Consider the following 72,089-nt stretch of genomic DNA (forward strand, 5'->3'; position numbering starts at 1 on the left):
GCGCCTCATCATGTTTATCTTTGGCATTCTAAAAAGTTTAGTTAAATAGTTCAGATAGTTCAGTGATTTTACGTATTTAGATATGTGTTTCCTTGTCCACAGACTGCTTTCAACGTAGGGAAACAAATATCTAAATGTGTAAAATTACCGAAGTATCCCTTTAAGATGGTGGTCATATGAGTATTTTTTATTTTATTTATTTAACCTGTATTTAACTAGGCAAGTCAGTTAAGAACACATTCTTATTTACACCACATACATTAGTATGTGTTATTACAGTTAAAGAGCCTAGCCATCAACTTCCACACATCAACTTCCACACTTTTGGCAAATCTAAGATAGGTTGCAGGCCTACATACAGTAGCTAGCCAGCAAACACACAACTACCACACAACATTGTTTCAATGTTGATTCAAAGATTCCGTTACTACTTTATAATGACCATTGGACAACTTTTGAGTTGTGCTGCATGAATATTGGTCATTGGTTGCTACTGCTCCCTACTGTATGGGGGAATCATCTGACTACTTGTCTCCACATCATTGACATTAAACACACATGACGAAAACACAAAGAACACAATAGTCACGTGTTATTTATTTGTGCAAATGAATGTATACATAGTATACAAATGCAGCTGATGAAAGAACAAGTCTTTTGCAGTACATAATGCAAAAGAAAATGAAATAGCTACAATTCCAAAGAATACAGGAACCATCTAAAAGATGGAGACAAGACTGAACCAAGACTGTCAAAATAGACAACAGAATTGTATCATGGGAGTGGATTCTCTATGTTAGGTAGGTACACTTTATTTACAGTGGGTCTCAATGTAATGTAGAGCAAAACAAAATGCCTTTTGTCACTTTCCTATGCATTGTAATAAAACAATTATTATTACATATTAACGTCATAACACAGGCTTTCTTAGAAAAGTCAGTAGAGAGGACAAAGTATCAGAAATTGCATCACTAATGATGTGACATGGTCATGTAGAGTTCCTATGATAATTTACCAGCATTGCATTGAAATAGCTGAACTGAACACACTGTCACTAATAGTATTTAATGGAAACACAAATTCTCAAATGACCATCATGCAAAAGGGGACATGGAAGAATAGCAGTATCCACTCTACTGCTGGAGGTAAGAAAGCTATGCTATGTCAAGTTCATGTAGTGAATCTGAGATGTGTCTCTTGCAGTACTAAGGCTTTCCTCAAATTCAGCATCCTCATCTCTTTGGCGAGAACATGAATAAAATCTGAGCTTTGTGAAATTTGCACTGTTCAAGACACAACATTAAGAGGAAAATTATGCATTGCACAATACAATACATTAATTCTTGAAACTAATCATTAGTTATACCGTCCATACAGTACGTTTGATTCTCTCTGTCTGTATACAGTGAGGGAAAAAAGTATTTGATCCCCTGCTGATTTTGTACGTTTGCCAACTGACAAAGACATGATCAGGCTATAATTTTAATGGTAGCTTTATTTGAACAGTGAGAGACAGAATAACAACAAAAAAATTCAGAAAAACGCATGTCAAAAATGTTATAAATTGATTTGCATTTTAATGAGGGAAATAAGTATTTGACCCCTCTGCATAACATGACTTAGTACTTGGTGGCAAAACCCTTGTTGGCAATCACAGAGGTCAGAAGTTTCTTGTAGTTGGCCACCAGGTTTGCACACATCTCAGGAGGGATTTTGTTCCACTCCTCTTTGCAGATCTTCTCCAAGTCATTAAGGTTTCGAGGCTGACGTTTGGCAACTCGAACCTTCAGCTCCCCCTCCACAGATTTTCTATGGGATTAAGGTCTGGAGACTGGCTAGGCCACTCCAGGACCTTAATGTGCTTCTTCTTGAGCCACTCCTTTGTTGCCTTGGCCGTGTGTTTTGGGTCATTGTCATGCTGGAATATCCATCCACGACCCATTTTCAATGCCCTGGCTGAGGGAAGGAGGTTCTCACCCAAGATTTGACGGTACATGGCCCCGTCCATCGTCCCTTTGATGCGGTGAAGTTGTCCTGTCCCCTTAGCAGAAAAACACCCCCAAAGCATAATGTTTCCAACTCCATGTTTGACGGTGGGGATGGTGTTCTTGGGGTCTTAGGCAGCATTCCTCCTCCTCCAAACACGGCGAGTTGAATTGATGCCAAAGAGCTCGATTTTGGTCTCATCTGACCACAACACTTTCACCCAGTTCTCCTCTGAATCATTCAGATGTTCATTGGCAAACTTCAGACGGCCCTGTATATGTGCTTTCTTGAGCAGGGGGACCTTGCGGGCGCTGCAGGATTTCAGTCCTTCACGGCGTAGTGTGTTACCAATTGTTTTCTTGGTGACTATGGTCCCAGCTGCCTTGAGATCATTGACAAGATCCTCCCGTGTAGTTCTGGGCTGATTCCTCACCGTTCTCATGATCATTGCAACTCCACGAGGTGAGATCTTGCATGTTTCCCAGGCCGAGGGAGATTGACAGTTCTTTTGTGTTTCTTCCATTTGCGAATAATCGCATCAACTGTTGTCACCTTCTCACCAAGCTGCTTGGCGATGGTCTTGTAGCCCATTCCAGCCTTGTGTAGGTCTACAATCTTGTCCCTTACATCCTTGGAGAGCTCTTTGGTCTTGGCCACGGTGGAGAGTTTGGAATCTGATTGATTGATTGCTTCTGTGGACAGGTGTCTTTTATACAGGTAACAAACTGAGATTAGCAGCACTCCCTTTAAGAGTGTGCTCCTAATCTCAGCTCGTTACCTGTATAAAAGACACCTGGGAGCCAGAAATCTTTCTGATTGAGAGGGGGTCAAATACTTATTTCCCTCATTAAAATGCAAATCAATTTATAAAATGTTTGACATGCGTTTTTCTGGATTTTGTTGTTGTTATTCTGTCTCTCACTGTTCAAATTAACCTACCATTAAAATTATAGACTGATCATGTCTTTGTCAGTGGGCAAACGTACAAAATCAGCAGGGGATCAAATACTTTTTTCCCTCACTGTATATGGTTTCTTACTCTCAAAATATTTAATTGTTTGGCCAAATGTAAACTGCTTTATTGTATCACTGGATTGATTAAAATCCAATTAATAATTGCCAATTGCTGATAATCTTCTCAAGTGTATACGATATTTAATTAACCATTTTTCATTATCATCATATGAGAAATATGACTATCAACTGCTTAATTATGGAAACCGATAAAGGTATATTGTAGGATTTTTAACAAGACCTTTTCAAATTGTTTAGATTACAATTGTAATTTTTGACCAAAATGTTTAAAAAATGTATATTGAATTAATGTCAATTTATCTAATACATAAAAAATGAAAAATATTAATAAAATTCCATTGTAAATACAAAAATATAATTTGAAACTATTGCATGGATGAAACAGGTCTTATATTTTGCAGATACAGTACTGCACTTCACACTTCATTAAGATTATTACTGAAAAGATGGGGATAGTGAATCACAGATGAAAGATGTTCACTGTTTCAGATGTCAGTAAATCAAGATAACAAACATCCTGCTCCAATGATAATCCAGTGACTGATTTGAAGTTGATTGAGTCTCTTGTGTCATATACAGTAAATAGTCTATAGACCTATGTAGACTGTACCTAGACCAGCACTGTGTGTGCATGTGTGTTTTACTCTTTGTCTCACTAGAGGTAGACTGGCTGTGGCCGTGTCCAAAATCGTTGTTGCCTACTAAAATAATAAACTATGTACTACATACGATTTAGAACATACTCTTTAGTAAAAATGTCTGCAGTAACAAACAAATATCAACATACTAGGCTCATCCATACCGAGAGGGTGTCATCTAATGCGTAAGAGGGTTGTCCCCTGCCTTTCATTCATTTTGGTACAGCCCTTCCCCTTTTCTGATTTTCAGCTGTTGTCAAACACACATGTATCTAATAAACACGATAATCTTCATCAATAGTGTGCAGCGAATTGAATTCATATTAGATTAAAAGCTGAAAGAAGTATGGCATCCTCGCATTAAAAACACTCATTATTTGACATTTCACATACAATAAAATGTTATATTTTCGCATACTCAAAAATATACTACTTAGGACACAAGTACGAGTATTCGGACACTGCCAGTAACTCCAACTCAACTGAAATGGTCCCACAGTTTGTACCTCTACCACTTTCTTTCCCTTAGCTGTTTCAAATACAATTTCGTCATCACAGTCCTCCACAACAATGCCGTGCACTACGGGAGTCCGTAAGAACCTTACAGGACAGGGAATGGGTTTTAATTTCAAAAGCATCACTGGAACAACACAAAGAGTCAGCAGACATAGAACTTCTCTAACATGGCTGCACTGTGCAGAAATCTAGTTCCTGTGGTTTCTTCATGCCAGCGCAGTGCTCTCTGGGTAGTTGCATGCCAGTCTGAGTGGTGCAACGCAGCGGCCGCCGTTTGAAGCCCCTCCCGCATGTCTTGGAGCACGACGACCACTGGCCTATGTCCCACATGGGACAGGGGTCCCCACATACCCTGGTGGCAGCCGGCCTCTGTAAGCTGTCACAGTCCGTGGCTGTTTTGCCCTCTGGGTCCGTACACTGAACCAGTCTACTCTGGAGCCCGTTCCCACAGGTCACGGTGCACTCTTCCCAGGCCCCCGCCGACCACATGTTCGGGGGCATGGACTTGTGCGACGGCCCCTTCAGCTCCACCTTGTTGCTGTCCATCAGGACGCTGTTCTGCGAGTGGCTCCTCTCCACTTTCTTCAGGATCTTCTCCGCCTTGTGGTGCTCCCGGGCCAGGTAGAAGGAGTAGCGGACCCGGGGCGGGGTCATCTTCCCCACCGAGAGGACCTCCACGGTCAGCACTTCCTGGAGAGGCCTGGTGGCCTGGAGGATCTCCACAGCACTAGTGGTGCCGCTGTAGCGCAGCAAGCTGCCCTTCACAATGATATCCCGCTCCACCGCTGACACCACGTAGTTCCCGTTCAGAAGGTATTTTCCGTGTCTGTTCTTCACCGCTAGGTAGTTGTCGTCGTTAACCAAGGCCCTGTAGCCACGCTGTCGGATGTCGATGTTGGACGCTCCCACAGGCAACATCACCACAAAGTTGTAGCCATGTCTGAAAAAATTATGATAACATAAAGTATGGTGACAAAGTATGATGACATAAAGTATGGTGAAATAAAGTATGGTGACATAAAGTGTTGTGACAAAGTATGGTGACATAAAGTAAAGTAGTAGATTATTGTATGCACTGAGAACAGCATTCTGTGTGCTGGTCACTTACATGGGTTTGGTGAACAATCCAGACACTTTCTTGCAGCTTTGGTTGTCCCCTCCACACACACCACACTTGTCATACTTCTTATTGGAGCTGAGCTTGCCGTCGCAGCCCGCCTTAATACATTTCCCTTGGACACACACTGCAGAGGTGTCGGGAGAACAGGGTGTTCCATCAACAACCTGTAGGTGTGAGTAGATTTACAGAAATATATTAGTGAGAGTGAGAGGAATCAAGAGAAAGAGTGCTTGTGTGTGTGTATGAGGGTGTGCGTGTGTGTGCAGGGCTTGACATGAACTTGTCCTTCGGAAAAGTAGGACTGATTTTTTACTTGTCTGAAAGCTCAAGTCAAAAAATGGTCTGTAACACAATGGACCAAAACGGTAACTGGAAATAGTGTTGTATGATGCAAGGAACCACTTCACAAAATAAAATGTATTATTATCATTATTATGCCTATTCCCATACAGAAAATCAGACAAAAATGTAGGCTACCTTCTGCCTATATTTGTCAATTCTAAGAATATATTTTAAAGTTGTTAGAATGACATGGCCAATGTTGAATAGAGGGGAATCCCAGCTTTTCAACAGTGTCAGATTTTTTTTCTCCAGCTCCCAATACTCAGCACTGGAGAGACAGTTTTACAACCAGAGTATGTAGCATTGGTTTATTAAGGCACCCATTCATCAACTGCACGTAGGCCATTTGCAGTGTGCCAGTGGAACGTTTTTAGGGACATCGGACTTGACAATGACATTAATACATGCTAATAGCTAAATAGTTAACTATTGACATAACTAGCCAGGTTACACGATATGTGTTGAATTGGCTATCTAGTTAGCCATAGTCTATCATTATTTTATAGGCTAGGGCCTCTCACTGGCACACATGTACAGTGGGGAAAAAAAGTATTTAGTCAGCCACCAATTGTGCAAGTTCTCCCACTTAAAAAGATGAGAGAGGCCTGTCATTTTCATCATAGGTACACGTCAACTATGACCGACAAAATGAGGAAAGAAAATCCAGAAAATCACATTGTAGGATTTTTAATGAATTTATTTGCAAATTATGGTGGAAAATAAGTATTTGGTCAATAACAAAAGTTTCTCAATACTTTGTTATATACCCTTTGTTGGCAATGACACAGGTCAAACGTTTTCTGTAAGTCTTCACAACGTTTTCACACACTGTTGCTGGTATTTTGGCCCATTCCTCCATGCAGATCTCCTCTAGAGCAGTGATGTTTTGGGGCTGTCGCTGGGCAACACAGACTTTCAACTCCCTCCAAAGATTTTCTATGGGGTTGAGATCTGGAGACTGGCTAGGCCACTCCAGGACCTTGAAATGCTTCTTACGAAGCCACTCCTTCGTTGCCCGGGCGGTGGGTTTGGGATCATTGTCATGCTGAAAGACCCAGCCACGTTTCATCTTCAATGCCCTTGCTGATGGAAGGAGGTTTTCACTCAAAATCTCACGATACATGGCCCCATTCATTCTTTCCTTAACACGGATCAGTCGTCCTGGTCCCTTTGCAGAAAAACAGCCCCAAAGCATGATGTTTCCACCCCCATGCTTCACAGTAGGTATGGTGTTCTTTGGATGCAACAAAGCATTCTTTGTCCTCCAAACACGACGAGTTGAATTTTTACCAAAAAGTTCTATTTTGATTTCATCTGACATTCTCCCAATCCTCTTCTGGATCATCCAAATGCACTCTAGCAAATTTCAGACGGGCCTGGACATGTACTGCCTTAAGCAGGGGGACACATCTTGCACTGCAGGATTTGAGTCCCTGGCGGCGTAGTGTGTTACTGATGGTAGGCTTTGTTACTTTGGTCCCAGCTCTCTGCAGGTCATTCACTAGGTCCCCCGTGTGGTTCTGGGATTTTTGCTCACCGTTCTTGTGATCATTTTGACCCCACGGGGTGAGATCTTGCGTGGAGCCCCAGATCGAGGGAGATTATCAGTGGTCTTGTATGTCTTCCATTTCCTAATAATTGCTCCCACAGTTGATTTCTTCAAACCAAGCTGCTTACCTATTGCAGATTCAGTCTTCCCAGCCTGGTGCAGGTCTACAATTTTGTTTCTGGTGTCCTTTGACAGCTCTTTGTTCTTGGCCATAGTGGAGTTTGGAGTGTGACTGTTTGAGGTTGTGAACAGGTGTCTTTTATACTGATAACAAGTTCAAACAGGTGCCATTAATACAGGTAACGAGTGGAGGACAGAGGAGCCTCTTAATGAAGAAGTTACAGGTCTGTGAGAGACAGAAATCTTGCTTGTTTGTAGTTGACCAAATACTTATTTTCCACCATAATTTGCAAATAAATTCATAAAAAATCCCACAATGTGATTTTCTGGATTTTTTTTCTCAATTTGTCTGTCATAGTTGACGTGTACCTATGATGAAAATTACAGGCCTCTCTCATCTTTTTAAGTGGGAGAACTTGCACAATTGGTGGCTGACTAAATACTTTTTTTCCCCACTGTAGGTGATGCGCACACTATGACTTTTCCAGGACTTCCATGACCGTACGAACTCTGTTTGCTGACCAAAAATTTGTTATAACTGTGCAAATAACTCACTAATTAGTAAGGAATATCAATATGTGCAGACGTGGCTACACTCGGCTCTGCACTTTGATCTCAAAAGCTTGCAACCGGGAATGATTGAAAGACCGCTCCTGTCAATGCAATACAATCCTACTCGATGCGCTCTGCAGAAATTGGGAGAACAGCAATACTTTGCATCCAGAAGATAATTCTGATCCAATTCTGATTGGAGTAATTGTTAGATATTGTGATTTTAGTGTGATATTTTTGAACTTACTCAAATCTACATTACTGTTGACCAACTATTTTTTTTACTTGTCCCGGAAAAGCGTTAATGTCGAGCCTTGGTGTGTGTGCGTGCATGTGTGAGAGAGAGAGATAGAGTGTAGAGAGAGAGAGGAAACAGAGAGAGATTCCATTCTAAAAGACCACAAATGGATCCAAACTTTTCAATCCAGCAACTATCTGGACCATCTAAGGACAGCACAGCAAACAAGCAAGACTAAATATCAGAGTGCTCAAAGGGAAAGAGAGGTCTGGTATGTATTGATATAAAAGCTTGTTTCAGTGCTTGGTTGGTTGGTTGGTTGGTTGTGTAAATACTTGCCGACATACAACAGCTGTAAACGACACAGTCTCTGCCTGCCTGCCTGCCTGCCTGCCTGCTCTCTCTCTCTCTCTCTCTCTCTCTCTCTCTCTCTCTCTCTCTCTCTCTCTCTCTCTCTCTCTCTCTCTCTCTCTCTCTCTCTCTCTCTCTCTGCCGTGACTGGTACCTCTGTTCTCTCTCACTCTATACCTCCCTATATCAGAGATAGATACTGTAATCAAGCTTCTGACTGGCATTCCTCTTCACACTCTTCAGAGAAAACATGACTTATGCCTTAGTTTGGTTACGATGGTTGTAGCCTACAACATTGCGCTTAACTCTTCATTGACAGTGCCACCTGTCATTAGATCACCAAATGTGAGACAGAGTGTTTGTTGGGTAACACTTTACTTGACACCCACCCAGCGTCATAACACGTTATGACACAGTCATAACAATGTCATAATATGTCGTAACAGCTGATATAACTTGTCATAACCTGTTATAATATGGTCATAACACTGTCATGACACATACAGTATCTCACAAAAGTGAGAACACCCCTCACATTTTTGTAAATATTTTAGTATATCTTTTCATGTGACAACACTGAAGAAATGACACTTTGCTACAATGTAAAGTACTGAGTGTACAGCTTGTATAACATTGTACATTTGCTGTCCCCTCAAAATAACACAACACACAGCCATTAATGTCTAAACCGCTGGCAACAAAAGTGAGTACACCCCTAAGTGAAAAAGTCCAAATTGGGCCCAAAGTGTCAATATTTTGTGTGGCCACCATCCTTTTCCAGCACTGCCTTAACCCTCTTGGGCATGGAGTTCACCAGAGCTTCACAGGTTGCCACTGGAGTCCTCTTCCACTCCTCCATGATGACATCACGGAGCTGGTGGATGTTAGAGACCTTGCACTCCTCCACCTTCAGTTTGAGGATGCGCCACAGATGCTTGGCCAGTCCATCACCTTTACCCTCAGCTTCTTTAGCAAGGCAGTGGTCGTCTTGGAGGTGTGTTTGGGGTCGTTATCATGTTGGAATACTGCCCTGCGGCCCAGTCTCCGAAGGGAGGGGATCATGCTCTGCTTCAGTATGTCACAGTATATGTTGGCATTCATGGTTCCCTCAATGAACTGTAGCTCCCCAGTGCCGGCAGCACTCATGCAGCCCCAGACCATGACACTCCCACCATCATGCTTGACTGTAGGCAAGACACACTTGTCTTTGTACTCCTCACCTGGTTGCCGCCACACACGCTTGACACCATCTGAACCAAATAAGTTTATCTTGGTCTCATCAGACCACAGGACATGGTTCCAGTAATCCATGTCCTTAGTCTGCTTGTCTTCAGCAAACTGTTTGCGGGACTTCTTGTGCATGATCTTTAGAAGAGGCTTCCTTCTGGGACGACAGCCATGCAGACCAATTTGATACAGTGTGCGGCGTATGGTCTGAGCACTGACAGGCTGACCCCCAACCCCTTCAACCTCGGCAGCAATGCTGGCAGCACTCAAATCGTTTATTTCCCAAAGACAACCTCTGGATATGACGCTGAGCACGTGCGCTCAACTTCTTTGGTCGACCATGGTGAGGCCTGTTCTGAGTGGAACCTGTCCTGTTAAACCGCTGTATGGTCTTGGCCACTGTGCTGCAGCTCAGTTTCAGGGTCTTGGCAATCTTCTTATAGCCCAGGCCATCTTTATGTAGAGCAACAATTCTTTTTTTCAGATCCTCAGAGAGTTCTTTGCCATGAGGTGCCATGTTGAACTTCCAGTGACCAGTATGAGGGAGTGTGAGAGCGATGACACCAAATTTAACACACCTGCTCCCCATTCACACCTGAGACCTTGTAACACTAACGAGTCACATGACTCCGGGGAGGGAAAATGGCTAATTGGGCCCAATTTGGACATTTTCACTTAGGGGTGTACTCACTTTTGTTGCCAGAGGTTTAGACATGAATGGCTGTGTGTTGAGTTATTTTGAGGGGACAGCAAATTTACACTGTTATACAAGCTGTACACTCAGTACTTTACATTGTAGCAAAGTGTCATTTCTTCAGTGTTGTCACATGAAAATATATACTCAAATATTTACAAAAATGTGAGGGGTGTACTCACTTTTGTGAGATACTGTATATTTAGACCTGTTGTGACATATACAGTGTTATTTTATGGCTAGTTATGACACCTACATAAGAGTGTCAAAACCCACAAAACCTACCATTACATTACACCATAGCCTATGTGTCAACAGTATGTTTATGTTTATATAATATATTTAAAAAATTGACCATGTTACAATATCATTGTAATTGCGCACACATTGATGTCAGACATGCACCGACCCCAATGCTCTGTTGCTGATGACTGTGATGAATGCAGGAGCAGATTTCAGGAGCAGGACAAGACACCCTCTTTGTGACTGATGACTGATGTAAGGGCATGTACGTGATATGCCTATCTGGTATGATTATGATGGTCATAATACTTATTGACAGTGTCATAAAGTGTATTTTCTTAGTCCAAGTAAAGTGACACAGGATGGTCATAATGCTTCAGGACAGTGTCATAAAGTGTATTTTCTTAATCCAAGTAAAGTGACACAGGATGGTCATAATACTTCTTGACAGTGTCATAAAGTGTATTTTCTTAGTCCAAGTAAAGTGACACAGGATGGTCATAATGCTTCATGACAGTGTCATAAAGTGTATTTTCTACAAGTTCTATAAAATATGATGAAAAAACATGACTGTAAAGAATTCATTACAACAAAGGATTTAACAAACAAACGTTCAACGAAAGGAAACTTCTTGGCAGGGAAACAAACACATTTTTCATAACCAGCCATGAAATAACGAAATATATGTCACAACAGGTGTAAATGGCCACTGTCATGACAGTGTTATGGCCATATTATGACAGGTAATGACAAGTTATGTCAGCTGTTATGACATTTTATGACATGGTTATGACCGTGTCATAACATGTTATGACACTGGGTGTCAAGTAAAGTGTTACCGTTTGTTGTTTGTTGGTGCAATCTGTTATTGCAGGTCAAGAGAAGTGTATTTCTTAACAGCCTTTCTCAACATTATTCAACAGGTTGCCACTGCAGTCTGCAGGTACTCACCTTTGGAGAAAGGACATAGAAGTAGCCTGTTCCGTTGGCCCTGCAGATGAGCTTGCACTTGTCCTTGGGTGACACTCCAGAGTATTTGGGGACCCACACCACAGACGCTGAGAGCCTGTTGGTGTTGAGGCTGAATCCGTTGAACACCTCACACTGCTCCTCACGGAAGCTTTTGCCTATGGATTGTATGCTTATTAGTAACGTGGATCCATACGAGTACACATCTATAAAAAAAAACGTGGCTCATCCTTTAATGAAGCAACTTCTAAAGGCTTTATAGGACATTCATAAAGTCTTCATGAGCACTACATACCTGCTTGACATAAAAGTAAAAGAATAGGATGTTTTAATGTCGGATAGGTGCAGTGAAATGTGTTGATTACATCTGGTGCTTTGCCAAATGTGACATTACCTTTTGCCACTATTCATATAAGATGACATTTGCTTATTAATTATTTCTGAAGCTTCTATATAAGCTTTATCAAGGACTTGTGGCTTTCTTTAACACTTTAAAGTGGGACCTTTGTTTCACACTCAGGTTTCATTTAGCATATTTTTACATATTAGCATGTCAGCAAATCTTATTTATTGTGGTAAAGAAGCAAAATGCTTCCAGTTTTCAAAATAATGTAATTAAGGATTATTTAAAACTTCACAATGAGTTTTACCTGATTCTGGGCAGGCGTCCAAATTGCAGGAGCGATACTTCACACGGAGTCCTTGGCAGTATTTCCCCCCATATTCTGGAACAGGGTTGTTACAGTCTCTTTTGGCAAGCTGAATTCCTCCTCCACAGGTTCTGGAACACGACCCATACACACCCCACCCCCCCCATCCACCGTCCACCTTTAGGAGAACCACACACATTTAGAACCTGTACTCTAAATTACATGTAGAACCTATAGTTACATTCTAGTACACATTTAGAAATATAATTTCCAGTACATATTATTATTAAGATATAGATGTTTTATTGTTATTAGATTGTGAAATCATTGTATTCATTGTGAGATCAGTCTCTATCAACATCTATATCAACAGTTCTAACTAAGCAGATCAGAACACTGACAGTGGGTGTGCTCACCTTGGTCTTAGTGGTGTTGTTCTTGTCGGTGCACACCCCTCGGAAGCAGAGCTTACTGTTGCCACAGCTGGTGCCATCGGCCCAGGGGAAATGACGTGTCTGGCAGACCAGCTGGCCTCTGGCCTTGCCCGTGCACCACAGCTTGGAGCAGTGCTGCATGTAGGGACAGGGCTTGGAGCCCGTACCGAAGGCCAGCTCACACTGGCGGTGGAGGCTGTAGTTGGTGCCTGGGAGGCTCTCAGGCAGAGCCAGCAGCTTTTGAGGCTGATCCAGAAGACAGTCCCCTTTTGACGAAAAACAACCACAGAGTCAAGATATCAGCTGTGCAAAGCCAGCCAAGCTGAAGACATTTTTATGGTTTATATCTGCTCAAGAGTGACAGGTGTTGTCGTATGAAGCAATATCTCTGCACTATTATTCAACATTCCTTTGCAGTTGAACAAAGCAGTCTTCACTCCTCTTAATCCGTTTTTTCAAGATTAGTAAACCATTACATAATCATATTTTCCAGGCCAAATAAGTGCAAATACCTGTGCAAAAAACAAGTCTTTTTTTAAACTTTAAACAAGCGTTGGAGCTCTATATTCGTCTCACTCAGCTAATGCAGACGTTGAGCAGGGACAGTATTTGGCATGAGAGGCCCATGAACTCCAGTGCTATTACTGCTAATTGCATGGCCCCGTTCAAGAACTCCAATAGTTCGAACTGTTTAGATTTGCTGCAAGGGTGAGAACCAAGTCTGATCCTTTTCAGCTATAATTTACACAGGCAGAATTCACACGCACACGCAAATGCATGCACATTGTGACAGCTGCCAATGACAGCTGCCATTGACAGAGACCGAGCTGAGTGGCTGACTGACCGTGGCCTCTGTCCAGGAAGTCTGTAATGATGGCTGCGCTGCACACAGACCAGGGGTTGGCACGGTCGATCTGGATCAGCGTGGGGGACATCATATGGTTGTCCTTGAGCTTCCCAAACACCTCCTTGCAGGCGTTCACATTGTCATGGGGCATGTTGAAGACATGGCCTGAAGGACAGAAAAAATAGCACAGGAAGGAAATATGACCAGGACGACTAGAAAATCGGAAAAAATTAAATATTGGTTTTAATCGATGTCAATCATCATCAACAAATTCCAATAATGTTCTAATTCACGTGTCACGTTCACTCCACGGAGGGCCGAGTGTCTGCAGGTTTTTGCTCCTCCCTTGTACTTGATTGATGAAATAAGGTCACTAATTAGAAAGGAACTCCCCTCACCTGGTTGTCTATGTCTTAATTGAAAGGAAAAAAGAAAAACCTGCAGACACTAGGCCCTCCATGGAATGAGTTTGACAACAAGCCATTGAGACCTTGCTACTGTCGAGCGGTGGCTTGTTTGCAGATATTTCCCCCTTTTATTAAGTTTGCAATGTCCATTTGTTTTGCTCAGCCTGCAGTAGCTCACGGCGCTAGCCTGGCCTGGTTCCAGCTGCTTATGTTTGTAATGAAGACCACTGATACTGGAACATAATCACAGATTCATTGGGACGAGGATAAGGAGACTCAAGGTGGTTCACTAGTCTTCTAGTGTTAGCATTGAGGCAGTGTGCCCTAGTAGGAAGTCCACTGTGTGCAGCTCACCCTGCACTAACATAAATAACATGACAATATCTACTTCTGCTAAGCTTCCCAGTAAAGCAATGGAAACAAGCAAGCATCCCTAGAAAAGTGCTCAAAATAGCCCACGTTAACATACAGTGCATTTGGAAAGTATTCAGACCCGTTGACTTTTTCCACATTTTATTACGTTACAGCCATATTCTAAAATTGATGAAATTGTTTTTTATCCTCATCAATCTACAAATAATACCCCATAATGACAAAGCAAAAACAGATTTTCATATTTTTTTGTTAAGAAAAAAAGAAAACAAAATCACATTTACATAAGTATTCAGACCCTTTACTCAGTACTTTGTTGAAGCACCTTTGGCAGCGATTACAGACTCGATTCTTCTTGGGTATGACGCTGCAAGCTTGGCACACCTGTGTTTGCTTAGGGTCGTTGTCCTGTTGGAAGGTGAACCTTCGCCCCAGTCTGAGGTCTTGAGCGCTCTGGAGCAGGTTTTCATCAAGGATCTCTCTGTACTTTGCTCCATTCATCTTTCCTTCGATCCTGACTAGTCTCCCAGTTCCTGCCGCCGAAAAACATCCCCACAGCATGATTCTGCCACCACCATGCTTCACCGTAGGGATGGTGCCAGGTTTCCTCCAGACGTGATGCTTGGCATTCAGGCCAAAGAGTTCAATCTTGGTTTCATCAGACCAGAGAATCTTGTTTCTCATGTTCTGAGTTCTTTAGGCGCCTTTTGGCAAACTCCAAGCGGGCTATCATGTGCCTTTTACTGAGGAGTGGCTTCCTTCTGGCCACTCTACCATAAAGGCTTGATTGGTGGAGTGCAGCAGAGATGGTTGTCTTTCTGGAAGGTTCTCCCATCTCCACAGAGGAACTCTGGAGCTCTGTCAGAGTGACAATCGGGTTCTTGGTCACCTCCCTGACCAAGGCCTTTCTTCCACGATTGCTCAGTGTGGCTGGCCGGCAAGCTCTTGGAAGAGTCTTGGTGGTTCCAAACTTCTTCCATTTAAGAATGATTGAGGCCACTGTGTTCTTGGGGACCTTCAATGCTGCAGACATTTTTTGGTACCCTTCCCCAGATCTCTGCCTCGACACAATCCTGTCTCGGAGCTCTACGGTAAAATACTTCGACCTCATGGCTTGGTTTTTGCTCTGACATGCACTGTCAACTGTGGGACCTTATATAGACAGGTGTGTGCCTTTCCAAATCATGTCCAATCAATTGGATTTAACACAGGTGGACTCCAATCAAGTTGTAGAAACATCTCAAGGATGGTCAATGGAAACAGGATGCACCTGAGCTCAATTTCGAGTCTCATAGCAAAGTGTCTGAATACTTATGTAAATAAGGTATTTCTGTTTCTTATTTTTAATAAGTTTGCAAAAATTTCTAAAAACCTTTTTTCACTGTGTCATTATGGGATATTGTGTGTAGATTGATGAGGAAAAAATAGAATTTAATCAATTTTAGAATAATGCAGTTACGTCACAAAATGTGGAAAAAGGGAAGGGGTCTGAATACTTTCTGAATGCACTGTATGTAGCTTAAGAAACAAGGTTCATGAAATGAATATCTAATAACAGATGACATTCATATTCTGACTATCTCTGAAACTGACTTAGATAATACCTTTGATGATACAGTGGTAGCAATACAAGGTTATAACATTTACAGAAAATACAGAAATGCCAGTGGTGGAGGTGTTGCTGTTTATATTTATATTTTTTATTTAACCTTTATTTAACTAGGCAAGTCAGTTAAGAACAAATTCTTATTTACAATGACGGCCTACACCGGCCAAACCCGGACGACGCTGGGCCAATTGTGCGCCGCCCTATGGGACTCCCAATCACGGCCGGTTGTGATACAGCCTGGAATCGAACCAGGGAGTCTGTAGTATCTGTATAACGTGTGAAATGCTTGATAATGTATGTGATATCAACAGAAAGGTATATTTTCTGAGTGATTTAAATATTGACTGGCTATCATCAAGGAGCCCACTCAAGAAAAAGCTTCAAACTATAACCAGTGCCTGTAACCTGGTTCAGGTTTTCAGTAAACCTACCAGGGTAGTTAAAAACAGCACAGGAATGAGATTATCAGCATATATTGATCACATCTTTACTAATGCTGCAGAAATGTGCTTGAAAGCAGTATCCAGATCCATCGGATGTAGTGATCACAATATAGTAGCCATATCTAGGAAAACCAATGTTCCAAAGGCTGGGCCTAATATAGTGCATAAGAGGTCATACAATACGTTTTGTAGTGATTCCTATGTTGTTGAATATTTGTTGGTCCATGGTGTGTAATGAGGAGCAAACAGATGCTGCACTTGACACATTTATGAAATTGCTTATCCCAGTTACTAATAAGCATGCATCCATTAACAAAATGACTGTAAAAACTGTTAAATCCCAGTGGATTGATGAGGTATAAAAAAATAGTATGGTTGAGAGATGAGGCAAAAGGAATGGCAAATAAGTCTGGCTGCACAACCGATTGGCAAACGTACTGCAAATTGAGAAATCATGTGAATAAACTGAATAAAAAGAAGAAGAAACTACACTATGAAACAAAAATAAATGACAAAGAATGACAGTAAAAAGCTTTGGAGCACCTTCAATGAAATTTTGGGAAAAAAGCCAAACTCAGCTCCATCATTCATTGAATCAGATGGCTCATTCATCACAAAACCGACTGATATTGCCAACTACTTTAATGAATTTTTCATTGGCAAGATTAACAAAGTTAGGCATGACATGCCAGCAACAAACGCTGACACTACACATCCAAGTATAGCTGACCAAATTATGAAAGACAAGCATTGTCATTTTTAATTCCTTAAAGTGAGTGTGGAAGAGGTGAAAAAAATATTATTGTGTATCAACAATGACAAGCCAATGGGGTCTGACAACTTGGATGGAAAATTACTGAGGATAATAGCGGACGATATTGTCGCTCCTATTTGCCATATCTTCAATTTAAGCCTACTAGACAGTGTGTGCCATCAGGCCTGGAAGGAAGCAAAAGTCATTCCGCTACCTAAGAATAGTAAAGCCCCCTTTACTGGCTCAAATAGCCGACCAATCAGCCTGTTACCAACCCTTAGTAAAGTTTTGGGAAAAAAGTTGTTTGACCAGATACAATCCTATTTTACAGTAAATAAATTGACAACAGCCTTTCAGCACGCTTATAGGGAAGGACATTCAACAAGCACAGCACTTACACAAATGACTGATGATTGGCAGAGAGAAAATGATGATAAAAAGATTGTGGGGGTGTTTTGTTAGATTTCAGTGCGGCTTTTGACATTATCGATCATAGTCTGCTGCTGGAAAAACGTATGTGTTATGGCTTTACATCCCCTGCTATATTGTGGATAAAGAGTTACCTGTCTAACAGAACACAGAGGGTGTTCCTTAATTGAAGAATCTCCAACATAATCCAGGTAGAATCAGGAATTCCCCAGGGCAGTTGTCTAGGCCCCTTACATTTTTCAATCTTTACTAACGACATGCCACTGGCTTTGAGTAAAGCCAGTGTGTCTATGTATGTGGATGACTAAACACTATACACAGAGCTGCAGTTAGTTTCAGAGTGGGTGGCAAGGAATACGTTAGTCCTAAATATTTCAGAAACTAAAAGCATTGTATTTGGGACAAATAATTCACTTAACCCTAAACCTCAACTAAATTGTGTAATAAATAATGTGGATATTTAGCAGGTTGAGGTGACTAAACTGCTTGGAGTAACCCTGGATTGTAAACTGTCATGGTCAAATCATGTCGATACAACAGTAGCTAAGATGGGGAGAAGTCTGTCCATAAAAAAGTGCTGCTCTACCTTCTTAACAGCACTATCAACAAGGCAGGTCCTACAGGCTCTAGTTTTGTCGCACCTGGACTACTGTTCAGTCATGTGGTCAGGTGCCACAAAGAGGGACTTAGGAAAATTGCAATTGGCTCAGAACAGGGCAGTATGGCTGGCCCTTGGATGTACACAGAGAGCAAACATTAATAATATACATCTCTCCTGGCTCAAAGTGGAGGAGAGATTGACTTAATCGCTACTTGTATTTGTGAGAGGTATTGACATGTTGAAAGCATGTCTGTATAAATGACTAGCACACAGCTCAGACACCCAAGCATATCCCACAAGACATGCCACCAGAGGTCTCTTCACAAGTCCAGAACAGACTATGGGAGGCGCACAGTACTACATAGAGCCATGACTACATGGAACTCTATTCCACATCAGGTAACTGATGCAAGCAGTAGAATCAGATTTAAAAAACAGATAAAAATACACCTTATGGACTGTGAAGCAACACAACCATAGGCACAGACACATGTATACACACACGATAACATACGCACTTTACACACACGTACACATGGATCTTGTGTTGTAGATATGTGGTAGTGGAGTAGGGGCCTGAGGGCACACAGTTAGTGTGTTGTGAAATCTGTTATGAATGTATTGTCATGTTTTTAAGATTGTATAACTGCCTTCATTTTGCCAGACCCCAGGAAGAGTAGCTGCTGCCTTGGCTAATGGGGATCCATAATAAATATAAATTCTTCACTGCAACTGTTCATGGCAGGACACTTGTGACTAAAGTTTGATCACGATAACTTTTCTCTTCAAAATCATATAGCCTAGTATGTATGTTATACACTATGTTGTGAAATGTAATTTATTCACTTGAACTCCATCCATTCCACTCCAAATATCAAACCAACCACTTTTCACAATGCTGTCATAGATTATGATGTATAATATTCAAAGACAGTAGAAGTAAAATAGAAAAACGATTTGATGGAAAAAATAAAACAGTAAGATGGTACTGTGGACTTTGTTTCCAACAACAAGTGAAGTAATCTCATCCTACACGTAACAAATGGATGTAAAATATGAGAGAGTCCTTTTCGAAAGGAAATTGTATAATTAGTTCATAGAAGTGTGCACCGTAAACCAGTGCCTCTCAATGGGGCCTCACATCTGCTAGTACTTCCCCATCTGTTTTCAGGCTTTACTCCCTTTTCACAGCCCCACGTGGATGATTGAAAACACTTCATCGCAACTGTCGCTTGTTGTCTCATTAATAATACCAGCCTAGACAAAAATGGCTTTAGTGGTAACAAGACCGTCGGCCAGAATGACACCCATTTAATTGGATCAAAGGAAGAAGGCAAGAAAAGTTTAAGAGTTTTCAACAGGCCCTAGTCCTTTTCCCCCATCCATGTCTGACAGATTAGAATTGGTAATCAAATTATGCACGTTTACGTGGGGAGTCAAGGACCCCCAGGGCAGTTCACACATGGAGAGATTATGTATGCACTTTGGTCTGACTTACAACATCTAATTTCTACAGAGACTGATGAACTGTACAGTACATCCACAACAACAGACTACGACTGAATTAGTTAACCTTTTCACATGTGAGTTCCAAATATCTCTAATGGTCGCCCCAGCGTGAGTTGTTTTACGCACGTGACGTCAGAATGCACTCACTGTTCCAAAATGTGATTGTTACGCAACAGGACAGTTAACACGCGCTGCCTGCTAATTATCAATAGGCTATGTTCCAACTTGTCAATTTCAAATGATTGTCTAACAAATTGTATTTTCAAACAACAGTTTGAATTGAGGTGTGTTCTGCCCCTCCTCATTAATTCTCATAGAAGTAGCCCATTTCAGTGTTGTGGACAATTTATGTTGGAGGCTTTACTGAGCCAGACAAACTTCTCTCTTCGAGGAGAGCACAAGCACGTCTTCACCAATGTTTCAGCAGATCAAGTATGCAGACATTTGCGCAGTCCTGCATGAATTGGAACATTTTCTGTCTGGCGCTCGCATTGCCTTCCTTATTGTTTTCCTCACAAATAATAACTTTGGACATGTGTGTGTTCCTATCAAAGTAAGTGCCTTATTTTCTGTATATCGTATTGTCATTTCTACTGTAGCATACAGCTTGTATGTATGTTTTGTATGTATGGAGCATAATGTATTTACAGTACTGTTTTCAAGTACTGGTGACAAATAATGCATTCCGATTATTGCATAGATTGTAATGGACACCTATGATGTGTGTAAAATACTTTTTTGAAGGTTCTACTGATTATAATGATCTAATGCCAAGCTATTTGCCAGCTATGTGTGGCGCCATGTTTGTTGACATTATACAATGCATTCTGGGTGTCATGTAAACGTCTGTCAGACCAAATATGTTATAATGAGGTGAAGGGCAAACTTCCGGAAGTGAATGATCTTAGACGACACACCCCCTTCAACATGCATACTGCAAACAGACCAAACTAATCTGGTCTCCTCTTATTATCTTTGGTTGAGGCGAAAAAACTAACATGGCGGCGTGCACAAACTACCCATCGTCGTATTACTTTCGATTTCTAGAAAGTGTTTTACTCAATTATTTTGACCGCTTGTGTTACGTCAATCTTTCCTCAGTTAGCGCTAGGACTAATCTAGCCTACATTTTCCGATTTGGATGATTGTGTCGATACTTCTGTGAATGTCTGAACATTGCATCCAGAAAATAAACTGGTCACATTCAGGACATAACTTTGTAAGGACTGTGTTTGTGCAAAATGTTTCTGTGAAAAAACAGTGTGGCTAGCTCAAATGCTGACTGTTGTGTCAATCAAAATTGGACGTTCTAAATAAGCGTTCTAATCACACCAGTTTGAGCGTACACTGCAGGGACCACTGTAGAATGATCACACCCATTTGTTGGTACGTGTCAAAAGGTTAACACCACATGACATCATCAACACCTATCATCTTTTGTGCAAGACATGCATAATACCTACAAGTTCACTCTCGCATTAACATAATAACATACAAGTCTACTTGGGCACTGACATATTATTTATTAGCTGTGAACATCTAAGACGATGAGGTGCCCGATGAAGAGCTCCGTGGCCTGTTTGTCAGATGTCTCTACCTCCCTGCCTGGCTGTTCCATCTATACTCCATCCTCTCAAGATATTACTTTATGAACTACCTATCATCTAAAGCTGTGGAAGACTATCACCCAAGAACTGCCAGATCCCTAAATTGGTTTAGTAAATGTTTTTGTTTGTTTTGTTTTTAAAGCGACTTTGATTCTACTTGTATTGTAAAGCGCTATATAAAATAAATATTTTATTATTATTATTATTATTACTTAGTCTTCACACGCTATCTAGAACCTATAAGGGTTCTTCGGCTGTCCCCATAGATCAAATAACCACGATGTTACAATAGCAAGCAATTGTAATTCTGGTTTGCTATTGCCGAGTTCTGTGCATGGTTGGTTCTCTGCATGGCTCTGCTCTCTATTTATAAATCTGTATTGTATAATGTAGTTGACAGTATGGTAGGGGGCCAGTAGAATTGTCGCTATTTTCACAAATGTTCAAATGATTAGATCTTAATACTCTTTGGTATTAAATTGCCTAGACCAATATATATATATATATATAAAATAAGGGGGCAGGTAGCCTAGCGCTTAGAGTGTTGGGCCAATAACCAAAAAGTAAGAATCCCCAAGTCAACAAGGTGAAAAATCTGTCGATCTGCCCTTCAGCAAGGCACTTAAGCACGGTCAAAAATGGCTGATCCCTGACTATGACCCCACTCTCCGAAGGTGTCTCAGGGGGAATTGGAAAGTAGAAAAAACACACTTGTACAAGTTACCCTCTTGTACATGCAGTGAAACAGGACAAATATAAGCAACCTATTTCAGTATATGCAGTATTATAAGCAAAGACACTGTAGAGTGAGTCATTTTACAGTGTTTTCCCTCTTTCTCAAATTTTAAACATGTTCTAATCTTAATAATTGTTGGTATATAGATGGTCTGGACCTTATATAAAAACAATATAAAAGAAATCCACACACTGTCTCTCACACACACACTCCTAGAGTATATTATACAGTATAAGCAAATCCAATGTAAGTCAATGGAGAGTGAGGCCTGCAACAGCATTCTCCCTCTTTCTCTCCCTCTCTCACAAGCACACGTGTACACACATACCGCAGACACACACACACACACGGGTGTGCATGGATGTCTCATGGTAGGGTGGGGTATGCGAAATAGCATCTACCATGGGCAGACATGTATGGAAGGTGTCATTCAAATGACACAAATCAAAGAAACCAGTTAGGACATCAGACTTAATAAGATTAGCTTCAAAAACCTGTATTTGTAAATGAATTCAGAATGGTTGGGCTTTCCCACCCGGTGTTGTTTGTTGGTGTGTGTGTGTGTGTGTGTGTGTGTGTGTGTGTGTGCGCACGTGGGTGTGCAAGCGTGTTTGTATGTCACATGTGCTTGTGAGAGAGGGAGGGAAAGGAAAGAGGGAGAATGCTGTAGCAGGCCTCACTCTCCATTGACTTACATTGGATTTGGTTATACTGTATAATATACTCTAGGAGTGTGTGTGGATTTCTTATTTACTTAAGTATTCAGACCCTTTGTTATGAGACTCGAAATTGAACTCAGGTTTATCCTGTTTCCATTGATCATCCTTGAGATGTTTCTACAACTTGATTGGAGTCCACCTGTGGTAAATTAAAATAAATGGACATGATTTGGAAAGGCACACACCTGTCTATATAAGGTCCCACAGTTGACAGTGCATGTTAGAGCAAAAACCAAGCCATGAGGTCGAATGAATTCTCCGTAGAACTCCGAGACAGGATTGTGTCGAGGCACAGAAGGGCCTTGGTTAGGGAGGTGACCAAGAACCCGATGGTCACTCTGACAGAGCTCCAGAGTTCCTCTGTGGAGATGGGAGAAGCTTCCAGAAGGACAACCATCTCTGCAGCACTCCACCAATCAGGCCTTTGTGGTAGAGTGGCCAGAAGGAAGCCACTCCTCAGTAAAATACTTGGAGTTTGCCAAAAGGCACCTAAAGGACTCTGACCATGAGAAACAAGATTCTCTGGTCTGATGAAACCAAGATTGAACAGTTTGGCCTGAATGCCAAGCGTCACGTCTGGAGAAATCTGGCACCATCCCTACGGTGAAGCATGGTGGTGGCAGCATCTTGCTGTGGGGATGTTTTTCAGCAGCATGGACTGGGAGACTACTAAGGATCGAAGGAAAGATGAACGGAGCAAAGTACAGAGAGATCCTTGATGAAAAACTGCTCCAGAGCGCTCGGGACCTCAGACTGGGGCAAAGGTTCACCTTCCAACAACACAACGACCCTAAGCACACAGCCAAGACAACACAGGAGTGGCTTTGGGACAAGTCTCTGAATGTGCTTGAGTGGCCCAGCCAGAGCCCAGACTTGAACCCAATCGAACATCTCTGGAGAGACCTGAAAATAGCTGTACAGCAACGCTCCCCATCCAACCTGACAGAGCTTGAGAAGATCAGCAGAGAAAAATGGGAGAAACTCCGCAAATACAGGTGTGCCAAGCTAGTAGTATCATACCCAAGAAGACTCAAGGCTGTAATCGCTGCCAAAGGTGCTTCAACAAAGTACTGAGTAAAGGGTATGAATACTTATATAAATGTGATAATTCCATTTTTAAATGTTAATACATTTGAAAAAATTTCTAAAGACCTGTTTTTGCTTTGTCATTATGGGTTATTGTGTGTAGATTGATGAGGGAAAAAATCTATTTAATCAATTTTAGAATAAGGCTGTGACGTAACAGAATGTGGAAAACGTCAAGGGCTCTGAATACTTTCTGAATGCACTGTATACAGTGGGGAAAAAAAGTATTTAGTCAGCCACCAATTGTGCATGTTCTCCCACTTAAAAAGATGAGAGAGGCCTGTAATTTTCATCATAGGTACCTGTCAACTATGACAGACAAATTGAGGAAAAAAAATCCAGAAAATCACATTGTAGGATTTTTAATGAATTTATTTGCAAATTATGGTGGAAAATAAGTATTTGGTCACCTACAAACAAGCAAGATTTCTGGCTCTCACAGACCTGTAACTTCTTCTTTAAGAGGCTCCTCTGTCCTCCACTCGTTACCTGTATTAATGGCACCTGTTTGAACTTGTTATCAGTATAAAAGACACCTGTCCACAACCTCAAACAGTCACACTCCAAACTCCACTATGGCCAAGACCAACGAGCTGTCAAAGGACACCAGAAACAAAATTGTAGACCTGCACCAGGCTGGGAAGACTGAATCTGAAATAGGTAAGCAGCTTGGTTTGAAGAAATCAACTGTGGGAGCAATTATTAGGAAATGGAAGACATACAAGACCACTGATAATCTCCCTCGATCTGGGGCTCCACGCAAGATCTCACCCCCGTGGGGTCAAAATGATCACAAGAACGGTGAGCAAAAATCCCAGAACCACACGGGGGGACCTAGTGAATGACCTGCAGAGAGCTGGGACCAAAGTAACAAAGCCTACCATCAGTAACACACTACGCCGCCAGGGACTCAAATCCTGCAGTGTCAGACGTGTCCCCCTGCTTAAGCCAGTACATGTCCAGGCCCGTCTGAAGTTTGCTAGAGTGCATTTGGATGATCCAGAAGAGGATTGGGAGAATGTCATATGGTCAGATGAAACCAAAATAGAACTTTTTGGTAAAAACTCAACTCGTCGTGTTTGGAGGACAAAGAATGCAGAGTTGCATCCAAAGAACACCATACCTACTGTGAAGCATGGGGGGGGGAAACATCATGCTTTGGGGCTGTTTTTCTGCAAAGGGACCAGGACGACTGATCCGTGTAAAGGAAAGAATGAATGGGGCCATGTATCGTGAGATTTTGAGTGAAAACCTCCTTCCATCAGCAAGGGCATTGAAGATGAAACGTGGCTGGGTCTTTCAGCATGACAATGATCCCAAACACACCGCCCGGGCAACGAAGGAGTGGCTTCGTAAGAAGCATTTCAAGGTCCCAGAGTGGCCTAGCCAGTCTCCAGATCTCAACCCCATAGAAAATCTTTGGAGGGAGTTGAAAGCCTGTGTTGCCCAGCGACAGCCCCAAAACATCACTGCTCTAGAGGAGATCTGCATGGAGGAATGGGCCAAAATACCAGCAACAGTGTGTGAAAACCTTGTGAAGACTTACAGAAAACGTTTGACCTGTGTCATTGCCAACAAAGGGTATATAACAAAGTATTGAGAAACTTTTGTTATTGACCAAATACTTATTTTCCACCATCATTTGCAAATAAATTAATTTAAAATCCTACAATGTGATTTTCTGGAAAACAAATTATCCGTTTGTCTGTCATAGTTGACATGTACCTATGATGAAAATTACAGGCCTCTCTCATCTTTTTAAGTGGGAGAACTTGCACAATTGGTGGCTGACTAAATACTTTTTTACCCCACTGTATATACACCTTCCTAATATTGAGTTGCACCCCCTTTTGCTCTCAAAACAGCCTCAATTCGTCGGGGCATGGACTTTACAAGGTGTCAAAAACGTTCAGGGATGCTGGCCCATGTTGACTCCAATGCTTCCCACAGTTGTGTCAAGTTGGCTGGATGTATTTTGGGTGGTGGACCATTCTTGATACAAACAGGAAACTGTTGAGCGTGAGAAACCCAGCAGCGTTGCAGTTCTTAACTCAAACCGGTACGCCTGGCACCTACTACCATACCCCGTTCAACGGCACTTACATATTTTGTCTTGCCCATTCACCCTCTGAATGACACACATACACAATCCATGTCTCAATAGTCTCAAGGCTTAAAGATCCTTCTTTAACCTGTCTCCTCCCTTTCATCTACACTGATTGAAGTGGATTCAACAAGTGACATCAATAAGGGATCTTAGCTTTCACCTGGATTCACCTGGTCAGTCTATATTACGGAAAGAGCAGGTGTTTCCGTTTTTTTTACACTTAGATATTGTAGACAAACGCTTTGGCCGATTTTAGATTTGTCCATCAGTAAGCTCAGAGGGCAAGTGTACCAAATTAAATGTTACATTTCCGTTATGGACATGAATGGGTTAATAACAAGAGAGTTGTGTTGATGATTTTAGAAACATTTTAGAAAATGGAGTATATTAATTATTCATTAGATAATCTAGCTAGTCCGCAATGGTCTGCATATTGTTTCCTATGCGTTCTTCAGTCGAGCTTTCCAACGCTCACAACCTGGAACTAACAGAATTGCTTTGTTTATAAACATTCTGATTTGGTCTATAGGAGAACCCTTTGAAGAACCATTTTTAGTTCTAGGTAAAACCCTTTTGGTTCCAGGTAGAACACTTTTGGGATCAATGTAGAACCCTTTCCACAGAGGGCTCTACATGGAATCCAAAAGGGTTCTACATGGAACCCAAAAGGGTTTTACCTGGAACCAAAAGGGTTCTACCTGGAACTAAAAAGGGTTCTCCTATGGGGACAGCTGAAGAACCCTTTTGGAACCCTTTTTTCTAAGAGTGTTCTGGTAGATCTGATCTGAATGATACCGATAATACACAAGTAAGATTGATCTTCACTCACCCAGTTCATGAGCAGTGGTGAAGGCCGAAGGGAGACCGTCATCCTCGATGACAGAGCAGCTTCTCTTGGGATCACACATAGTGCCCACGTCTGCCATGCCTAAGGTGTCACAGGTAGTGGCTCCACACAAGTCCTGTTTCAGGAAACAAATTACGTGATCATCTGGACAATGTGATGAGATGGGGAGGTGTGTAGGTGTGTAGGTGTGTAATATAATTTGTCTTATGTGTATGTGTGTTGTTATTTCATTGCATATCCACCATCTTTTGGTAGATTTTAAAGCAGAAAACACTAACAATCCAGTCCAATGTTCTGGTTAGGCCCATTAAAAAATATATATATATCTCTCTCCCTCTCTCTCTGATGTGCAAACAATGTGGCCCAGTGAACTAACCCTTTAATCCACAAGATGCTTAGGGAATGTTACAGCTGTCAGAGAAGAACAATTGCACTGCCACGTGCCAAGAGGTCTGTCTGACAATGGAACTGATAAAAATGTATTGTACTTGACCATTGTACAATGCTTTCAAATACATGCTTATTTGATTTGAGTCTGATAATTCTTATCTGATATAACCACATTGTCCATGCAAGCACATTAACACCATGCCTCTAGCCTACAATATTCAATTCAATATCCCCCTCCCCCAATAAAGTCAATAAACACACTCTATCTCCACATGGTAACTGTATAGGTCAAGGCATCTTCACCAAGTGGGATCATTTTACACCACTTTGATCACAGTTGGACAGATTCAGTCTCAGAATGAAATGTTATGCACTCGAAGAGAACCAATGCATCAGATTGCTCCCAGCCAAGCTAGGCTTAATGGAAAACAGATAGACTGGCTGAATTCAGGCTGAGAGGCAGGACTAAAGGCTCACAGCTGGAAGTGAGAGGATCATCACAGAGAAATGGATACTTCCCATTCCACCATCGGAGTGTGTCAAATCCTAGCTCTGGCCAGGCGTTAGTGCTAATGCTGAGCTTTCCATTAGCAAGCTGCGCTGAAGCCCTTGACCAGAGCTAGTGAAACCTCTGTCTGGCCTGTTCTACCTGTGGCATTTCTAAACTCGTTGACATGGTGATAACGTGGGTTGGGATCATAGAGAACGATAGAGGCCTCTAGTGGCCAAAAGGCAGTTTTAGTATGGGCAGCGCAATTGAGGGCTTCCACCATGCTTCCACCCAGTGGCGACTCGTCATTTGTTTCGAGCCCCAGCTGTTTAGCCCCACCTGTTTTGCATGTTATTTTGGAAGTAATATGTGTCACATATCAGTTTGCAAACAATGTTAAAAAAAAAAGCTAAACAAATTCTTAATTGAGTTATTAAAGCCGCATACAAATATGGTCTCTTTTTTTGCTTTCTTGAGTAAGGCAGCTCCAAAATGCAGCTGTTTCAGCCTAGCTCAGTGCTTTCTGTGGTGATGGGGCAGCCAGCTGAAAATAAGGAGCGTAAGGGTTGGTAATGTTGGCTCAGTGTTCTGTCACTCATGGGGACACTACGTCACCACAAAGTCTAAGGGTAGAGCTGGAAAATTCAAGCCCCTTGGGTGCTGCCATAGAATTACATTAGAAGTGCCCATCCAAGAAGGCTCAAGATCATTGGCCACAGATAAAATGACGTCAAATCACGTTATATCTACAGTAGCTTTGATTGGACTGATCATGTCAACATCATACTTTCAAAATCTTAGCTAGCAAGCTAGCAGTCATCATCATGAATCAAGTTGACAATCTACTGGCAAATCCTTTTCAATCCTTGTCATATGAAGAGAAATAATGAAGATAAATTATAGATAAAACGTATCGGTGCTCTTCGGCCATTGGACATGGACATTACACAACAAGTTGGAAATTGCAAATTCAACAATGAGGGGTTTGGAAGGAATCAGTGGCTAACTGCAAGCATTGCAAAGCAATCACTAGCCTGCTATTCGGTGGAGTGGGTGTGTGGTCCCAAGTCTGGGTTTAAGGGTCTCTTTTCCAAGCTTAAAAGGATAAACATTCAACATTGGCCATGCTGTCAATCCAGCATGACTTCTGCCACGCTCAAAACAACTGGAAACTCGGAACTGGGAAATCTGACTTCAGTGCGTTCAAGACAACTGGAAACTCTAAGAAAAAAACTAGCTCGTTTTGAACGGTCATCCAACTCGGAATTGCAAGCCGGGAACTCGGGCCTCTTTCTAGAGCACCCAAAACCTACCTTGTCTCAGCATTATCAGGCTGCATGTAACACACAGGGATGTGTCTATAAAAGAGCACTTAGTATTGTATTTGGAGATAATGTATTGGGTGACATAATGAGATAATAATTCAAAATGGAAATAATTGATGATTGCATGGAAGCTAATCTGCAAGCAAACATCAAAAAGAGTTGACACCTGGCTGCAACTCACCACTCCTTACCTGTTTGGTGAATAGGATTGCAGTGTCCCAGTATTCAGGGTGCTTGTCATTGTATTTGTTAAAATTTTTCTGCCAAGAACAGAAACTGCGCAGAGTAAGGGCAGCATTTGTGGAAACCTTGGGTCCTTTCTCTGCTTCGTTGATTACCATGAAGCCCACTACCACTATGTTTATGGAATTCATTATGCTGGGGTGCTTGTACAGCCTCGCAGCAACAGACATCAGGGTCAACAGGTAATGTTTCAAGTCATCCCCGTGGAATTTGGCCATAGACTCATCAGCCACGACAAGAACCTCCACAAACCTAGGGATGGAGGCAAACCGTTTGGATCTACCCAGGCTCTTCAAAACAGTTTCAGTCAGGCTGTCCATCTCCAGTCCTTTCATGTGTTTATATTTCTCAAAAGACCCTGAAATGTTTTGGGTCAAACCAGGTTCTACTCCACACCTGTTCGTGGTGGAATTGCCGCTGGAGTCCCTGTTGCGTCCCCGGCGGCGTATGACATGGGTTCTTCTCTCAGTATTCACTGTATATACTCCTCCGGCCCTTTCGTTCCCAAGCGGATTAATGAAATATTCCATGCCCTTGTAAGAAAAGGCGCCTTGTAAGCATTTGCAGAGGCTCAGCGCAGCATACGATTCCTGGTCTGCATTGACATCACCAGAATAAAAGCAGTGGCTCAGGTCTGTGGTTGCAGAGGAATTTGATTCTAAGGAGCCGCTGTGAGGAGGGATGTTGGGCGCAATAAATGTAGAATCCGGTAAAAGGTTTAGATACAATTCTTGCCTGAAAGCAGTTATTTTAAAAACAACTAGCTGGTCATTCATTCTCCCCTCCGTCTGTCGAATAATATGTCTTTCTAAATGTTGGTGATCTAATCGAACAGGTACGCAAAAATCTATTTCCATGCAATAGTTCAATTTAGCATATAGTAGGACATCCATAAAAATAAACAGAGAGCTAATAAACATAGACATCTTTGTAATACAAAAACTATTATTTATCGATAAATCTGCCACTGTCCTTGGTGGTACCACGTCTGCATGTGAGGTTGATAATCCAGTGCGCTGTGTCACAGAGCCGCAGTTGAGCGTTCTCAAAGGATGAAAGACCAAAAGATGTGATCCATTCTCATCTTGAACTAGACTATTGAGGCCAGCCTACTCTTTGGACTTGGTGAGTTTGACTCTCTGGAGTCATGTTCATAAACATTGAGAACTGTCAACGGAAATTTGGGGAGGTGCTGGAAAAAGCTCATTGGACATAGTCTACCCCCTTGGTTTATGCTTTAAACCGAAGCCACTTGTAGCGCTCTAAACATTGTTTTCACATGTGGCAAGAGCTGAACTGTCTCCTCCCACTATCGGAAACAAAAGTGCGTCTCTGACGCAATAGGTTGAACACTCACCACCTACCTACCACAAAGTAGCCTACTAAAGTACACTTTTTTTTTTTTTTTTAATCTGCCCAATTGTACAGTGTGAGTTATAGATTCAGGTGAAACTAATATGACTTAATCCGGCACAACTAATCGATTGATTAAACTATAATCTTATACAAACTAATTATCGTTCAGGGTAACTAGGCTTAATGACTTAACAGTTCAAACTCCATGCGTAATGCAAGTACACCCAAGATTGATTGAGAAATAGCCTAATAATATTTCCAACAAATGTCCAACAATAATCACTTATGTTGCTCTAACCTGTTCCAGTGTGCAGTACATGGGCTATAGTTTAAGAAAGAGCGACACCTGTTGCGCCTGCAGTGGAGTGCGCATCTCTGGTCATTCCCTCGCGTAAAAGGCATCTCATTATTTTGTAATCCAATACTACCACCTTGTGGTTGAAATGCTTCTTCAGAACATTACCTAAAATAACCTACTTTTTATTTAGCGCTAACATGTGTCCCTTTGCCAATGCTACATCGAAGCTTATGAGCCCCACGTAATATCAGCGTTCATTGTTTACATTATATGACATTTTTGACTCTCTTGGCTCTTAAACAGAATTCTCTAATGTATTCCATGACATCCCTTTATCATTGATTTATTCGACTGATGAGGATCATGGTCGTGGTGGGTATGCTATAGCCTATTTATGGGAGTCACTTGGGGGTCACTGCACTGGCAGTCACTCAAAGTTTAGAAATAACTGACCGAGCCCTTAAATTATAGTATGGGTGTCCAGCTTGCAGCGTCCTGTGCTGTAGGCCTTTGCCGAGTTAATATTAGTTGCAGGGTTGTCAAACTGCAGCTATTTCAGAAGGGGGGGGAGTGTCGGTCTATTCTCATTGGATCCGTTTTATCCAAGAGTTTCTCATGAGGTACGAGTGGGAGGAGAATTTGAGGCAACGAGTAATATAAAAAACAATCCGCTTCTGTCCAGGAAAGACAAGTATAAATACCTCCGCTACTCCTAGTATTCAGTGGCGCTGCCGAGTGGTAGAACAGTATTTTAGCTCCGCTATAATAGCAATGAAGATCACACAATTCAACTAAAAATATCAGACATTCTCGACACAGACTGACTATACAGCAGTGGATTTTTGTTACATTATATTGCTGAACAATTATTTCAGTTAAGAGGTCGCTAAGACTAAAAATAGCAAATTGACTCAATATTTTCTACAGACTACAGACACTATCAATTGACGAGCCCAGCGGCGTTTGGGCTTGGTCCGGAATTTTGGTTGAAAGCTTGTCTTTGTTTTAATAACTTTTTGAGTGCAATTTCCATTGCAGAAGATGTGTTCAAAACGGTGTTTCGTTTTACTAGTCCTGTGCGTAATCGACAAATCACTTTCGAAATTGTTTGAATCCGAGGAAATTGTACCTGTCAGGATAAATGGAAGAAGCAGCCGTCGTTTTTCGAAGCGAAGTGAAGAACAGCCGAGGTTTAGACTCAGTGCCTTTGGCCGAGATTTCACTTTGAATTTAAGCCCGGATAACAGTTTCTTATCTCCTACACTGACAATTCAACGCATCAAAGCAAAAGATATCCACACTTTACGCAGCGCCTCAGGTGCCCAAGGGAGATACACTTCATCTGATGCTGAAACTGAAACTGACTTTCACAACTTGATAAACAAGACTGAGGAAATGGAAAGAGATTTGAGAAGCTGTTTTTACTCGGGGACTGTGGACTCCAACCAAGATTCTGTTGTTGCGGTCAGTATCTGTTATGGCATCCTTGGATCGTTTGTTACAGACGGGGATGAGTATTTAATTGAGCCCAAAGTGCTCGGCTCAGGGAGAAGGGAGAGGTCCACTGAACAGTTACATTTTATCAAAAGAAGGTCAGCCACAGAAGCACCAAATAACACTCAAACTGTCTTTGATCAACTGAGTGAGGAGAGTCGTGTAAAAGCAGACAAGGAAAGTTTTATGCATGAGGAAAAAGATCCTGAGAGACAATTACGAGGGAAACGCTTTGTATCAGCACCACGATTTATTGAAACGCTGGTGGTTGCAGACATGTCGATGACACATTTCTATGGAGATGAGATAAAGGTAGGATATATTCGATTATTCGATTAATATAGCCCATGCTGATTCATTTATTTGATTGCATTTAACAAAAATGAAAGTGCCATACTGTCACCAAATTCTGTATTGATAATTTACAACACTGGAATTGTAATGACACTTGTGTTGTGCACAAAAACTGGTTGAATCAAAGTTGTTTCCACATAATGTAAACCAAAAAAATCAATGTGATGACTTTGAATCAACGTGGAAAACTGATTAGATTAGCAAAAAGTCGATGTAAGGGCATTTCCTTTTTTTCCCCCACCCAACTTTTAACCTACAGTGCCAGTCAAAAGTTTGGACAAACTACTCATTCAAGGGTTTTCTTTATTTTTACTATTTTCTACATTGTAGAATAATAGTGAAGACTTCAAAACTATGAAATAACACAGATGGAATGATGTAGTAACCAAAAAAGTGTTAAACAAATCAAAATATTTTAGTTTTTAGATTCTTCAAAGTAACCACCCTTTGCCTTGATGACAGCTTTGCACACTCTTGGCATTCTCTCATCCAGCTTCACCTGTTGGCTGCTTTTCCTTCACTCTGCGGTCAACTCATCCCAAACCATCTCAATTGGGTTGAGGTCGGGTGATTGTGGAGGCCAGGTCATCTGATGCAGCACTCCATCACTCTCCTTCTTGGTCAAATAGCCCTTACACAGCCTGGAGGTGTGTTGGGTCATTGTCCTTTTGAAAAACAAATGATAGTCCCACTAAGCGCAAACCAGATGGGAATGCTGTGGTAGCCATGCTGGTTAAGTGTGCCTTGAATTCTAAATAAATCACAGACAGTGTCACCAGCAAAGCACCCCCACAACATCACACACCCTCCTCCATGCTTCACGGTGGGAACCACACATGTGGAGATCATCCGTTCACCTATTATGCGTCTCACAAAGACACAGCAGTTGGAAACAAAAATCTCAAATTTGGACTCATCAGACAGATTAAAGGACAGATTTCCACCAATCTAATGTCCATTGCTCGTGTTTCTTGGCCCAAGCAAGTCTCTTATTCTTATTGGTGTCCTTTAGTGGTTTCTTTGCAGCAATTCGACCATGAAGGCCTGATTCACGCAGTCTCCTCTGAACAGTTGATGTTGAGATGTGTCTGTTACTTGAACTCTGTGAAGCATTTATTTGGGCTGCAATTTCTGAGCCTGGTAACTCGAATGAATTTATCCTCTGCAGCAGAGGTAACTCTGGGTCTTCCTTTCTTGTGGCGGTCCTCATGAGAGCCAGTTTCATCATAGCACTTGATGATTTTTGCGACTGCACTTGAAGAAACTTTCACAGTTCTTGAAATTTGCCGGATTGACTGACCTTCATGTCTTAAAGTAATGATGGACGGTTGTTTCTCTTTGCTTATTTGAGCTGTTCTTGCCATAATATGGACTTGCTCTTTTACCAAATAGGTCTAGCTTCTGTATACCCCCCTACCTTGTCACAACACAACTGATTGGTTCAAACGCATTAAGAAGGAAATACATTTCACAAATTAACTTTTAACAAGGCACACCTGTTAATTGAAATGCATTCCATGTGACTACCTTATGAAGCTGGTTGAGAGAATGCCAAGAGTGTGCAAAGCTGTCATCAAGGCAAAGGGTGGCTACTTTGAGGAATCTCAAATATAAAATATATTTTGATTTGTTTAACACTTTTTTTGGTTACTACATGATTCCATATGTGTTATTTCATAGTTTTGATGTCTTCACTATTATTGTACAATGTAGAAAATAGTAAAAATAAAGAAAAACCCTGGAATGAGTAGGTGTCCAAACCTTTGACTGGTACTGTAAATCCAATGACATGGTGACATTTGTTGTTGATTTCACATTGAATTCACTGTTGGTTGACAACTCAACCAAATGTAAATCAAAACTAGACGTTGAACAGACATCGGTGCCCAGTGGGACGTCTTCTAAACAGGCTAGTTCAAGGTTGAAATTCAATCCAACAACCAATGCGGAAACACCCACAGCCAAAATGCTTTAAAGAAAAACGAATTTCTGTTTCAATTGAAAATAATTATAGCCTATATTTTGGGTGCAGGAACAATGTTTCTGCTCTGCTCTGTTATGCAAGACTAGGCTCTCCACACTTGCTGTTTATCTGATATGCATGGCGTAAACTAAGTTGGAGTAATGAGATCATTTAAAAAGTAAGAGGTCATAGTGAGTAATGATGGGATTGGGAAACCTCTGATAAGGTCAGGCAGGAGAATTATGCTTTGGCAGTAATTTCGTTCCACATTCCTTATGACTTGCTACTAGCATCATCACCATTAAACAATGTTGGGGTCATCCAAATGATAAAGAGCATGTGAGAATTAGACATTTTTAAAGATACTTCCTTATATATATATATATATTCCGCAGAGCGACTCCTCCGGTATATGTATATGTATATGTATATGTGTGTGTGTGTTTAATTCCAGTCTGGCTGTTATTTCACTCACTTAGTTTTAGGATTTTAGCCCAAATCATCACCACCAGTGTTGCCTTGTAAGCCTCCCTAATATCTAACTGCCTGTTGTCCTCCCTTGCTCCAGCACTATATCCTTACCTTGGTCTCTGTGGCTGCCCAGCTTTACAAACATCCCAGTATCAAGAACTCTGTCCACATGGTGGTGGTGAAAATGGTGGTGGTGGAAGACGAGGAGGTTGGACCGTCACTCTCCAATAACGGAGGAGTCGCTCTGCGGAATTTCTGTGCCTGGCAACAGCAGTTCAACCCGGCCAGCCAGAGGCATCCTGAGCACTATGACACTGCTCTACTTTTCACCCGAGAGGTGAGCACTGTCTGCCCCATATGTATACTGTTACAATGTCACAGGATCTCCCCAACCCCGTATTCCATAACCATATTACCGTATGGTTTGGAGAGTTAATGAAATAATGTAAGCAAACAGTGATATATTTGATTATGTATCCTCTAATGAAATACAATTGCCTGTGTCAATGAATCAGATCGGATGAGCTTTGAAACCTATAGGGCTAAAGGGCTCTCCTATGAGCTATTTTTAGAATGGTTACAAATCAGCCTTGAGTGACGATGACATCCCTTAAAATGGCCAGGGTATGGGTGTAATGTTGCTGCCCTGAATTTGACCTGCCAAAGAATGTGTGCCACATGCCTCGCCATAAGATAAACCAAAAACTTGAAACTTAAATTGGAAGTAGTTTGCACATGCGGTCTCCAGTGAGTGATGCTTCTGCAAAACAAGGTGTACACATGCTGAGTTGAATTCAGCATGTCGCTCTAAGTCCAGATGTCCTTTGAATCATGTACAGTTATGTCTTGTGGTTTGGGTCATAGGCCCCAGGAAACATTTATCTCAGTCACAGAGAGCCAGCCTGACATGTGAAGGGAAAATGTTGAGGCATGTTGTTGAAATATATCTCTGATACCACACCATTAATTTCCCCACATCATAGATCTGCTTCTGTCTGCCAGGAATATTTATTTGCTTCATTTTATGATGGAAACATTGACAAACAAGTTTTTTTGGCATAAGCTCTCTAATGAAAATAGAAAAAAAACAACCAGGGACAAATAGAAACGCTGTCTAAAGATTCACTGTTTGAAACCGCTGCTGTCTGTCTTCCAGGATATTTGTGGACATCAGAGTTGTGACACCCTAGGGGTTGCTGATGTGGGAACCATGTGTGATCCAAAAAGGAGTTGCTCTGTCATTGAGGACAATGGACTTCAAGCAGCCTTCACTGCTGCCCATGAACTTGGTATGACTTGTGCATTAAAAAAAATCAACTTTCTCAAACTTCTATATTGACCATGTATAAAGATACTATAGGTCTACATACATTTTGCCTCTTGTCAAAAATGGTCCGCTAAATGCACAGACATATTGTCCACAAATAACTTCATTTGGACAGAAAGGGGCACACCCATGAGCCGAAAGCTTATGCAAAAGTTTGTTAGCCTACAACTAATAATTGTGTGGTTTAATGAGATAAGAACTTGATATGAACCATACAGTCAACCCCCAAGCCTAATGTAGATGTAAACTATTAGTAACTTTACTTCCATAGCGTACCTTAAATAGCTTTAATTTAATTTGAAGGGGTTTTCAGGATCCCTCTTTCGTCCCATGATCGGTACTGAATACTGATACAGTATTGTTCTCCTTTAGGCCATGTGCTGAGTATGCCACACGACGACTCCAAGAATTGCGAGAGGATGTTTGGGAATCTAGGCGGCCATCACATGATGGCCCCTCTGTTCGTTCACCTCAACAAGACTTTCCCCTGGTCCCCTTGCAGTGCTCTCTACATCACAGAGTTCTTTGACAATGGACACGGTATGTCATGCTGATAAACAACACTGACAACTCTGATATAGGCAAATAAAACTTATTTGGTAACACTTTCTATGAGGAAAGTGTTAGAAAGTGTTTATCTTTATTGAAAGTTTTTAATTGATTTGATATTACAATAACTTTTTTTTTTACAACTATTGTACTTGTTTTATTCTACTGCAATATCTGAATACTGTATGTTGAGGTCAGAAGGCTGGACGTGAATGAAAAATTAAACTCAGCAGTTGCTGGTAGCGCCATTTTTACTAGAGCCTTCTAGGTCTGTGTTTACTAGAGCCTTCTAGGTCTGTGTTTACTAGAGCATTCTAGGTCTGTGTTTACTAGAGCATTCTAGGTCTGTGTTTACTAGAGCATTCTAGGTCTGTTTTTACTAGTGCCTTCTAGGTCTGTTTTTGCTAGAGCCTTCTAGGTTAAATCACTCTGTTATGAGGGCCCAGTTTTCAATTCTGTATTTTCTTTTACAATGTCTACCCGCTTAAACAAATTATGGCCTCTGAAAATGACAATAAATACGCCAGGAGAAGTTACTTATTGTAAGACATTATAAAGGCTCATAATGCTTATAACATGTTATAAAGCATTATACATGCAGGCTTCACAAGTGTTCACAATGTTACCTCCACCTGTAGTTTCTCACCTCAGGTTTGCTTATATGCAAAAGACTCTCTGCAGTTGCATTCGGAAAGTATTCAGACCCCTTCCCTTTTTCCATATTTTGTTACGTTACAGCCTTATTCTAAAATGGTTTCAAATTTTTTAAATCCTCATCAATCTACACACAATACCCCATAATGGAAAAGTGAAAACAGGTTTTTAGAAATGTTTGCAAATGTATGAAAAATAAAAAACAGATACCTTATTTACATAATTATTCAGACCCTTTGCTATGAGACTTGAAATTGAGCTCAGGTGCATCCTGTTTCCATTGATCATCCTTGACGTTTCTACAACTTGATTGGAGTCCACCTGTGGTAAATTCAATTGATTGGACATGATTTGGAAAGGCACAAACCTGTCTATATAAGATCCCACAGTTGACCGTGCATGTCAGAGCAAAAACCAAGCCATGAGGTCGAAGGAATTGCACGTAGAGCTCCGAGACAGGATTTTGTCGAGGCACAGATCTGGGGAAGGGTACCAAAACATTTCTACAGCATTGAAGGTCCCCAAGAACACAGTGGCCTCCATCATTCTTAAATGGAAGAAGTTTGGAACCACCAAGACTCTTCCTAAAGCTGGCCGCCCGGCCAAACTGAGCAATCGGGGGAGAAGGGCCTTGGTCAGGGAGGTGACCAAGAACCCAATGGTTACTCTGACAGAGCTCCAGAGTTCCTCTGTGGAGATTGGAGAACCTTCCAGAAGGACAAACATCTCTGCAGCACTCCACCAATCAGGCCTTTATGGTAGTGGCCAGACGGAAGTCACTCCTCAGTAAAAGGCACATGACAGCCCGCTTGGAGAATGCCAAAAGGCACCTAAAGACTCTCAGACCATGAGAAACAAGATTCTCTGGTCTGATGAAACCAAGATTGAACTCTTTGGCCTGAACGCCAAGAGTCACTTCTGGAGGAAACTTTGCACCATCCCTATGGTGAAGCATGGTGGTGGCAGCATCACGCTGTGGGGATGTTTTTCAGCGGGAAAGATGAACGGAGCAAAGTACAGAGAGATCCTTGATGAAAACCTGCTCAGGACCTCAGACTGGGGTGAAGGTTCACCTTCCGACAGGACAACGACCCTAAGCACACAGCCAAGACAACGCAAGAGTGGCTTTGGGACAAGTCTCTGAATGTCGTTGAGTGCCCAGCCAGAGCCCGTACTTGAACCCGATCTAACATCTCTGGAGAGATCTGAAAATAGCTGTGCAGCGACGCTCCCCATCCAACCTGACAGAGCTTGAGAGGATCTGCAGAGAAGAATGGAAGAAACTCCCCAAATACAGGTGTGCCAAGCTTGTAGCGTCATACCCAAGAAGACCAGAGGCTGTAATCGCTGCCAAAGGTGCTTCAACAAAGTACTGAGTAAAGGGTCTGAATACTTATATAAATGTGATATTTCAGTTTATTTAAATTTTTAATACATTTGCAGAAATGTCTAAAAACCAGTTTTTGCTTTGTCATTATGGGGTATTGTGTAATAGATTGATGAGAAAACCCCCCACATTTTAATCAATTTTAGAATAAAGCTGTAACGTAACGAAATGTGGAAAAGGTCAAGGGGTCTGAATACTTTCCGAATGCACTGTACATTGGAGACATCCTAGGGAAATTAGAGATTGGCTGCCAGATTTTGTGCTATACTACTTATAGCTGAAATTGGGCGTGAATGGCAATGTGTTTGTTATTTGAAGAGATTAATATTATTTTGTAACATTTAATCAAGACCTTCCTTTCCTCTGAGTCACACATACAGAGATGGTTTCAGTTCTCACGAGCATAAAGTAACAGCTGTTACAAGCAAATGTTCTTTATCAGTTAGTCAGTGATTCCAAAGAGAACGTATGTGGCTAAGAATGTGGTCTGATCACTGGGTCAAGAACAACATCACACTAAAGCTCATTGAACATTTCTCCAAATAGGAGATCATGGGTTTGCGAAGCTTCACAAGCTGTCCATAATGTGATTGTGTGAAGACTCCAACAAAGTCAGCTTCTGTCACAGTCACTGTCAAATCTCCACATTATACAACCTTTAGATTTAAAAAAACAGAACTCTTGTGTGTTGAATCACAGGGGACTGCCTCTTGGATCCACCGGAGAGCATCTTACCGTTACCCAGTGAACTCCCAGGCACCACATACAGCCTCGACCACCAGTGCCAGCAGATGTTTGGGGAGGAGTTTGTGCACTGCCCCAACACCTCTGACAGTGACGTCTGCAGCCAGCTGTGGTGCAGGGAGGAAGGAAAGCCCCACTGCACTACCAAAAACGGCAGCCTCCACTGGGCGGATGGCACCACATGCGCCACCAAAAGGAGCTGTCTGCACGGTGCATGCATGGCAGACCACGAGGTCATGCAGCCAAAGGTAAGCCCAAGTTTTTCTCAGAAAAGGGGAGGAAAGAATTATCCCATATTTGGTCTTGTAATATTGCATATTGACACAAACTCTGTCTCAGAATGCCTTGTTAGTTACTATACTGTATGTGTATTCATTTATCTGTGATAGAGTATTTCCTTCCTGCGTTGTAAGGAAGACCGTCCTTTTGAGAGTACAAGCTCTTTAGCATGTGTCAATAAACTCTATTTATAAATTGACATGCTGGCAGTTAATATACTTTTTGCTCACCCACTAATAAAAGCATTGTGAATGCACACATGCGCACAAACACACAGTTCACTTTAGTCTTGCCAAGTGCACCATGGGTTCTGCAAGTGGTGAAATGTAGGGCAGGAATGTGGGAGACATTAGACGCGTGCCACACTGACAGACACATGGCATGCCAAGAGACGCTGAAGCCTCAGCCTAGACTGTGGTTGAGCTGGACGGCTCATGTTATCATGGCACTCAGTACTCACTCTGTTTCGTTTTGGCATTACTACAGGTGGTTGAGGATGGCGGCTGGGGCGCGTGGGGACCATGGCAACAGTGCTCCAGGACATGTGGAGGGGGTGTGGAGTTCTCCTACAGGGAGTGCACAGATCCCGTGCCCCAGAACGGCGGCAAGTATTGCGAGGGCCAGAGAGTCCAGTACCAGTCCTGCAACACCCAGGCGTGTGAGGATAATGATGGTAAGCCATATTTTGTCTAGGTACTTGCACTACAGAATTTCACTATTTTTTATGTAATGGTGAGTTATAGTGATGTTTTTAACCTAGATGTTTTTATTTTATATCTCTGCTTTGATATTAGTTTGATGGATAATTTGCTTTGTCATTTTCTCCAACCTCAGGGAAGAGTTTTAGAGAGGAGCAGTGTGAGAAGTACAACAGCTTCAACTATCTGGATATTCTTGGGAACATGAAGCAATGGATTCCAAAGTACACTGGTGTGTCGCCCCGGGACAGGTGTAAACTCTTCTGCCGGGCTAAAGGCAGCAGTGAATTCAAAGTCTTTGAAGCCAAGGTACGTTCACTAAAAATCATCTGTAGAATGTTGGCCACTGTAAATAAATATTTTACAGCTTGCCTTCACTGTTTGGTGAATCACAGTGTTAAGTAAATTGAGACCTCAGGTTTGCATTTGTGCTCCATAGGTTGTCGATGGCACCACATGTGGTCCCGACACTACGTCTGTCTGTGTACAAGGCCAATGTGTCAAGGCGGGCTGTGACCAAGAGATCGGCTCCAACAAGAGGCTTGACAAGTGTGGCTTGTGTGGTGGGAATGGCCTCAGTTGCAGGAAGATCACTGGTTCATACAACAAAGCCATGTGAGTATACCTAAATATTCCAACTACAATTATGCTAATAAGCATGTATGACCCTAATATAATGTCTTAGCTATTATCATCTTATTATGATCCAGACTAAATAACAGTCATATTTAGACAGTATTATTGGTTGATTGTCTTTTGTGCTGCCGATGTGATTACAGCTGTAATGAGACATTTGCTTTTTTCTTTCAGTTACGGATATAGCGACATTGTGACCATTCCTGTCGGGGCTACCAATATTGACATCAAACAGCGCAGCCATAGAAACATCAAACACGATGGAAACTACCTGGCGATCAAGCAAGAGAGCGGTGGCTACATACTGAATGGTAACTTCTCTGTGTCCACAGTGGAGCAGGATATCCCTGTTCTTGGGGCTGTGCTGAAGTACAGTGGCTCGTCCACCACCTTGGAGAGAATCCAGAGCTTCAGACAACTGAGGGAGGCTGTCACCATCCAGTTGCTGGCCACTGCTGGGGAGGAATCTCCACCCAAGGTCAAATACACATTCTTTATCCCCAAAGATGTGTCTTTCACTAAATCCAAAGAGAGAAAGGCTTCGTTGCATATGATCCAGGCTTTCGGTGTGCCCCAGTGGCGTTTGGGCGAATGGTCAGAGTGCTCCAAGAGTTGCGGCTCTGGGTGGTCCCGAAGGAACGTCGAATGCAGAGACAATGCTGGTTTCCATTCCAATACCTGCGATAAGGACCTGAAACCGACCGATATCAGACCCTGTGCTGATCTGCCGTGCCCCATCTGGCAAATGGGGCCTTGGTCGTCCTGTTCACGAACTTGTGGCCAGGGGGAACGCCGACGCAGTGTTGTCTGTATAGACTACACCGGCAAGACTGTCGAGTCGGAGATGTGTGACGCCAACAAGCAACCTGCGCCAGTGTCGGGAGAGTGTGTTTACCAAGAGTGCTAGCGAGGAGACATGAAGATAGAGAAAACTTTGGTAGGGGTAGTGTAGTAGACCCTTAACCACTCTGACCCGACCGTGCTTTAGAGAAAAGCAGGGAAACCCTAGAGTACACTAACTAACCCGGACAAGTCACAGGGCACTGGCCTGTGACTTGATGTTTTAACAACCACTAGAGAAGTTTGAACCAATAGAGATCTACCTCAGGATGTACATGTGTTGTTTTGTTAAAATAGACAAAGGTACTGTGTGCGAATTATTATTCTCTCCTAAAAGCTATTACTTTGCATAAAACCTACTGACAAACACCATTGCGGTTAAATATACCTCAATTTTCCAGCATATAACCCATAACTATACAGTCAGAGACTCGGAGCCAATAAATGAACTGGGCTAATAAAGTTAGTCTAAAGGCATACTATTCCTACCATAACATGTGACATTATTATTGCAAGACAACGACTTACAGTGCTCATTATTTTGAGTAAAAGGGGTTTGTGTAAAACATTTGTTTAGGTACACAAGATGGAACATTTTGTAAAATACCTTGCTTGTGGATACCTTGCTTGTGGTTTGCTATTTTGTTTCATTTTCTTGGAAAAAAACATATTTTCTAAATGTGAGATTGTGTTTACTGCCTGTAAAAAACTTATGTTGAAAAATCTATCTGCTATCTTATTGATTCATGATTTGTGGTACTGATACGCTTACAGATGAAAATGTAAATTCACCCATAATCATTCAAATGATACCGGTGATTAGGTCTGCCATTGACTAATCTCTCATGGACAGACTACGTAATATAATCTGACGCAATTACGCAAGATTTTAGTTCTGTGCTTCCGAGATTAGACATTGACAGACACTAAATAGAAGAATATACTTTGTAACAAAAAAACAACCAGCATAGTTAGTAGTAAGAATGAACCAGACATTTTAGTGTTCATAAAAAAAAAATTACATTAGAGTTTGAGTTTACACTTTCTTTGTGTAAAATTTAGTTTAGCAAAGACAATGGTCAGGAATCTGATCGGAGGCAAATCAGTGTAACGGGACTTTTTCTCTGTTCTGTACATATTTGTAGTATTTTAAAGGAATTCTATGGCTACAGAGAATTGGAAGTACAACCAAATTCATGATAAACACATGATGTGTGAAATGGTATCTTATGGTGCATCAAAAATATTATCTATTTGTATAATTTGCATAAAGAACAACTCCTTTGTTTGTAATAATTTCATAGTTGTGTTTAAAATGTTATTATTCATAATGCGAAGAATGCTCTGTTTGTCAGATGTCTGTATGTATAAGTTTGATTTCTCATTCTAGTTTTGTATGTCATAAAACAAAAAAGGCAAAATATGATATACCTTCAGTGAAGGACCATACTATATTATTATTATCATTATTATTATTATTATTATTATTATTATTATTATTATTGTAGCTTCCTTTTTAAAGCTATTTATTTTTGTAAAGTTTTTACCTTGGGCATGAAATTATAACATTTTCAGATGCTGCTGTCTTTGAGATTTATGTCTACAATAAAATGATAAAATACATCACATTTTACTAAATGCTGTAAGCATTGAGTTGTCTCTTTATTTTTTACCCGTTTGGAAGGTTAAAGACCCACTTTAGCTATGTTTGGCCTACAACAGGCCTGCTTCTCCTTCCACTGCAGTCTGCTGGTTAAACACAGAGAATCAAAATACAAACTACAGACATTGAACAATCTTCCCAGTAGATGGACATACACATCAGACAATGAAAGTACGTTTTAAATTATCCTTGGTCCATATTTTCTGTTCTTCTGACTAGCATTTATGGGCTTATTGTATTACATGAAAACATCTTGATCAGTTAGCTTTCAGAGGTACCGTAGCCAATATGAAAGGAGCTTTTTGACAGCATGATCCTCATCCAAACAGAAGAATTCAGAGGCTAACGGACTATACCCAGTATCATCCAATAGAATGGTCCAGAACTGTGTCTGCAGACTCTTGACCACAGTATAACAATAACATATTCAGAGAGGAACCTGCAGCTATGCCTGCAGAAATTATAGCTAATTGCTTTGGATACATGACAAATCAAATTCAAAAAGATTTTCCATTGTCATTTCCACACAACATTTTTTGGGCAGAGCTCATGGATTCTGCTCATGGATTCTTAGGGCAATTCAATGCGATGCTAAGAGGCTTCCCACTGGGCACACACTGGTTGAATCAACATTGTTTCTACGTAATTTCAATGAAATTACATTGAACCAATGTGAAATAGACGTTGAATTGATGTTTGTGCCCAGTGGGTTGGCTACATAATATGATAGGGTAAGAAAGGTAGTGTTACTAGTGGCCTAATAGGCTACAAAGCAACCTTGTCAACGGGTTTGGACCTCTTGGTGTTATGGTTAAGGTGTTCAAGTCCCAGTTGGGCTACTGGTTAAGGGCCTTACACGCAGGGAGCTGCAAACCCTGTTGAAGCCATCTACAGTTTATGAAAAATCTTGAAAACTGTAACAGGCCAATGTGGAGAGTGAGAGTGAGCTGTAACAGGGGCTCGATCCATGGATCCTGCAATGCAAAGGTGCAAACACTACTCCCTGCGCCACAAAAGCCTGGGCCTCCCCTCATGAAAAAGTACTACTGAATTACTACACAAAACCTATTTGTGCAGTAGTGACTATGTAGAGACTTGTAGGAATTGTGTAGTGAATGTGTAATTTATGCACTACGCAAGATACACAAGTACAGTTATGGAGTGTTCAGTAGGAAAACAGTAGTGTTTCCAGTAGTAACCAGGTAGAGGTTTTTACTACTTGATGTTGGTAGTAAATAAGTACCATATTTTCCGCACTATAAGGCGCACTTAAAAGCCTTTAATTTTCTCAAAAAACGACAGTGCGCCTTATAATCCGGAGCGCCTTATATATGGATCAATTGGTTAATTGGTTGATCCATACTGGTTGTACACGGCGCTCAAGGTGCTCTGTCAAAATGTTTCAGTATGAAAAACCAATAAAAACAATTTAATAATAATGAAATGTTTCAGTACGACTGGTAAACTACAAAGCCGCACCACTTGCAGCATTACGGTAGCCAGTACACACCGGTATTGTGCTTACTCACAGTCCCACACCACTTGTGTGTGTATAAAGACCCCAAAATGGCACCTTTCAAGAGACACGCTTACGACGCAGAGTTCAAGCTCAAGGCTGTCGGTCATGCAGTAGAATATGGGAATAGAGCAGCAGCGAGAGAATTCAACATTAATGAATCAATGGTACGGAAGTGGAGGAAGCAAGAAGATGACCTGCGCCAAGTAAAGAAGACTAAACAGAGTTTCCGCGGGAACAAAGCGAGATGGCCACAGTTAGAGGACAAACTCGAACAGTGGGTTGTTCAAATCAAATCAAATCAAATCAAATTTTATTGGTCACATGCGCCGAATACAACAGGTGCAGACATTACAGTGAAATGCTTACTTACAGCCCTTAACCAACAGTGCATTTATTTTAAACAAAAAAGTAAGAATAAAACAACAACAAAAAAGTGTTGAGAAAAAAAGAGCAGAAGTAAAAATAAAGTGACAGTAGGGAGGCTATATATACAATAGAATAAAGTGACAGTAGGGAGGCTATATATACAGGGGGGTACCGTTGCATAGTCAATGTGCGGGGGCACCGGCTAGTTGAGGTAGTTGAGGTAATATGTACATGTGGGTAGAGTTAAAGTGACTATGCATAAATACTTAACAGAGTAGCAGCAGCGTAAAAAGTATGGGGGGGGGGGGCAGTGCAAATAGTCCGGGTAGCCATGATTAGCTGTTCAGGAGTCTTATGGCTTGGGGGTAGAAGCTGTTGAGAAGTCTTTTGGACCTAGACTTGGCACTCCGGTACCGCTTGCCCGTGCGGTAGCAGAGAGAACAGTCTATGACTAGGGTGACTGGAGTCTTTGACAATTTTGAGGGCCTTCCTCTGACACCGCCTGGTATAGAGGTCCTGGATGACAGGGAGCTTTGCCCCTGTGATGTACTGGGCCGTACGCACTACCCTCTGTAGTGCCTTGCGGTCAGAGGCCAAGCAGTTGCCATACCAGGCGGTGATGCAACCAGTCAGGATGCTCTCGATGGTGCAGCTGTAGAATTTTTTGAGGATCTGAGGACCCATGCCAAATCTTTTAGTCTCCTGAGGGGGAATAGGCTTTGTCGTGCCCTCTTCACGACTGTCTTGGTGTGTTTGGACCATGATAGTTCGTTGGTGATGTGGACACCAAGGAACTTGAAGCTCTCAACCCCTTCCACTACAGCCCCGTCGATGAGAATGGGGGCGTGCTCAGTCCTCTTTTTTTCCTGTAGTCCACAATCATCTCCTTTGTCTTGGTCACGTTGAGGGAGAGGTTGTTGTCCTGGCACCACACGGCCAGATCTCTGACCTCCTCCCTATAGGCTGTCTCATCGTTGTCGGTGATCAGGCCTACCACTGTTGTGTCGTCGGCAAACTTAATGATGGTGTTGGAGTCGTGCCTGGCCATGCAGTCATGGGTGAACAGAGAGTACAGGAGGGGACTGAGCACGCACCCCTGAGGGGGCCCCCGTGTTGAGGATCAGTGTGGCAGATGTGTTGTTACCTACCCTTACCACCTGGGGGCGGCCCGTCAGGAAGTCCAGGATCCAGTTGCAGAGGGAGGTGTTTAGTCCCAGGATCCTTAGCTTAGTGATGAGCTTTGAGGGCACTATGGTGTTGAATGCTGAGCTGTAGTCAATGAATAGCATTCTCACGTAGGTGTTCCTCTTGTCCAGGTGGGAAAGGGCAGTGTGGAGTGCGATAGAGATTGCATCATCTGTGGATCTGTTGGGGCGGTATGCAAATTGGAGTGGGTCTAGGGTTTCTGGGATTATGCTGTTGATGTGAGCCATGACCAGTCTTTCAAAGCACTTCATGGCTACAGACGTCAGTGCCACGGGTCGGTAGTCATTTAGGCAGGTTATCTTAGAGTTCTTGGGCACGGGGACTATGGTGGTCTGCTTGAAACATGTTGGTATTACAGACTCAGTCAGGGACATGTTGAAAATGTCAGTGAAGACACTTGCCAGTTGGTCAGCACATGCTCGGAGTACACGTCCTGGTAATCCGTCTGGCCCTGCGGCCTTGTGAATGTTGACCTGCTTAAAAGTCTTACTCACATCGGCTACGGAGAGCGTGATCACATAGTCGTCCGGAACAGCTGGTGCTCTCATGCATGCTTCAGTGTTGCTTGCCTCGAGCGAGCATAGAAGTGGTTTAGCTCGTCTGGTAGGCTTGTGTCACTGGGCAGCTCGCGGCTGTGCTTCCCTTTGTAGTCTGTAATAGTTTTCAAGCCCTGCCACATCCGACGAGCGTCAGAGCCAGTGTAGTATGATTCAATCTTAGACCTGTATTGACTCTTTGCCTGTTTGATGGTTCGTCGGAGGTCATAGCGGGATTTCTTATAAGCGTCCGGGTTAGAGTCCCGTTCCTTGAAAGCGGCAGCTCTACCCTTTAGCTCAGTGCGGATGTTTCCTGTAATCCATGGCTTCTGGTTGGGGTATGTACGTACGGTCACTGTGGGGGACGACATCATCGATGCACTTATTGATGAAGCCAGTGACTGATGTGGTGTACTCCTCAATGCTGTCTGAAGAATCCCGGAACATGTTCCAGTCTGTGCTAGCAAAACAGTCCTGTAGCTTAGCATCTGCGTCATCTGACCACTTTTTTATTAGCCGAATCACTGGTGCTTCCTGCTTCAGTTTTTGCTTATAAGCAGGAATCAGGAGGATAGAGTTATGGTCAGATTTGCCAAATGGAGGGCGAGGGAGAGCTTTGTATGCGTCTCTGTGTGTGGAGTAAAGGTGGTCTAGAGTTTTTTCCCCTCTGGTTGCACATTTAACATGCTGGTAGAAATTAGGTAGAACGGATTTAAGTTTCCCTGCATTAAAGTCCCCTGCTACTAGGAGCGCTGCATCTGGATGAGCGTTTTCCTGTTGATTAATGGCCTTGTACAACTCATTCAGTGCAATCTTAATGCCAGCATTGGTTTGTGGTGGTAAATAGACAGCTATGAAAAATATAGATGAAAACTCTCTTGGTAAATAGTGTGGTCTACAGCTTATCATAAGATACTCTACCTCAGGCGAGCAAAACCTTGAGACTTCCTTAGTATTTGATTTTGTGCACCAGCTGTTGTTTACAAATATACAGAGACCGCCACCCCTCGTCTTACCCGAGTCTGCCGTTCTGTCCTGCCGATGTAGCGTATAGCCTGCTAGCTGAATGTTATCATTGTCGTCGTTCAGCCACGACTCCGTGAAACATAAGATATTACAGTTTTAAATGTCCCGTTGGTAGGATAACCGTAATCTTAAATCGTCCATTTTATTCTCCAAAGCTTGAACGTTGGCTAATAGGATTGATGGGAGAGGCAGTTTACTCGTTCGCCGTCGGATCCTTACAAGGCACCCGGATCTGCGTCCACGATATCTCCGTCTCTTCCTCACGCGAATGACGGGGATCTGGGCCTTGTCGGGAGTCTGTAGAATATCCTTCGCGAACGCCTCGTTGAAGAAAAAGTGTTCGTCCAACGCGAGGTGAGTAATCACTGTCCTGATATCCAGAAGCTCTCTTTGGTTATAAGAGACGATGGCAGAAACATTATGTACAAAATAAATTACAAATAACGCGGAAAAACACACATAATAGTACAATTGGTTAGAGGGCTGTAAAACGGCAGCCATCTTCTTCCGGCGCTGTTCCATCAACATCTTCTTCCAGCGCTGTTGAACAGAGAGCAGCAAGTAGAAGCGTCTCTACAGTCACTATTCGAATGAAGGCAACAGCGCTAGCACGGGACATGACAATCGATGAATTTCGAGGCGGTCCTTCTTGGTGCTTTCGTTTTATGAAAAGACGTAATCTCTCCATCCGCACACGAACTACCGTCTCGCAGCAACTGCCAAAAGATTACCAAGAAAAGCTGGTCACTTTCCGCGCATACTGCAAAAAAGAAGATCACTGAAAAGAAGATCCGGCCAGAGCACATCACCAACATGGACGAGGTTCCACTCACCTTTGATATTCCCGTGAACCGCACTGTGGAGAAAACGGGGACCAGTACGGTGTCTGTACGTACCACAGGGAATGAGAAGTCATCCTTCACTGTAGTTCTCGCCTGCCAGGCTAATGGCCAGAAACTTCCACCCATGATTATTTTCAAGAGGAAGACCTTGCCAAAAGAGAACTTTCCAGCCGGCGTCGTCATCAAAGCTAGCCCGAAGGGATGGATGGATGAGGAAAAGATGAGTGAGTGGCTGAGAGAAATTTACGTCAAGAGACCGGGTGGCTTTTTCCACACAGCTCCGTCCCTATTGATCTACGACTCAATGCGCGCCCATATCACCGATGCTGTCAAAAAACAAGTGAAGCAAACTAATTGGAGCTTGCCGTCATTCGGGTGGATTAACTAAAGAACTCCAGCCGCTAGATATTGGTGTCAACAGGGCGTTCAAAGCTAGACTGCGAGCTGCGTGGGAGCAGTGGATGACAGAAGGCGAACACACGTTCACCAAGACGGGGAGACAGCGCCGGGCGACTTACGCCACTATCTGCCAATGGATCGTGGATGCCTGGGCTGATATATCGGTCTCAACTGTGGTCAAAGCTTTCACGAAGGCAGGAATAATCTCTGAACTGCCAGGCAACAGCAGCGACACTGACTCAGATAATGACGAGAGGGAGCCGGGCAGGTTGGATGCCGTAGTCGCCCAACTGTTCAATTCGGACACTGAAGAAGAAGAATTCGAGGGGTTCGTGGATGGGGAATGAACTGAAAAAGTGAGCTTTACGTGTTATATGTAACTGAACAATGTTGAGTTATGCACTAACGTTTGATTTAGTGGTATCAGACTGTTTCTTTTACTACGTGTTTACTGAATCAGGGAAAGGTTCCCCTCCACGTTTGGGAGAAGAGTGAGCAAGGCTGGGAGATATTGTTAATATGCACATTAACGTTTGAACAACATTACCATGGGAGTGAACGGAGTTGTCAGAACGCTTAATAAAGTTTGACTTTATCTAACTGTTTTGTTGACATTCCTTTTAGCACAGCTCCATCTAGTGGATGCATAACGCAACCCCAGTCAATTCGTTTGACTACAGTATCTTCTATTCTATGCGCCTTATAATCCGGTGCGCCCTATATATGAAAACAGTTCTAAAATAGGCCATTCATTGAAGGTGCGCCTTATAATCCGGTGCGCCTTATAGTGCGGAAAATACGGTAGTTAAACACTACAGCTTCACTACACAGGCTTTTAAATAGTAATCAGGTAGAGTTTTTACTACTTGTTTGTATAGTGAATAAGTAGTCACAACACTACAGCCAGACTACACCAGCTTTTCAGTAGTGATCAGTAGAGTTTTGCAGCTCGTGGATTCCTGTGCACATGACCACAGAAGAAGACAAAACCAGAAGTAGTTGGTTGTTGTTAGCTAGATAATGTTTGACAATCCCGAATGTAATCATCTTCCATCCTTTGTCATCCAGTCTTTCATAGCCCTTATGCTGGCACCATCTGTAAGTTTAACTTTCCTTTATGTTTTATGAATACTTTGATGTCGTTGTTTAGCCGTTTAAATAACTTTTCATATCAAATCAAATCACATTTTATTGGTCACATACACATATTTAGCAGATGTTATTGCGGGTGTAGCGAAATGCTTGTGTTCCTAGCTCCAACAGTGCAGTAGTGTCTAACAATTTCTCAACAATACAATTAAATCTACAAGTAAAAGAATGGAATTAAGAAATATATAAATATTAGGTTGAGCAATGTCGGAGTGGCATTGACTAAAATACAGTAGAATAGAATACAGTATATACATATGAGATGAGTAAAGCAGTATGTAAACATTATTAAAGTGGCCAGTGTATATGTATATAGGGCAGCAGCCTCTAAGGTGCAGGGTTAAAACCGTGTGGTAGCCGGCTAGTGATGGCTAATTAACAGTCTGATGGCCATGAGATAGAAGCAGTTTTTCAGTCTCTCGGTCCCAGCTTTGATGCACCTGTACTGACCACACCTTCTGGATGATAGCAGGGTGAACAGGCCGTGGCTCGGGTGGTTGATGTCCTTGATGATCTTTTTGGCCTTCCTGTGACATCGGGTGCTGTAGGTGTCCTGGAGGGCAGGCAGTGTGCCCCCGATGATGTGTTGGGCAGACCGTACCACCCTTTGGAGAGCCCTGCGGTTGCGGGAGGTGCAGTTGCCGTACTGGGCAGTGATACAGCACGAAAGGATGCTCTCAGTTGTGCATCTATAAAAAGTTAGGGGCCAAGAAGTATTTCTTCAACCTCCTGAGGTTGAAGAGGCACTGTTACGCTTTCTTCACCACACTGTCTGTGTGGGTGGACCATTTCAGATTATCAGTGATGTGTACGCCGAGGAACTTGAAGCTTTCCACCTTCTCCACTGCGGTCCAGTCGATGTGGAAAGGGGCGTGCTCCCTCTGCTGTTTCCTGAAGTCCACGATCAGCTCCTTCATTTTGTTGAAGTTGAGGGACAAGTTATTTTCCTGGCACCACTTCGCCAGGACCCTCACATCCTCCCTGTAGGCTGTCTCATCATTGTTGGTAATCAGGCCTACTACTGTTGTGTTGTCTGCAAACTTGATGATTGAGTTGGAGGCGTGCGTGGCCACACAGTCATGGGTGAACAGGTAGTACAGGATGGGGCTGAGCACGCACCCTTGTGGGGCCCCTGTGTTGAGGATCAGCGAAGTGGAGGTGTTGTTTCCTACCTTCACCACCTGGGGGCGGCCGGTCAGGAAGACCAGGACCCAGTTGCACAGGGTGGGGTTCAGACTCAGTGCCCCGAGCTTAATGATGAGCTTGGAGGGTACTATGGTGTTGAAGGCTGAGCTATAGTCAATGAACAGCATTCTGACGTAGGTATTCCTCTTGTCCAGATGGGATAGGGCAGTGTGCAGTGCGATGGCGATTGCATCGTCTGTGAATCTATTCAGGCGGTAAGCAAATTTAAGTGGGTCTAGGGTGTCAGTTAAGGTAGAGGTGATTTGATCCTTGACTAGTCTCTCAATGCACTTCATGATGACAGAAGTGAGTGCTATGGGGCGATAGTCATTCAGTTCAGTTACCTTTGCTTTCTTGGGTACAGGAACAATGGTGGACATATTGAAGCAAGTGGGGACAGCAGACTGGGATAGGGAGAGATTGAATATGTCTGTAAACACTGGTCTGTGCATGCTCTGAGGACACGGCTAGGGATGCCGGCTGGGCCGTCAGCCTTGCGAGGGTTAACACGCTTAAATGTCTTACTCACGTCGGCCACGGAGAACGAGAGCCCACAGTCCTTGGGAGCGGGCCGCGTCGGTGGCACTGTGTTATCGTCAAAGCGGGCAAAGAAGGTGTTTAGCTTGTCTGTGAACAAGACGTCGGTGTCTGCGACGTGGCTGGTTTTCCCTTTGTAATCTGTGATGGTCTGTAGACCCTGCCACATAGGTCTCGTGTCTGAGCCGTTGAACTGCGACTTCACTTTTGTCTCTTTACTGACGTTTTGCCTGTTTGATTGCCTTAAGGAGGGAATAACCATATTCCCAGTCACCTTGCCATGGTTAAATGCGGTGGTTCGCGCTTTCAGTTTTGCGCGAATGCTGCCATCTATCCATGGTTTCTGGTTTGGGTAGGTTTTAATAGTCACAGTGGGAACAACATCCCCTATACACTTCCCCATGAACTCAATCACCGTGTAAACGTCAATGTTATTCTCAGAGGCTACCCGGAACATATCCCAGTCCCCGTGATCAAAACAATCTTGAAGCATGGATTCTGATTGGTCAGACCAGAGTTGAATAGACCTTAGCACGGGTACTTCCTGTTTGAGTTTCTGCCTATAGGAAGGGAGGAGCAAAATGGAGTCGTGATCTGACTTGCCAAAGGGAGGACGGGGGAGGGCCTTGTAGGCATCTCGAAAAGGCGAGTAGCAGTGATCTAGTGTTTTTCCTAAGCTAGTACTACAGTCAATGTGTTGATAGAACATCGGTAGTGTTTTCCTCAAATTTGCTTTGTTAAAATCCCCAGCTACAATAAATGCGGCCTCAGGATATGTGGTTTCCAGTTTGCATAAAGTCCAGTGTAGTTCCTTGAGGGCCGTTGTGGTATCGGCTTTGCGGGGCATATACACGGTTGTGACTATAACCAAAGATAATTATCTTGGGAGGTAATACGGTCTGCATTTGATTGTGAGGTATTCTAGGTCAGGTGAACAAAAGGACTTGAGTTTCTTTATGTTATCACAATCACACCGTGAGTAGTTAATCATGAAACATTCACCCACGCCTTTCTTCTTCCCAGAGAGTTATTTATTTCTGTCTATGCGATGAACTGAGAACCCAGCTGGCTGTATGGACGGGGACAGTATATCCCGAGAGAGCCATGATTCCATGAAACAGAGTATGTTACAGTCCCTGATGTCTCTCTGGAAGGAGATCCTCGCCCTGAGCTCATCTACTTTGTCCAGAGACTGAACATTAGCATGTAATATACTCGGAAGCAGTGGATGGTGTGCCCGCCTCCTGAGTCAGCCTAGAAGTCCACTCCGAATACCTCTTCTCTGCCGGCGGCGACTTGGAACAGCCTCTGGGATAAGTTCAATTGCCCTGGAGGGTACGAACAAAGGATCCAATTTTTACATTTTACTACATCAGAAAGTTTGCTAGCCAAAACGATCTTATCCATTAGCTGTTGTCATAGAGATGTATTGTGTTTAGTCTAGCTGTTTGCTAGCCCCATTGAAATGTAGCTATATTGCCTGTTTTCGTCATGCTAGCTAATAAGTATGTGTGTTTGTATGCAAATGTACAATATGTTCAGATTAGTATACTTACCCATTCTACATACTTCTTTTGACCTGTTGCCAAGGAGGCCCTCGACATAAGAAGACTGGAGGCCATTGTTGGTAAGATTAACATTGTTTATCAAATGTTTTTCTGTTTTATGTGACCTTTGTTAGCAGATTATTAATAATGGCTTATAATTGGTTGTCTCTTGTGCTTGTCTTTATTTTCTAAACGTTTACGTGGTGGAGAAACAAAAAAGAGGATCTGAAGATACAGTGCAAGTATTCAGACCCTTTTGTTACTTTACAGCCTTATTCTAAAATTGATTAAATTGTTTTTTTTCATTCATCAATCTACACACAATACCCCATAATGACAAAGCAAAAACAGGTTTTTAGAAATAAAAAACTGAAATGTCACGTTTACATATGTATTAAGACCCTTTACTCAGTACTTTGTTGAAGCACCTTTGGCAGTGATTACAGCCTCGAGTCTTCTTGGGTATGATGCTACAAGCTTGGCACACCTGTATTTGGGGAGTTTCTCCCATTCTTCTCTGCAGATCCTCTCAAGCTCTGTCAGGTTGGATGGGGAGCATCGCTGCACAGCTATTTTCAGGTCTCTCCAGAGATGTACGATCAGGTTCAAGTACGAGCTCTGGCTGAGCCACTCAAGAACATTCAGAGACTTGTCCTGAAGCCACTCCTGCGTTGTCTTGGCTGTGTGCTTAGGGTCGTTGTCCTGTTGGAAGGTGAACCTTCGCTCAGTCTGAGGTCCTGAGCGCTCTGGAGCAGGTTTTCATCAAGAATCTCTCTGTACTTTGTTCCGTTCATCTTTCCCTCATTCCTGACTAGTCTCCCAGTCCCTACCGCTGAAAAACATCACCACAGCATGATTCTGCTATTACCATGCTTCACCGTAGGGATGGTGCCAGGTTTCCTCCAGACGTGACACTTGGCATTCAGGCCAAATAGTTAAATCTTGGTTTCATCAGAGCAGAAAATCTTGTTTCTCATGGTCAGAGTCCTTTAGGTGCCTTTTGGCAAACTCCAAGCGGGCTGTCATGTGCCTTTTACTGAAGAGTGGCTTCCATCTTGCCACTCTACCTTAAAGGCCTGATTGGTGGAGTGCTGCAGAGATGGTTGTCCTTCTGGAAGGTTCTCCCATCTCCACAGAGGAACTCTGGAGCTCTGTCAGTGTGACCATCGGGTTCATGGTCACCTCCCTGACCAAGGCCCTTCTCCCCCGATTTCTCAGTTTGGACGGGCGGCCAGCTCTAGGAAGAGTCTTGGTGGTTCCAAACTTATTCCATTTAAGAATGATGGAGGCCACTTTGTTCTTGGGGAACTTCAATGCTGCAAAAATGTTATGGTACCCTTCCCCAGATCTGTGCCTCGACACAATCCTGTCTCGGAGGTCTATGGACAATTCCTTCGACCTCATGGCTTGGTTTTTGCTCTGACATGCACTGTCAACTGTGGGACCTTATATAGACAGGTGTGTGCCTTTCCAAATCATGTCCAATCAATTGAATTTACCACAGGTGGTCTCCAATCAAGTTGTAGAAACATCTCAAGGATGATCAATGGAAACAGGATGCACCTGAGCTCAATTTCGAGTCTCATAGCAAAGGGTCTGAATATGTACGTAAATCAGGTATTTCTGTTTTTATTTTTAATCAATTTGCAAAAACATTCTAAAAACCTGTTTTCACTTTGACATTATGGGGTATTAGACTAAGGCTGTAACGTAACAAAATGTGGAAAACGTCAAGTGGTCTGAATACTTTCCGAATGCAAGTCAAAGCTGAATGAAGACAAGGTGTCAAAGGGATTAATAAAAAAGTATAAATATGCAATTTTATATGTACTTAATTTGATAAAATATAAAAAATGCAATTAAGTTATTCTTTTTTGTTTGATTATAGAACTACAGTTACAAACTTGAGGAAATAACATGTGCACTAGTCTTGTAGACACAGTAGTGAAATAAGACGTCAATAGTGAATTTTGAATAGGCAAACAGTAGTAAAAGTGTCAGTTTTCAATAGTAATTCAAAAGGGTTTATGTAGGAAATGAAAAAGGATCAGAAGCAATTGTGTAGTAGTGATGAGTAGAAATTCAGTAGTACTTTTTCACAAGGGTCGGGCGTAGGCAGCAGTAGTAGCCTCACATACACCATTGCCCTCACTCTGAGTGTTCTCGCATTCACACCAAACTCCAAATGCCAACAGCCAAGCTCCTACAAGGCCATCCCACCACAGCCACCAATGTAACAAGTCAGATAGAGAGGTGTAGGCCTAATATGGGAACGATCCATGTAGTGCAGAAGTGAGAGCACTAATCCTGCGCCAGCGCCACAAAAGCCCAGGCATTTGGTGAAGGTGGTTAAAACAAACCAATGAGAACACTGTTTGTAGAGTGCATGGCTACTGACGTTTGTGAGATTAACTGTTAAAGGAAATGGACACCTGCCTCCTAGGCTGCATCACCTCCTGTATCCCCTTTTTGGTTCTCATCTTTTTGGTTTGTTTAATGTTTTACTTGTATTGGTTTCAAATGTGTTCCTAAGCCATAGAATGGCCACTGTAACTGAAATGAGAACTAAATGGAACCTTGCCTTATGTTGGAAAATTGCTTGTTTGGTCTGTACTTCACACTGCCTGCTCAACCCAGCTCGAACAGAACCTGCCACCTTTCCACCCCGTGATTACAACAACCATATTTAGCTACATTAATTGCTTTAGAGATCGTTCAGACATGCTCTTTACCAAATCAGATGTTGCCTACTGTAATTGGAGTTGCGCGTTGCATTATGGGACACAAAGTGCAAAAGGGATTAGCAAAGGGAGGCTAGCTAAAGAACCTTAACGAAACGGTACAAAAATTAACGTTTTGTAAACCTTTTAAAAACAACTTGAGCTATCGACAGCTCCAAGTATTAATGAAAATCTCAAATTTATCTGTGTTTGGCCAACGAATGCTTCCCAAACACAAGGAATTCAAAAGAACGGGCTAAATCGGCACCGATAACAACCAGACTGCTTGCAAGCTAGGCTGCTTTGTGCTGCTGCACGCACAGCTGTGGTGTGTTTACATCGGCCTCATTTGACTCCACAACCCGAGGCCGATCAACAGACCGAATCACACACTGTTCTATCTACTGAAGGTATATTTTGTTGCATAGTCAGTAACTAGATCTCTGAAAACTGTTAGCTAGCTAGAAGGTGCTAGAAGATTGGTGTATTTTTTGTAGTTTGCTAGCCAGTCAAGTGAAACGTTTTTGCATCAACGTTACGTTAGCTAGCATGCTGCGTCAGCTGGTGGCTTGTCCAAACCTTTATAAATGTTCATAGCCAGCTAACTAACTATTCGTTTTGACTTTTACATAGCTTTATTTGTTAGCTAGCTAACTCGCAACGTGTTATTTGCAGCATGCAAAGCACTGTTAATGTTTACAAGTGAAAATACTGGGTTCAGTTGAACCCCCGCCCCTTTGACTGTAAACATAATGCCTGTCCCAATTTTGGACGAGCTCTATTAGCTAGTTATTTGTGTTGCACTTGCACCTGCTTTGATTTGTAAGCACTAACAAGTTCGTTGCAGCTGCTAACAACGTAGTTAGCTATTTTTGGCAGTATGATGATGAAAACTCAAGAAAGTTAGTGGAGTCAGTTGAGACAGTTCAAGTAGGGATAACGTTCTAGAGATGTTTTATTTCATAATGCAGGCTACTAGGCCTAGGGACTCGTCAATGGTTTTTTAGCTTGAGTTTTTGTTCTGTTTCTACAGTGCATTATGTAGGCCTATTTATGGACACTTCACCTGGAAAAACGTTAGGCTAGTTGTTGAAAGTTGAAGTCTGTCAATGTTCGAGTTGGGTTTTGGATTAGGTTAGCCCAAATTTAGAATCAAGAGAATATGATTTTGAAAGGTAGACAACAACCCACACTCCTCTCCTCCACTGCAGCTAAAATCAGTGGTGTAAGCCTAATTTGCGTTGCCTTTATTGGGCCAACAGCCTGAGAGTATTTCCTACTTCTTTTTTTCTTAGTGAGGGCAGCAAGCTCTCCCAAAGAGAGCCCCTTCAGGAGAGAGTTTTGTTTGATGGAAAATATCATGCCTCAGAGCAGCCACATGTCTGAGAGAGAGAGAGAGAGAGCGAGGGAGGGAGACAGGCAGCTGCACTGCATCCTGTAGTGGACTCCACATGAATTTGGCTTTCACCATGATGCATCTGCTTTTATTGTTGTTACATAACTTGCCATTTTATCCTCCATGCTGTCTACCGCTCTCTACCGCCCTCCACCCTCTCACCACCTCCCTCGCTGCCCGCTCTCTTTCGTAGTAACTCCTTGGAAGAAACCAAACTGGACCTTTAGGTTAAAATTATATGCTTTTACACAATTACATTATTTGTTTGAACAATTTGGCTGTAGGTTTTTGTTGGAATGTAGGATAATGTAAGCAGCACTTCAGTTGTCCTCAACCATCAACAATTAAGAATGCAGATTGTTAGGTTGTTTGTTTTGAGATTTGTTTATATTCTCTCTAAAACATTGCAAGAGCTGTAAATACATTGTCTCTGGCTTTGAATATCCACATAAATTTATGCTAGTAGCACATTTGTACATTAAATTTTTTGGGATGCAGCTTGAGGTTGACAGACCGGCATTTCTTCCGCCGCTCTGTTAAGTCCATGTCGTGAGGCCAAATGAAAGTCATCCCAGACAATACTGACTGTTGTCTGTTAACACTTCATTTGTTAAGTTGTCTGTCTGTGTGGTTACTCAGGCTAAACTGAGCTCCTCTAATCCAATCATCTGACAGAGTAGGTTTACTACAGTATGTGGCAGTTTTTTTCAATACCATGACTGGGTTTATATTCAGGTAGTTTTTTTATTTTAGTATAGCCACCGTTTAACATCCATAAGGATAATGAAATACAAACATTACGTTGACTTTATAGCAAAGGCCCAACATTTGTAGGCTAATTTTCCATTCTTCCTGTAGGTGAACGCCCTCCAGAGCAAGTACGCTAAGACAAAGATGGGGGTCAAAACCTTTACCCACAGTTCCCCCGCGCACAGTCAAGAGATGCTGGAAAAGCTAAACGCCCTGCGCAACGAGGGCCACCTCTGCGACGTCACCATCCGGGTCCAGGACAAGTTGTTTCTGGCGCACAAGGTGGTGCTGGCCTGCTGCAGCGAGTTCTTCCGCTCCAAACTAGTGGGCAGGCCTGAGGAGGAGGACAAGTTTGTGTTGGACTTGCACCACGTCACGGTGAGCGGCTTCACCCCCCTGCTGGAGTACGCCTACACCTCCACCCTCTCCATCAACACAGAGAACATCATCGACGTTTTAGCCGCCGCCAGTTACATGCAGATGTTTGCCGTGGCGAGCACGTGCTCGGAATTCATGAAGTCCAGCATCCTCTGGAGCGCCGGGAACATGGGGCAGGAGAAACCGCAGGAGTCGGCTCTTGGCGAGAGCACTTCCTCCCACTGCGCTTTGACCCCGTTGGACAGCAGCCTGTCGCCTGTATCGTCTGACTGCAGCGTGATGGAGAGGAACATCCCTGTGTGTCGCGAGTCACGCCGCAAACGTAAGAGCTTTATCATGATGTCGCCAGAGAGCCCACTCAAATGCACCTCACAGATCACCTCGCCGCAGATGCCCAACCCATCGCCCTCTTCCTTCTCGGAGAGCGCCACCCAGCCTGTGGACTCTTCCCTGGCTTTCCCGTGGACCTTTCCCTTCGGTATCGACCGTAGGTTCCACCAGGATAAGCAGCCCAAGCTTCCCGAGAGCCCACGTCGTCTGGAACAGGCAGGGCCCTCGGACGTGAGCCGCCGGCTGAGTGATTTCCTCACCTGTGAAAGCTCCATTAAGGCACCGTTGTCGCTGGCCGGCACCGAGGAGAACGTGCGTGTGAAGGTGGAGAGGCTAAGTGACGAGGAGGTCCAGGACACGTCGTCGCAGCCCGTCAGTGCATCCCAGAGTTCCCTGAGCGACCAGCAGACAGTGCCCTGCAGCGAACAGGTCCAGGAGGACCTCCTCATCAGCCCGCAGTCCTCCTCCATAGGTATGAGTATCACATGAACGGACATAACACTCCAAAGTCAGTCTGTCAGATGTTTTCAGACCTCAACAGTAGTCTTATGTCAAGCTGAGTCCGCAACACACGCCAACGGTTGTGTAGATATAGCTATATGCCTCGACCCCAGATGAATGGAAGGGCTAGGCCTAAGCACATCATCTGGTGTGCATATCTTTTCCGTTAATTTTGGATTGAGGCATGTAGCTGGGTCTACATAATGGATGACCTAGGATGTGGACTTATCTCAATACAAGACCACCAACTTCTTTTTCTCTTTACACTTTTTTGGAGTGTAATTTCCCTCTAAACTTAAAGGGCTAATCTGCAGTTGTTACATACTTTTTTTGCTTATAAATTAATTATATTTAGGCCAACCCATTGATTCTTGAAGAATATAACTTATAATTGCCTCATGAACTTTGTTCAACTGTCATACCCCATCAGAATGCAAAATATATTATTGTTTTACTCAAAGTAACAAAGTATGTGTAAATACAAACAAACACTGTATAGCCTCAAAACATTTTAAAAACTATAATTTTGATATCATGGATGGTCAATCCTTGCATCGATAGCTCTGTCTATGAATTTGAGTGGCTACATTTCTCCGGCCCCATTCCTCAGCTGTTTTCCCAAACAGTGGCAGGGAGGATGCTTTATTGTTTCAACTGCAGATTGCCACTTTAAAGCTATTCAGTCTTTGCATTCGATCTGTGTATGGGTTCTATCCCGAACCATGTCTTATGGAAATCAGACTGAGAAAGAGCTAGTAACTGGTGGAAATTATATTTCTTCTTTGTTTTGGCATAGGTTCGTTAGATGAGGGAGTCACAGAAGGGTTGCCTTCAATGCAAAGTACATCCAATGCTGGAGGTCATGCTGAGGATGATGAAAGGTAACAATAATTGGTTGAAAACTTAGTAGCACAGATGGTACGGAAAAAGTGGAAATATATATATATATTTTTTAATGTAAGTGGAAATATCATGATCAACTTCCCTGGTTTTCAACTCCACTTGTTTGGAAGGTTTGATAACCTTGAGATGTTATTTTGTTCAAGCTAATCTTGCATTTATGTAAGATGTTCCATTTTGCCTTCCAACTGGTATGGAAACCTTGAGGTCTTGATGTTATTATGATGAAGCTAAAGGAAGGTTTTGATCTGACGCCACAAGCCTTACCACATTTGTGTGTACCTCACTGAAGCATCACATCCTCTTTCTTGTTTCTCAGATTAGAAAGCCTCCAGTACCCTTACCACTTATACATAAGCCCTTCAACCCGCCCTGGCACTAACGGGCCTGACAGACCTTTCCAGTGCCCCACGTGTGGCGTCCGATTCACCCGCATACAGAACTTAAAGCAACATATGCTCATCCACTCTGGTAGGTATTTCCACACATCCACTATGCAGTTGAACAGGGCTGTGTAGTCTAACTACTGCGCTGCGGGTATCTGTTATGTCGTAGGTACCCATCTGGAAAGTGGCTCATGTGACTTGTACTGTATTTACATTGTCCTCTACAGTAGTTCCATGCGTCCTCTATCCACCTGATGATAGGAGCCGGAGATTAATGGTATGAATGGCTCTTTAATGGTTTGACTCATGGCACACTGTGGAGAAGGATGAAGGGCATTCCAGGGAACATTGATTTAGGAAACACTTGAGGCTTAGTGTCTCCCGCCTCGGCTGACATCGGAAAAACACACTCATCAAGTACACACGTGCACACATACCCAAACTCTTGCTTGACGACAGTGGAACATTATAACAGGAAATGATGTCAACCAAATATCGACACATCTCAACTTGACTCTTAACCTTCATAAACAAGCAGTGTTAAGTTCAATGAGATCGAGTGTTGTTGTTTCAACGTTTCCAGCCCTTGATACAACAAGTTTGATTTTGGAGTGTAATGTCCCATTAATGTCTCCTATAAGCTTGAAGCATGAAGTTCTCAATTGTAGAGAATGCCTACTTTTAAGTTGTCTATATAGCCAGTTAGTAGTTGTCCAAAATCAGGCTTGCATGTGGACAGTCCCATTTGTGCAGCCATGTACGGTTACAGCATGTGGAAAGTAACTAACTATAGGCTGCAGGCAATGACTCCACATTGTGTCCCAACATATTATGGGATAATGGTCTCTGGTACTCCAAACTTCAGACACTGTGACTGCTCACATGAATCAAAAAGACCACCAAGGTATTCATTGGGGTTCCATCCCCTTGCCAAGACACATATCCACTGCCTTGCAGCTGTGTCCAGAGGTTTTTCACTACTGTAGCTCCTGTGTGGTATTATTATTCTAAACTGGCCAGTCAGATATACTGTAGAGTAGGGCTGACTATCTGGTTGGAAAGACTTCATGGTGCTCAAGTCTTCAGGGTCATTTAAGCTCGACCCATAGTGTTGTATTGTATGCAGTTAAAAGTAATGCAGTTCACGTCTGCTTAAATGAACCTGCTCTGCGCAATGGGCTTCATTGGAAATTCTCGTGAACAAATGCGTCAAAGAGCCGTCAAGGTATTTTTATATTTCTCATTGAAAAAAGTTGGGCTTATGTTAAAGTCGTGGCATGTTTTACGAGGGCCATAAATAACTGAGTCTACGGAAGCCCTTTTTGTTGTATTCCATGGCCACTGAGTTCTATGGAAATAATGTTGTGTGCCAACTCAATCTCCCTTCATATTGTTCCCCTGGTCCGTTCGGCTCAGAAATGCTTGTTGCGACTTATGCATGTCAATGAACCATGTGACATTGGAGACTGGATGCCTCGGTCATAGTTTCTTTGGTGTGCATGCACACTATGTTGTAGGTCCGTTTCTTTAGCTATTACGCTGACACATTTTACACATCTATTTTTAACACTCACAAGTACAATTTTTGTGATACATTTTTAACATCGACATCTTTTTTTGTTTTGTGGAAGTTTTAACATTGACAATTCTAAAAATCAATGTCGTAATGCAGAATTAATAGTCAATCTATTGTAGTGATTCTAATGTGCAACACAAGTAATCTTTCTCTTCCTCCTCTTCTCAACAGGCATTAAGCCCTTCCAGTGTGATCGCTGTGGGAAAAAGTTCACACGGGCCTACTCCCTAAAGATGCACCGGCTGAAGCACGAAGGTAAACGCTGTTTCCGGTGCCAGATTTGTAGTGCCACATTCACGTCCTTCGGCGAATATAAGCACCACATGAGGGTCTCCCGCCACATAATCCGCAAGCCCCGGATTTACGAGTGCAAAACGTGCGGCGCCATGTTTACCAACTCTGGCAATTTAATTGTACACCTGCGGAGTCTGAACCATGAGGCATCTGAACTAGCAAACTACTTCCAGAGCAGGTGAGGAGTCCCGGGGTGTCGTCCCTTCATTTACTCAGCTTAACGTAACACGGGAAATAACCAAAAAATACAAATAAATCTCCCAAAGTGGCCATGTTCAGGGAGAAATGCTATTTCAAGCTTTTCAGAATTGGTTCATTAAACAGGCCCAACTAACTGTTGCACACTGAGCATACTGTAAAACTTACAGTACAACACATCTCAGTCATGCTGAATATGTGGTTCAAAGCAGTCTTTGGCCACTTTCCTCATAATCCCTATGTAGTTGGCTATATATATATATATATATATATATATATATATATATATATATATATATATATATGAATTAGCTCAAGGGTAATGTAATCTATTACATTAGTTACTATTGTGTATTTAGTTGTCCAATTTCTTAATTGAACCATTCCATGCTGTTATCTGAGTTGCTAGCCTTTGGGAAACATACAGTATCAAATTATACGTGCTACGGGCTTTTAATCCTTGCGTCTCGCAACAATTTTGATAAATTACATAACCTAATTCTGTAAGAATGCATTTTGCTTTTCCATATAGGAATTTCACTCAGTTTAATGGCTTTTATTCAAATGTAGAGTTCATAGTACCTAACGTACTACATAAAGCAGACATGTGCTTATATATTCTAGACTTTTCCACTTCTTAATCAACTCAAGCCCTTACAGGTTGGTAGGGCTCAAATGGGCCATTTACTTTTTAAAATGTTATAGTATAATGTCTACGCCTGAGATCATAACACTGTATGGAAAATTATTTGGCAATCCAGTTTGATTCTCAAAAAACAGATCACCGGCCTCACACAGTCCTCACATAAAAGATCTGTCACCGTGTAAATGTGCCGATTTCATCTGTTTTTCATATTGCCTTTGACTTCCACCATATTTACTGTGTAGTCTACTTCATATAGGAGGTTTAGAGACACTGTTATCAACAGCCTTCTATCGTCTGTTATGTCTCCACATGGTCCCAGTGATTTCCTCATGCCCGACTACCTGAGCCAAGTGCAGGAGGAGGAGACTCTCGGGCAGTACGAGCTGGTGGAGCACGGCTTCGAAGGCAACAACTCGTCTGTCCAGATGCCGGTCATCTCCCAGGTCTCCTCCACCCAGAATTGCGAAAGCAGCACCTTCCCCCTGGACCCTTTATCCCTGAAGGACGAAAACGTGTCAGAGGAGCCAAAGACAAACGGCAGTAGCAGCTCCCCGGACGGCTCGGAGGAGGAGAACGCCCACATCAAAGAACTGGCTTCTATTACGATTGAGTGACCGTCACCTCCTAATTGTTCCCCCTTCCAATCCAAAGCCCTGACTTTGGAAAGTGCCTGAGATTGCCCTTCTTTAACGAGCATCACTAGAATTAGAGGTCTTAACTTTGCTAACAGTGACAAGTAGTTTCTTTCCTTACTTATTGGATTATTGTTTTTGCATAATGATAGTTCATATGATAGACGCTGTGTTACTTCTTGAGTGCCGTCGCTTCGGGCAAACTGTTAGTGTTACAAAATATTATTTGATAATCAAATACTACGTTGGATTTTGTCGTGGTTTATGTGAGAGGTGTGTATTTATTCCTTTGTGAATAGGAACACAGTACATTTTAAACCTTTTTTTCCTTCTTTTTTTTAAAAACTTGAAATTGCATTGCAGAGCTCTCATTGTCTCTCACTTTCGTTATGCGCAATATGAATGAACTGTAGCTTCTACACTTCACTTGTATTGGGTGTTGTTCATAATTTAGGTATCTACTGGTGGCTTAGACTCTTAAAGGCCGGGTCACAAAGGCATGGCAGCATTTTATTTCATATGTGAAGTCAGTCGTTAAATCATCAAGAGAGACGCACTGCAGCGGCTGCGCTTTCCGATATCTGGAACAGCTAGGCTAAGTTCAAATGTGTAGTTAATTTGTCAGACCTATTTCATTAGAAATACTTGTCCCTAACAGTTTGTGTATGATGGAAGTCTCTATACAGACGTATTTGTAATATGTCAGCTGTGTGACAAAAAACGAGTGTTACTATAACTACAATGGTTAAATGGTTGTTGTTTTTTATGTCACCACAGTGACGTAGAAGTAATATGTCACCGTAAGTGACATATAACTACTATGCTTCAATGTCACTATTTTGACATATTATAATGAGACCATGTTGCATTTGGTGGAGCATGTGTTGGTAGGAATATTCCTACCTAAATTTACACAGACTGTTTACTTTGGACATGACATTTCAGAAGCTAGTGTCTTGAATGTGGGTGACATTCTTTGGACTAACGGTCTACTAATCAAGTGGTCAGCACATTAGAATTTGTAGCTGGGTGCCTTGCTTTTACTGTGAGTTGAGTTTTGTAATTAAGTGTATATGGAGCCAGGAGAGGTCTTCAATGACATGGCCAACATGACATTGCTTTGTATCATTAAGTGTGATCGATAGATATTTTCATCTTCATAATGTTTTAGGTTCACCTTGAGATTTTCGGGTACAGGTTAATTTTCTTTGTCATTGCTTTTCAACAGAAATCTTGCCCTAGCTTGGACACCTGTTACATTGAGCCATCACTAGTCAGTTGCACATCAACATGCCTTTATAATAAGGTGGGGATACTCCATTGATTAAATGCTACTGATATTTATTTTTTCATTAAGTGTTTCATGCCATTTAAGTGTAGTCCTTATCAATTCACTCAATCTTGGTAGTCCTGCAAAAAAACTAAAAATGACTTTTGCGTGCCAAAGAAATGCTAAATAGATTAGAAACTGCGATGGTAAAATTTGTTGGTATTGAATTCTTGACATCTCAACCAGGAATTTGAGATTGGAGTTTTAAAAATATTATCAGGAAAATATGAATTTGATTACATTTCAAATGATGAATCAGTTGTTGTTGTTTTTTTTACCTCTTTTTTTTCTTCATTTTAGCAGACACTCTTATCCAGAGCGACTTACAGTAGTGAGTGCATATCTTGGGTTCAGAGAAGTAACATCATAGTGTGTTTTACAATCATAGAATGGGTGCTCAGAGATTTGTTTTATGATTGTCTCGTGCCATCCAATCAACCGTTCCTAAAAGATGTGGCATTTAGCTTAACTACCCTATGTCTGGGTAACAATCAAGCTCTCCTATTGGACCAAATGTTCCCAATCCCTTTGGGGTTGGCGTATCTACCATTTTAATTTATCGTTGCTGTTGACATCATAAAGTAATGAGGTAATCATGCTTGGTTTCCCCATGCTATTGAAATATTGTGCACGGGAAATGTCATTTTCGCTCCGATAGACACTGTATCGTACTGTGCGTTGGAGAAACTATAGCCTTATATAGGACCTTGCATAGATTCAAGCTGCACAATTTAAAATCTTTAGAGACATTTAATTTTTTCTTACGTTTGAGCATTTGAACGCTTAAGTAAGCTTGTGTTTTGCGTGTGTTTGTTTCTGTTTGTATTCATATACCTTTTTCATAAAGAAATGCTGCTGTTTGTTGAAACTTAAAGTGCCCAAATATTTTTGGTGAACCTATTGTGTGCAATAAATGGACAAGCTGTTGGGTTCTAAGTTTATATTTTATGTCTGAATAATGAAAGAAAAGAATGTACTGTTTTCGTATTGTTGTGTACTTACAATGTGACAAATTAACTGAAGAAAAATAAGCGAGAATCCACTAAATCTGTGAAATCATGAACAAAGCTTAATTGTTTTTTTTTATTAGTAAAAAAAAAAAGTGACTCCTAGGATTGTGGAATGCACGTTCATTTGAAAGTCCTGTGAATCTGAGAGCATGAGCTTTCTTCTGTTTGCTGTTCAATAAGGCCTTGTTGAGGTGAGAGGTGTTAGACCTCAGCACGTATCAGCTTTTTGTTCTTGATTCTTCTCCAACTAAAGTTTTTACAGATATTAGCATGTCTTTCCTTTGTTCCCCAGATGTAGCTTCTCTTATGTGCAATGTTTAAAAAATGTATTGATTATATATGCCTTTTCAATGTGTACATGATATATACATTTCCTGGTTCATATTGTTTGTTGAAAATATGAAAAAATGGTAGCTCTTAGTTATACATTATATATTTTTGTGACTTTTGTATTACGATTGCTGTTTTATGAGTATACCATCTTTTGGATATTCTTGTTAAATGTGAATACAACAAAATGGTTAAGGAATGTGGGCGTTTTACTGTTCACTTTGTGACTGTCTGCAAACAAACATATATATATATTGTATATTCTTTATACTGTAGATTCATTTCCAACTTAGTTTGGATGATTGAAAGGTGTTGTATTTTCTGACTTTGATATTTAATCTATAGTTTCATTTAATGGTTTTAAACATCCCCGTAATGCAATTCGCACATGGTGCAAGAGCAAAAATGTTTGTGGTTTCATAAGCAAGTATTTACTTAGACAGTGTTGAATATTAAACTTTTCCAGATCATTTCCAAGATTAACTGTTCTAAACTGATGAAACCACTTTGTACTGCTATACAGTTAATGGATGTTCCCAATTCTGATCTGTGTTTTTTCCTTATTTGCAATTATATTGTGAAGAGGGGTGTTTTTGTACAGTACAAAAAACAACTAAAATGTAAATAAAAACTTGCATCGACTCCCACCCCCTTGGCCAAGTTATTTATTTTTGAGGACATGAAAGGACAACATATCTGGTATACGTTACTTACACAAACATCTGACTGGAACACATGCCTATAAATAATTTTCTTAGCTATATGCCAAAACAATAAAACCCACCAAGCTCAAAAACAGAGTTCTGAATCATTATGCTTTAACACTTGCCTAATGATGGTGTTTGTGTTTCCTACTCATAATCCTGTTTACTACTGTTTATTGCTAAGAAAAGCACTGTAGGCTACAGATTAAGTGAATCAAATGTACTTGTTCTTGATTATTCTGATTCATTATCCATTGGCATGTAAATATTTCCTTTTTCATGGCATTCATCTTATATATACTTAAAGTCTAAGACAATTCTAAGATGCATTATGTAGTTGGTAAATGAATGTTTAAAAAAATAACAAATGCATTGCTTTAATTAATAGGGTCTTGCATGTGATGTAAAATAACTGCACGCCCCTCAGATCCAGACTTCTCCCTACAGTTCAGTCCAAACCTCTGTAATTACTTTTTTATTTATTTAACCAGGCAATTCAGTTAAGAACAAATTCTTATTTACAATGACGGCCTACACCGGCCAAACCCAGAAGATGCTGGGCCAATTGTGCGCTGCCCTATGGGACTCCCAATCACTGCCGGTTGTGATACAGCCTGGAATCGAACCAGGGGGTCTGTAGTGACGCCTCAAGCACTGAGATGCAGTGCCTTAGACCGCTGCGCCACTCGGTGCATGTCCCAGATTACTGGTGCATGTCCCAGATTACAGACAGTCTTGATTAAAATGTGTAAAACAAAGATACAAAAGATAACCTTCTGTGAAAGTGTGTTTACTTTAAATAGTGAAAGCCCATAGAGTGAGGTCTGGACTATTAAAGGGGATTTATGATATATGTGAGATGATCCCAACCACCTGCGTATAATTCAGTGTCCCTTTGTTTGTGACTCCGAATTGATCTTATTTTATAGAGGAATTAGGCCAGCATTAGTGAAGATTATGTTATCAAAGCCATTACCGTGGATGGATTACCCTATAAACTAGCTCTAAGTATTAGGCCTTTTATTACCTTTTAGACTAAAGGAAAAGAAAACTCTGGATCAGAGATCCAATATAACATTTATCACAAATAATGTCCTTATTAGAAACATATTTCTCCTGTTAAAAAAAGAAAAGGAAAAAAAAGCCTTTCGTGAACTAACACTTGCACTTGACGAAACCCCACCCCCCCCCCCCCCACCCCCACCCTTACTAGCTCTGACTTTGCTGATAGCTACTTTATTGAAGAAAAATGTACTTACTATGACTGTGATATGTGGTTGTCCCACCTAGCTATCTTAAGATGAATGCACGAACTGTAAGTCACTCTGGATATGATGTAAATGTAATGAACTCAGATAATGAACAACAGATTATATTGATCTGGATTAAAATGTTCTGAAAAAACTGGCCTATGGGTTAATCAACATACCCTGTAGTGAACAAAAAGCCCACAGAAAAGTGGACATATAAAGGTGAATTACTTAGTGAAAGTATAGTATTATCCCCTGCTGTGGGCCTCATTAAAATGTTACATAAAACTGGGCTGTCACTTTGTTACTTGTAAAGTTTTACTGGAGAGCCAGGAATGTGTTTGCAGATGCATTTATGACTTGTTTACATTCTTGACTTATCTGTAGACATGCAATCCCAGAGGGGCTTCGATGGGATAGCGCCAAACTGCATTGCCAGGAAAACAACATACAGTGTCGAACACAGCTGTCATGCATCTCCAATCAATTCCCCAATGTCTAATCCATTGATTTGACTATAACTTGGATAATTGTATCCGATGCAAACTTAAAGAACTTTTAGAATCTCTACAGTGATTTCAATGCTGCATATAAGGATGTTCAGATATATAATAACTTTCATGAATAAACATTTATAAGCATTTAAATGGCTTATTCATAAAGTTGCCATTTGAAATACAAAAGAGACATTTCAAGGTTGCATTGTCCCCCCCTGGTTCAATTATTTGGTGACCACAATGCCAGCTTTATCAAATGTGCTTGGATAGTAGAAAGAAGGGCCAAGGCGTGATGCCTGATGTGGTCTGCTCTAGTCACCCACCCTGTTGGTGGCATGTTGCTGCTAATCATCTTCCCTCAACAATACTTTCCCTCGGTCCGTTTGATAATCCTGCTGACCTCTATGTGGGTGACCCCAGAATGATGTGTTGTGAGACAATGATTTGATTCCACTCTCAATTTAAATGTCTAAATCAACCCTGGGTTTTCTTACAATAAAATACAACTATTTTGTGGGCCTTTCTCTTGTTTAATGAAACATATTGTTAATACCATTTCAGAATCACAAGCTACTCAGCAATGCAACTCTCTCTGGTTCTAAGTCTCAACTCTGACCTCATATATCATCGTTAATATACCTATAAGCTTATTTTCTAGTCTATCTAGTCTAGTCTGTCTAGTAGTTTGTCCAACCAAAAATGTAAATACTTTGGTAATAACTGGAAGTTAGACTGCAAATTAAATAACAAACAAGAGATCATAAAAATAATCTCAAAAGCATGGCCCGAGTCATTTAATCTGACAGTACTAAACATTGGGTATTAAGTGGCTACATGCACTTCAGCCTGTTTCCAGCAATATTTGGACACCTTCATATAATTTGATTTGCTATTTAATTATTTCCACTATGGCTCAGAATTTAATCCTCTCCCCTTTTGGAAAAACCTTCCCTTCAGCCAGACATGGAAAATAGAGCCTTCATTCCAGTTGGAATTCCATTGGATACACATGACCCCCAGAGATAGGAGGAGGAATCAGGGGTAAACATGTGAGTGGAATGTCTATTAGTTGCATAATAATTAACAAGTGACGACATCTGACAGCTTGGTACATCATTTCCGTAGACAGATTCAAAATGAGATGTTACCTCTGTAAACTCAGGTTCAGCCTGTTCTAATATTACTGATAAATCGACTTAACCGACAAAACCATATAATGTCATCAACACCTGCCATGACCTACCCAATCAGGGCAATAGGTCTCTTTAATGCTATACCTTTCATCAAGCCATAACTTGGCTCCAGGGGTAACGTGTGTTCAATGAGAAGAGGGATGAGTTCTTTCACAGTGGCTCACCGCTGGACCTTCAAAGCAGTCAACACTGTTGTGGAACTGAAGCATTTGTCTGAACTCACCATCACGCCTGGTGTGTAAGACATTGGCTCCCTGCCAAGCATGCCAGACATGTTTTATTTTACGTTGTGACACAGATTTATTGCCTTTCAACAATCAATTGTAAACTGTTATGCTTTGTTGTAATGGGCCAACATCACTCACGCTGAAGCTGAGGTACCTTAGTGTCCATCCTTTCATTGTGCTATTATAAATGATTATTTTCAGGTGGGGTATCATTCTTCAGAGGATTTCCCTACTCATATTGTATGATAAACCTGTGTTTAGAAAATTGAATCTTTGTATTTGTGTTTATTAGGGATCCCCATTAGCTGCTGCCAAGGCAGCAGCTACTCTTCCTGGGGTCCAAACACATTAAGGCACTTACATCACACATATAAAACAAAATATAAAACAGTACATCATAAATAACATTATCACACCACTACATATCTACAATACAAAATGTATAATACCACCATACAACAATGTTACAAAGTACGTGTGTGTAGAGTGCGGTGTGTGTGTGTGTGTGTGTGTGTGTGTGTGTGTGTGTGTATGCTTGTGTCTGTTTGTGTGTATCTCTTCACAGTCCTGGCTGTTCCATAAGGTGTATTTTCTATCTGTTTTTTCAATCTGATTCTTCTGCTTGCATCAG

At 42.0% G+C, this 72,089-nt stretch overlaps 3 protein-coding genes across 5 annotated transcripts; 2 read left to right on the forward strand and 1 right to left on the reverse strand.

The window, feature by feature from the left end:
- Positions 1–2,956: 2,956 nt before the first annotated feature.
- On the reverse strand, positions 2,957–30,358 carry LOC121565143 (A disintegrin and metalloproteinase with thrombospondin motifs 15-like). Its single transcript, XM_041876005.1, has 8 exons — positions 29,134–30,358; positions 26,720–26,852; positions 13,509–13,676; positions 12,647–12,930; positions 12,231–12,408; positions 11,563–11,738; positions 5,284–5,459; positions 2,957–5,115 (listed from the first exon to the last, which is right to left on the reverse strand). The coding sequence occupies exons 1-8, from the start codon at positions 30,109–30,111 to the stop codon at positions 4,338–4,340; spliced, it is 2,871 nt and encodes a 956-aa protein (XP_041731939.1). The 5' UTR covers positions 30,112–30,358; the 3' UTR covers positions 2,957–4,337.
- Positions 30,359–31,546: 1,188 nt separating this feature from the next.
- Positions 31,547–43,834, forward strand: LOC121565126 (A disintegrin and metalloproteinase with thrombospondin motifs 8). 2 transcript variants are annotated; one of them, XM_041875996.1, is made up of 9 exons: positions 31,547–32,645; positions 35,219–35,458; positions 36,278–36,410; positions 36,821–36,988; positions 39,738–40,030; positions 40,548–40,734; positions 40,896–41,068; positions 41,199–41,374; positions 41,570–43,834. In XM_041875996.1, the coding sequence occupies exons 1-9, from the start codon at positions 31,881–31,883 to the stop codon at positions 42,300–42,302; spliced, it is 2,868 nt and encodes a 955-aa protein (XP_041731930.1). In that variant the 5' UTR covers positions 31,547–31,880; the 3' UTR covers positions 42,303–43,834. The 2 variants fall into 2 exon arrangements, with proteins under 2 accessions (XP_041731930.1, XP_041731935.1); XM_041876001.1 differs by having other exon boundaries at positions 31,547–32,303.
- A 13,176-nt stretch (positions 43,835–57,010) lies between these two features.
- LOC121565159 (zinc finger and BTB domain-containing protein 44-like) lies at positions 57,011–68,234 on the forward strand. 2 transcript variants are annotated; one of them, XM_041876009.2, is made up of 6 exons: positions 57,011–57,340; positions 59,185–60,256; positions 61,082–61,166; positions 61,505–61,656; positions 63,319–63,619; positions 64,605–68,234. In XM_041876009.2, the coding sequence occupies exons 2-6, from the start codon at positions 59,221–59,223 to the stop codon at positions 64,897–64,899; spliced, it is 1,869 nt and encodes a 622-aa protein (XP_041731943.1). In that variant the 5' UTR covers positions 57,011–57,340; positions 59,185–59,220; the 3' UTR covers positions 64,900–68,234. The 2 variants fall into 2 exon arrangements, with proteins under 2 accessions (XP_041731943.1, XP_041731947.1); XM_041876013.1 differs by having other exon boundaries at positions 63,319–63,402; positions 64,605–64,727.
- Positions 68,235–72,089: the final 3,855 nt, after the last annotated feature.

The sequence above is a fragment of the Coregonus clupeaformis genome, chromosome 5, assembly GCF_020615455.1.
Source record: "Coregonus clupeaformis isolate EN_2021a chromosome 5, ASM2061545v1, whole genome shotgun sequence".
In the NCBI taxonomy this organism is placed as follows: Eukaryota; Metazoa; Chordata; class Actinopteri; order Salmoniformes; family Salmonidae; genus Coregonus; species Coregonus clupeaformis.

What these genes read in the sequence shown, in the direction of transcription:
- LOC121565143 (XM_041876005.1), bottom strand. Translation starts at nt 30,111, where the DNA reads ATGTCTATGTTTATTAGCTCTCTGTTTATTTTTATGGATGTCCTACTA. An exon ending in CTTCCTGGACAGAGGCCACG is followed by an intron (nt 12,931 to 13,508) that starts GTCAGTCAGCCA and finishes TTTCGTCAAAAG; the next exon opens with GGGACTGTCTTCTGGATCAG. An exon ending in GGACGCCTGCCCAGAATCAG is followed by an intron (nt 11,739 to 12,230) that starts GTAAAACTCATT and finishes TACAATCCATAG; the next exon opens with GCAAAAGCTTCCGTGAGGAG.
- LOC121565159 (XM_041876009.2), top strand. Translation starts at nt 59,221, where the DNA reads ATGGGGGTCAAAACCTTTACCCACAGTTCCCCCGCGCACAGTCAAGAG. An exon ending in CCCGCAGTCCTCCTCCATAG is followed by an intron (nt 60,257 to 61,081) that starts GTATGAGTATCA and finishes GTTTTGGCATAG; the next exon opens with GTTCGTTAGATGAGGGAGTC. An exon ending in GCAAACTACTTCCAGAGCAG is followed by an intron (nt 63,620 to 64,604) that starts GTGAGGAGTCCC and finishes ACATGGTCCCAG; the next exon opens with TGATTTCCTCATGCCCGACT.
- LOC121565126 (XM_041875996.1), top strand. Translation starts at nt 31,881, where the DNA reads ATGTGTTCAAAACGGTGTTTCGTTTTACTAGTCCTGTGCGTAATCGAC. An exon ending in CACTGCTGCCCATGAACTTG is followed by an intron (nt 36,411 to 36,820) that starts GTATGACTTGTG and finishes GTTCTCCTTTAG; the next exon opens with GCCATGTGCTGAGTATGCCA. An exon ending in GTTCTTTGACAATGGACACG is followed by an intron (nt 36,989 to 39,737) that starts GTATGTCATGCT and finishes GTTGAATCACAG; the next exon opens with GGGACTGCCTCTTGGATCCA.